Genomic DNA, 72,089 nt, shown 5'->3' with positions numbered 1-72,089 from the left:
AGCTCGATTTTGAAATAGAGATTGAATAACATTTTGAGCGGCATACTTTCGCTGTCAACGCAACAACTATGAGATGGCTGTATCTTCCATACTACATGTATTATAGGCAGTTCCCAAATAGAATGGTAAAGGTTTATACTCCCCCTCCACCAACAAACATCAATCCATGGCTTGATCGAAACAACGAGTGCCTCCAACAATCAACAGGTCCCAGGGGGAGTTTTGTTTGCAATTATTTTGGTTTACTTTGATCTTTTTGGATCATGGGACTAGGCATCCCGGTTACCGGCCCTTTCTCGTGAATGAGGAGCGGAGTCCACTCCTCTTGAGAATAACCCACCTAGCATGGAAGATATAGGCAGCCCTAGTTGAAACATGAGCTGCTCGAGCATACAAAACATAATTTTTATTTGAAGGTTTAGAGTTTGGCACATACAAATTTACTTGGAACGGCAGGTAAATACCGCATATAGGAAGATATGGTGGACTCATATGGAACAACTTTGGGGTTTAAGGAGTTTGGATGCACAAGCAGTATTCCCGCTTAGTACAGGTGAAGGCTAGCAAAAGACTGGGAAGCGACCAACTGAGAGAGCGACAACAGTCAACTACATGCGTGAACATGTGCCAAGTCAAGTCACTCAATTCATTTAAAGGAGGATACCGTCCCATCATACCACATCACAATCATTCTAATAGCATGTTGGCACGCAAGGTAAACCATTATAACTCATAGCTAATCAAGCATGGCATAAGCAACTATGATCTCTAATTGTCATTGCAAACATGTTTATTCATAATAAGCTGAATCAGGAACGATGAACTCATCATATTTACAAAAACAAAAGAGGTCGAGTTCATACCAGCTTTTCCCATCTCAGTCAATTCATCATATATCATCATTATTGCCTTTCACTTGCACAACCGAACGATGTGAATAATAATAAGAGTGCACGTGCATTGGACTAAGCTGGAATCTGCGAGCATTCAATAAACAGGAGAAGACAAAGCAATATGGGCTCTTGGTTAAATCAACAATAATGCATATGAGACCCATTTCAACAATTTAATCATGGTCTTCTCCTATCAACCCCAAAGTAAAGAAAGGAAATAAAACTAAAACTATTTACACGGGAAAGCTCCCAACAAGCAAAAGAAGAACATGAAATATTTTTGGGTTTTCTTTTTAATTATTACTACTACAGCAAGAAAGTAAACTAACTAGAAGCTACACTAATTTTTTTTGTTTTTCTTAAAGTTTAACAAACACACAAGAAGAAAGCAGGAAAAAGAAAATAAACTAGCATGGATATTACAGTGAAAGAGTATGAGCACCGACACCTAGCAATGAGTGTGTGTGAACATAAATGTAATGTCGGTGAGAAATACATACTCCCCCAAGCTTAGGCTTTTGGCCTAAGTTGGTCTATTGCCAGGGATAACCTGGCTGATATCCGTAGGTGTAGCTGGGGTCGTACTGTGATGCAGCGGTTACCGCCTCCTGAGCTGCAGCGTGGCGTCGAGCCGCCTCCGCTCTCCTCTCGTACTCGTCTGCCTCCTCTCTGGTAATAACATATCTTCCTTTTGTCTGAAAATCAAAGAAGGCAGGAGCAGGAAGAGTAATACGGACAACATGCCGTTTGTTAAAGATTAGTCGATACTGGAGAGGTGATTCAGTCCTCTCGATGAACTGGTGGTGGACCATAGAATTAAAATCTAAATAAGTAGGGGGCAACTCCATATCACCCTCTCGAATATCTATCTCAAGAAAATTAGCTAAGCGGGTTGCATAAATTCCTCCAAAGAAATCTCCGTTATATCTATTATGATGCAACCTACGAGCTACAATGGCTCCCATATGATAAGATTGGTCTCCCAACACAGCACTCCTGAGAATGCTGAGATTAGGGACACACATGTGACATGCTTCATCTTTAGCATTTATGCACCTACCGATGAAGAGAGCAAAATAATGTATAGCAGGAAAGTGAATGCTCCCTATAGTGGCTTGCGTTATATCTCTAGATTCCCCTATAGTTATACTAGCAAGAAAGTCTCTAAATTCAGATTTACGGGGATCAATAGTACTACCCCATTGTGGGAGTTTGCAAGCAGAAGTAAAATCCTCTAAGTCCATGGTATAAGATTTATCATAAAGATCAAACATGACAGAAGGGGAATTACACGAAGATGAAAACTCAAACCTCCTCACAAATGAGCTAGTGAGATCACGATACTGTGGGCATTTGTCTGCCTCAAAGTCCACCTGATCGGCGTTACGCAAATATGTGTTAAATTCTTCTTTGATTCCCGCACGATCCATAAAATTTTCCGAAGGCCACTCACAAGGCCGCACTAGAGCGTCTCTTGGTGGTTCCTCGTCAGCATCACGCATAGCAAGCCTGGGGCCTTGCTTCCTTGAAGAACCTCCTTGGAACGTCTTCCTAAGCATATTGTTTTCTCTGAAAAATTTCTGAATTTTTTAGTAACTTCAAACAAAAGTGAACCAACTTCAATAAATTGATAGCAACTACTCCTACAAGTGCCTAGAGCCTATATCAAGCATTAGAACTACTTGGAACCATATAAAATTGACATGCAAGCTCAAGAACATGGTTACCTATGCAGCACAAATTTGCAATGAATAAAGCACTAGAACAAAAACTAATTGGACCAGTGGAGGAGTCACATACCAAGGAACAATCTCCCAAAGCAGTTTTGTGAGAGGTGATTTGAGCAAGGAGATCAAAAATCAGAGCAACGGGGGCTGGAACTCATGCTTGAGTTGGTTTTTCGTGTTTGTGGGAGGAAGAAGAAGAGGAAGGGTGCAGGAATAAGTGGAGGAGGGCCACCGTGGGCCCATGAGGCAGGGGGCGCGCCCGGGGGGGTAGGGCGCGCCCTCCACCCTCGTGGCGAGGTGGCAGCTCCCCCCGTGGTAATTTTTGCACAGTAAATCCTCAAATATTCCCGAAAAAACATATTAAATTGGCATGGCATTCTGAGGACTTTTATTTTCGGGATATTTTTATATTGCACGGATAAATCAGGAAATAGACAGATAAATACTATTTTTACTTTATTTCAACTAAATAACAGAAAGTATAAAGAGGGTACAGAAGGTTGTGCCTTCCAGTTTCATCCGTTTCATGATCATCAAAAGGAATCCGCTAACAAGGTTGATCAGGTCTTGTTAACAAACTCATTCCGATTAACATGGAACCGGAGAAATTTCGAATGACACTATGTTACCTCAACGGGGATATGCACATCCCCTATAATAAGTATATCATATTTCTTCTTGACAGTAGGAAGAGGAAATTCAAAACCTCCAAAAATAATCGATGGAATTTTTCCAATAGAATTGATACTGTGAACTTGAGGTTGTTTCCTCGAAAAGTGTACCGTATGCTCATTACCATTAACATGAAAAGTGACATTGCCTTTGTTGCAATCAATAACAGCTCCTGCAGTATTCAGAAAGGGTCTTCCAAGAATAATAGACATACTATCGTCCTCGGGAATATCAAGAATAACAAAGTCTGTTAAAATAGTAATGTTTGCAACCACAACAGGCACATCCTCACAAATACCGACAGGTATAGCAGTTGATTTATCAGCCATTTGCAAAGATATTTCAGTAGGTGTCAACTTATTCAAATCAAGTCTACGGTATAAAGATAGAGGCATAACACTAACACCGGCTCCAAGATCACATAAAGCAGTTTTAACATAATTTCTTTTAATGGAGCATGGTATAGTAGGTACTCCTGGATCTCCAAGTTTCTTTGGTATTCCACCCTTAAAAGTATAATTAGCAAGTATGGTGGAAATTTCAGTTTCCGGTATCTTTCTCTTATTGGTAATGATATCCTTCATATACTTAGCATAAGGATTTGTTTTGAGCACATCAGTTAATCGCATACGCAAAAAGATAGGTCTAATCATTTCAGCAAAGCACTCAAAATCCTCGTCATCCTTTTTTTGGATGGTTTGGGAGGAAAAGGCATGGGTTTCTGAACCCATGGTTCTCTTTCTTTACCATGTTTCCTAGCACCAAAATCTCTCTTATCATAACGTTGATTCTTTGATTGTGGGTTATCAAGCTCAACAACAGGTTCAACTTCTACATCATTATCATTACTAGGTTGAGCGTCATCATCATTATTATTATTTTCTCTAGGTTCATGTTCATTACCCGATTGTGTTTCAGCATCAGAAATAGATATATCATTTGGATTCTCAGATGGTTCAGCAATAGGTTCGCTAGAAGTTTGCAAAGTCCTATCATTTTTATTTTTCTTCCTTTTAGAAGAACTAGGCACATCAGTATTATTTCTTTGAGAATCTTGTTCAATTCTCTTTGGGTGGCCTTCAGGATACAAAGGTTCCTGAGTCATTCTACCAGTTCTAGTAGCCACTCTAACAACATAATCATTTTTCTTACTAGTCATTTCATTGAGCAAATCATTTTGAGCTTTAAGTACTTGTTCTACTTGAGTGGTAACCACAGAAGCATGTTTGCTAATGAGTTTAAGTTCACATCTAACATTAGCCATATAATCACCCAAGTGTTTAATCATATAGGAGTTTTGTTTCAGTTGTCTAACAAAATAAGCATTGAAGTCTTCTTGCTTAAACATAAAGTTATCAAATTCATCCAAGCACTGACTAGCAATTTTAGTAAGAGGGACTTCAGCTCTATCATATCTATAGAGAGAATTTACCTTTACTACCTGTGTCGGGTTATCGGGATCAGGAGGTTCTTCAATAGGTAACGGATCAAGATCATATGTTTCCTCAACAGGCGGTAAATTAAGACCATGTATTTCTTCAATAGGAGGTAAATTCTTAACATCTTCAGCTTTAATACCTTTTTCTTTCATAGATTTCTTTGCCTCTTGCATATCTTCAGGACTGAGAAATAGAACACCTCTCTTCTTTGGAGTTGGTTTAGGAATAGGCTCAGGAATTGGAGCAGGAGCTGGCTCAGGAAGTGTCCAATTATTTTCATTTGTCAACATATTATTCAATAGAATTTCAGCTTCATCTGGTGTTCTTTCCCTGAAAAGGGAACCAGCACAACTATCCAGGTAATCTCTGGAAGCATCGGTTAGTCCATTATAAAAGATATCAAGTATTTCATTTTTCTTAAGAGGATGATCAGGCAAAGCATTAAGTAACTTGAGAAGCCTCCCCCAAGCTTGTGGGAGACTCTCTTCTTCAATTTGCACAAAGTTGTATATTTCCTTTAAAGTAGCTTGTTTCTTATGAGCAGGGAAATATTTAGCAGAGAAGTAATAAATCATATCCTGGGGACTGCGCACACAACCCGGATCTAGAGAATTAAACCATATCTTAGCATCACCCTTTAATGAGAACGGAAATATTTTAAGGATATAAAAGTAGCGAGATCTCTCATCATTAGTGAACAGGGTGGCTATATCATTTAATTTAGTAAGATGTGCCACAACAGTTTCAGATTCATAACCATGAAAAGGATCAGATTCAACCAAAGTAATTATATGAGGATCAACAGAGAATTCATAATCCTTATCGGGAACACAAATAGGTGAAGTAGAAAAAGCAGGGCCATGTTTCATTCTATCTCTAAGAGATTCTTTACTCCATTTAGCTAATAACCTCTTAAGTTCATATCTATCTCTGCAAGCTAGAATAGCTAAATAAGATTCTTTATCAAAAACATAACCCTCAGGAATAGCAGGCATATCTTCATCATCACTTTCATCAATATAATCAGTTTCAATAATTTCTTTCTCTCTAGCCCTAGCAATTTGTTCCTCAAGAAATTCACTAAGTGGCATAGTAGTATCAAGCGTAGAAGTAGTTTCATCATAAGTAGCATGCATAGAAGAAGTGGCATCATCAATAACATGCGACATATCAGAACGAATAGCAGAAGCAGGTTTAGGTGTCGCAAGCTTACTCATAACAGAAGGTGAATCAAGTGCAGAGCTAGATGGCAGTTCCTTACCTCCCCTCGTAGTTGAGGGATAAATTTTTGTCTTAGCGTCTCTCAAATTCTTCATAGTGTCCAGCAGATATAAATACCAAGTGACTCAAAGAATAGAGCTATGCTCCCCGGCAACGGCGCCAGAAAAAGGTCTTGATAACCCACAAGTATAGGGGATCGCAACAGCTTTCGAGGGTAGAGTATTCAACCCAAATTTATTGATTCGACACAAGGGGAGCCAAAGAATATTCTCAAGTATTAGCAACTGAGTTGTCAATTCAGCCACACCTGGATAACTTAATATCTGCAGCAAAGTATTTAGTAGCAAAGTAGTATGATAGTAGTGGTAACGGTAACAAAAGAGTAATGAAAGCAAAAGTAATATTTTTGGTATTTTGTAGTGATTGTAACAATAGCAACGGGAAAGTAAATAAGCGTAAACCAGTAGATGGAAAGCTCGTAGGCATCGGATCGGTGATGGATAATTATGCCGAATGTGGTTCATCATATAACAGTCATAACATAGGGTGACATAGAACTAGCTCCAATTCATCAATGTAATGTAGGCATGTATTCCGTAAATAGTCATACGTGCTTATGGAAAAGAACTTGCATCACATCTTTTGTCCTACCCTCCCGTGGCAGTGGGGTCCTAATGGAAACTAAGGGATATTAAGGCCTCCTTTTAATAGAGAACCGGAACAAAGCATTAGCACATAGTGAATACATGAACTCCTCAAACTATGGTCATCACCGAGAAGTATCCCGATTATTGTCACTTCGGGGTTGTCGGATCATAACACATAATAGGTGACTATAGACTTGCAAGATAGGATCAAGAACTCACATATATTCATGAAAACATAATAGGTTCAGATCTGAAATCATGGCACTCGGGCCCTAGTGACAAGCATTAAGCATAGCAAAGTCATAGCAACATCATCTCAGAACATAGTGGATACTAGGGATCAAACCCTAGCAAAACTAACTCGATTACATGATAAATCTCATCCAACCCATCACCGTCCAGCAAGCCTATGATGGAATTACTCACGCACGGCGGTGAGCATCATGAAATTGGTGATGGAGGATGGTTGATGATGACGACGGCGACGAATCCCCCTCTCCGGAGCCCCGAACAGACTCCAGATCAGCCCTCCCGAGAGGTTTTAGGGCTTGGCGGCGGCTTTGTATCATAAAACGCGATGAACTCTTCTCTCTTATTTTTTTCTCTCCGAAGACGAATATATAGAGTTGGAATTGGCGTCGGAGGGTCTCCAGGGGGCCCACGAGGTAGGGGGCGCGCCCAGGGGGGAGGGCGTGCCCCCCACCCTCGTGGACAGGGTGTGGGCCCCCTGGTCTTCATCTTTGGTGAGTATTTTTTATTATTTTTTCTAAGACGTTCCGTTGAGTTTCAGGTCTTTCCGAGAACTTTTGTTTTCTGCACATAAAACAACATCATGGCAATTCTGCTGAAAACAGCGTCAGTCCGGGTTAGTTCCATCCAAATCATACAAGTTAGAGTCCAAAACAAGGGCAAAAGTGTTTGGAAAAGTAGATACGACGGAGACGTATCAGTTTGCAAGATAATAAAGAACACGTAAATAAAAAGTAGGGGCTGTTTAAATAAAGAAGCAATAAAGTTAGTATAGCGAGTGTGGAAAAGTGGTGGTAGGAGTTGTGAAATTGTCCCTAAGCAATTGACTACTTTACTAGACCGATAGCAAGTTTTATGTGGGAGTGGCCACTGCTAGCATGTCATCCCTGACTTGGAATTCTATGCACTTATGATTGGAACTATTAGCAAGCATCCGCAACTACTAACGTTCATTAAGGTAAAACCCAACCATATCATTAAGATATATTGGTCCCCCTTCAATCCCGTATGCATCAATTTCTATGCTAGTTAGAAGCTTCTGTCACTCTTGCCCTCCAATACATAGTCCTATCAACATACAACTAACCCTATGATGTGATCCACGCGCGCGCTCATGTGATGGGCACCAAAGGACAGCAACATAACCACAAGCAAATTAAATCAATCATAGCAATTCATCAACCACCAATAGGACAACGAAAATCTACTCAGACATCATAGGATGGCAACACATCATTGGATAATAATATGAAGCATAAAGCACCATGTTCAAGTAGAGGGTACAACAGGTTGTGGGAGAGTGGACCGCTGTAGATAGAGGGGGGAAGGTGATGGAGATGTTGGTGAAGATGGCGGAGGTGTTGGTGTAGATCGCGGTGATGATGATGGCCCCCGGTGGTGTTCCGGCGCCACCGGAAGCAAGGGGGGGAGAGCCCCCCTTCTTCTTCTTCTTCTTCTTCCTTGACCTTCTCCCTAGATGGGAGAAGGGTTTCCCCTCTGGTCCTTGGCTCCCATGGCGTGGGAGGGGCGAGAGCCCCTCCGAGATTGGATCTGTCTCTTTGTCTCTCTCTGTTTCCGCGTTCTGGTATTCTGCGCAGGCACCGTTTCTTTTATACCCGGAGATCCGTAACTCCGATTGGATTGAAACCTTCGCCCAGATATTTTTCAAAAAAATAGCTTTCTTGCGGCCAAAGTAGAGTATCAACCGCCTTACGAGGGGCCCACGAGGGTCAGGGGCGCGCCCACTTAAAGTGGTGGCGTGGGCCACCCTCGTGGCCACCTCGGGCACCGTCTCGCGTTGATTCTTCTTCCAAAAAATCACAAATATTCCAAAATAATTCTCCGTCCGTTTTTATCCCGTTTGGACTCCGTTTGATATTAGGTTTCTGCGAAACATAAAACATGCAACAAACAGCAACTGGCATTGGGCACTGGATCAATATGTTAGTCCCAAAAAATAGTATAAAAAGTTGCCAAAAGTATATGAAAGTTGAATAATATTGGCATGGAACAATAAAAAATTATAGATACGATGGAGACGTATCACCACGCGCCAGCTGTAAAAAAATATCCTACCACCTAACGGTCATATCATTGAAGGGCATTTATGTCTTATCATGTCGGGTTGCTCCGTCCCTAGGCTATAAATAGCCGCCCCTACAACCACTAGCTGGTTGGCTGCTCCGAGAGAAACTGACACTTGTCAATTGAGAGCATCCCATCCTCCGAGGACTTTGAGCGAAAATCATCAAGTGAGGAAAATCCAAACCCAAACACCTACAAACCCAAAGTGATTGAGCATCACTGAAGAAATTGTTCCTGTGTGGATCGGACACTTGTTACCTTTGAAGACTGTGCATCTTCCAGACGGTTAGGCGGCATGGTCTAGAGCATCCAAGAGGAAATTGTGGATCGCCGAGTGACCGAGTTTGTGAAGGTTTGGAAGTCACCAGAAGACTTACCACGAGTGATTGGGCGAGGTCTCTGTGACCTTAGCTCAAGGAGAATACGGTGAGGACTGTGTCCAGGACTGTGTGTCCTCAGGTTTAAATACCTAGCCGCTCCATGATACATCCATTTTGCATCATGCTTTTATATCAATATTTATTGCATTATGGGCTGTTATTACACATTATATATCAATACTTATGGCTATTCTCTCTTATTTTACAAGGTTTACCATGAAGAGGGGGAATGCCGGCGGCTGGAATTCTGGCTGGAAAAGGAGCAAATATTGGAAACCTATTCTGCACAGCTCCAAAAGTCCTGAAATACCACGGAACTTATTTTGGAATTTATAAGAATTACTGAGCGAAAGAAACACCTGAGGGGCCCCACACCCTGGCCAGGAGGGTGGGGGCGCGCCCTCCCTTACTGGGCGCGCCCCCTGTCTCCTGGCCCCCCTGGTGGCCCTCCGGTGTCCATCTTCTGCTATATGAAGGCTTTTACCCTGGAAAAAATCATGGGCAAGCTTACGGGACGAAACTCCGCCGCCACGAGGCGGAACCTTGGCGGAACCAATCTAGAGCTCCGGCAGAGCTGTTCTGCCGGGGAAACTTCCCTCCGGGAGGGGGAAATCATCACCATCATCATCACCAATGATCCTCTCATCGGGAGGGGGTCAATCTCCATCAACATCTTCACCAGCACCATCTCCTCTCAAAACCCTAGTTCCTCTCTTGTATCCAATCTTGTATCAAAACCACAAATTGGTACCTGTGGGTTGCTAGTAGTGTTGATTACTCCTTGTAGTTGATGCTAGTTGGTTTATTTGGTGGAAGATCATATGTTCAGATCCTTAATGCATATTAATACTCCTCTAATCATGAACATGAATATGCTTTGTGAGTAGTTACGTTTGTTCCTGAGGACATGGGTGAAGTCTTGCTATTAGTAGTCATGTGAATTTGGTATTCGTTCGATATTTTGATGAGATGTATGTTGTCTCTCCTCTAGTGGTGTTATGTGAACGTCGACTACATGGCACTTCACCATTATTTGGGCCTAGAGGAAGGCATTGGGAAGTAATAAGTAGATGATGGGTTGCTAGAGTGACAGAAGCTTAAACCCTAGTTTATGCGTTGCTTCGTTAGGGGCTGATTTGGATCCATATGTTTAATGCTGTGGTTAGGTTTACCTTAATACTTCTTTTGTAGTTGCGGATGCTTGCAATAGGGGTTAATCATAAGTGGGATGCTTGTCCAAGAAAGGGCAGTACCCAAGCACTGGTCCACCCACATATCAAATTATCAAAGTACCGAACACAAAACATATGAGTGTGATGAAACTAGCTTGACGATAATTCCCATGTGTCCTCGGGAGCTCTTTTATCATTATAAGAAATTTTCTAGGCTTATCCTTTGCTACATAAAGGATTGGGACACCTTTCTGCACTTTATTTACTTTCATTGCTTGTTACTCATTACAATTTATCTTATCACAAAACTATCTATTACCTACAATTTCAGTGCTTGCAGAGAAAACCTTACTGAAAATCGCTTATCATTTCCTTCTGCTCCTCGTTGGGTTCGACACTCTTACTTATCGAAAGGACTACGATAGATCCCCTACACTTGTGGGTCATCAAGACTCTTTTCTGGCGCCATTGCCGGGGAGTGTAGCGCTTTTGGTGAGTGGAACTTGGTAAGGAAACATTTATATAGTGTGCTGAAATTTTCTGTTACTTCTCACTATGGAAACTAATCCTTTGAGGGGCTTGTTCGGGGTATCTTCACCCCGACCAGAAGAGCAAAGAGTTGCTCCTCAACCTACTGAACCTTTTGAAAATATTCACTTTGAGATTCCTTTGGGTATGATAGAGAAACTGCTAGCTAATCCATTTGCAGGAGATGGAACATTGCATCCCGATTTACACGTTATCTTTGTGGATGAAGTTTGTGGATTATTTAAGCTTGCAGGTATTCCCGATGATGTTGTCAAAAGGAAGGTCTTCCCTTTATCTTTGAAGGGAGATGCATTGACATGGTATAGGCTATGTGATGATACGAGATCTTGGAATTATAAACGATTGAAGTTGGAATTTCACCAGAAGTTCTATCCTATGCATCTTGTTCATCTTGATCGTAATTACATATATAATTTCTGGCCTCGCGAGGGAGAAAGCATCACTCAAGCTTGGGGGAGGATTAAATCAATGTGATATTCATGCCCCAATCATGAGCTCTCCAGAGAAATGGTTATTCAAAATTTTTATGCTCGGCTTTCTCTCGATAATCGCAACCTGCTCGATACTTCCTGTGCTGGTTCTTATATGCTGAAGACTATTGATTTCAAATGGGACTTATTGGAAAGAATTAAACGCAACTCTGAAGATTGGGGTTCCGACGATGGTAAGGAGTCAGAGCAGGAAGAGGAAAGATTATTGAAAACTCTGAAGAAGCACCATGCTGCTATTGGATATACTCTGGACGATCTTAAAGGCATTAGTCCCACTCTATGCCAACACAAGATTAAATTGGAGAAAGATGCCAAACCAGTTAGAGATCATCAACGACGATTAAATCCTAAGATGAAAGAAGTGGTAAGAAAGGAGATACTAAAGCTCCTTGAGGCAGGTATAATTTATCCCGTTGCTGATAGTGAATGGGTAAGCCCTGTCCATTGCGTTCCTAAGAAGGGAGGTATCACTGTTGTCCCTAATGATAAAGATGAATGGATTCCGCAAAGAATTATTACAGGTTATAGGATGGTAATTGATTTCCGTAAATTAAATAAAGCTACTAAGAAAGATCATTACCCTTTACCTTTTATTGATCAAATGCTAGAAAGACTATCCAAACATACACATTTCTGCTTTCTAGATGGTTATTCTGGTTTCTCTCAAATACCTGTGTCAGCGGAAGATCAATCCAAAACTACTTTTACTTGCCCTTTCGGTACCTTTGCTTATAGACGTGTGCCTTTTGGTTTATGTAATGCACCTGCTACCTTTCAAAGATGCATGATGGCTATATTCTCTGACTTTTGTGAAAAGATTTGTGAGGTATTCATGGATGATTTCTCCGTTTATGGATCCTCTTTTGATGATTGCTTGAGCAACCTTGATCGAGTTTTGCAGAGATGTGAAGACACTAGTCTCGTCTTGAATTGGGAAAAGTGCCACTTTATGGTTAATGAAGGCATTGTCTTGGGGCACAAGATCTCCGAGAGAGGTATTGAAGTCGATAAAGCTAAAGTTGCTGCTACTGAAAAGATGCCATGTCCCAAGGACATAAAAGGTATAAGAAGTTTCCTTGGTCATGCCGGTTTTTATAGGAGGTTCATTAATGACTTTTCTAAAATCTCTAGGCCTCTAACTAATTTATTGCAAAAAAATATTCCTTTTGTCTTTGATGATGATTGTGTAGAAGCATTTGAAATACTTAAGAAAGCTTTGATCACTGCACCTATTGTTCAGCCCCTGATTGGAATTTACCTTTTCAAATTATGTGTGATGCTAGTGATTATGCTGTAGGTGCTGTTCTAGGGCAAAGAGTTGATAAGAAATTGAATGTTATCCAGTATGCTAGTAAGACTCTTGATACTGCCGAGAGAAATTATGCTACTACTGAAAAAGAATTCTTAGCAGTCGTGTTTGCATGTGATAAGTTTAGACCTTATATAGTTGATTCCAAAGTTACTATTCACACTGATCATGCTGCTATTAAATATCTTATGGAGAAGAAAGATGCTAAGCCTAGACTCATTAGATGGGTTCTCTTGCTCCAAGAATTTGATTTGCATATTATTGATAGAAAGTGAGCTGAGAACCCCGTTGCAGACAACTTGTCTAGGCTAGAGAATGTTCTTGATGACCCACTACCTATTTATGATAGCTTTCCTGATGAACAATTAGCGGTCGTTAATGCTTCTCGTACTGCTCCTTGGTATGCTGATTATGCTAATTACATTGTTGCTAAATTTACACCACCTAGTTTCACATATCAGCAAAAGAAAAAGTTCTTTTATGATTTAAGACCTTACTTTTGGGATGACCCACACCTTTATAAAGAAGGAGTAGATGGTGTTATTAGACGTTGTGTACCTGAGCATGAACAGGAACAGATCCTACGCAAGTGCCACTCTAAATCATATGGAGGACACCACGCTGGAGATAGAACTGCACATAAGGTACTGCAATCTGGCTTTTATTGGCCTACTCTCTTCAAAGACGCTCGTAAGTTTGTCTTATCTTGTGATGAATGTCAAAGAATTGGTAATATCAGTAGACGTCAAGAAATGCCTATGAATTATTCTCTTGTTATTGAACCGTTTGATGTTTGGGGCTTTGATTATATGGGACCTTTTCCTGCCTCTAATGGTTACACACATATTTTAGTTGCTGTTGATTACGTTACTAAGTGGGTAGAAGCTATTCCAACTAGTAGTGCTGATCATAACACTTCTATTAAAATGCTTAAAGATGTTATTTTTCCGAGGTTTGGAGTCCCTAGATATCTTATGACTGATGGCGGTTCACATTTTATTCATGGTGCTTTTCGCAAAATGCTTGCTAAGTATGATGTTAATCATAGAATTGCATCCCCTTATCATCCTCAGTCTAGTGGTCAAGTAGAATTGAGCAATAGAGAGCTCAAATTAATTTTACAAAAGACTGTCAATAGATCTGGAAAGAATTGGTCCAAGAAACTTGATGATGTGTTATGGGCCTATAGAACTGCATAAAAAAATCCTATGGGTATGTCTCCATATAAGATGGTTTATGGAAAAGCTTGTCATTTACCTCTAGAACTTGAACATAAAGCATATTGGGCTATTAAAGAGCTCAATTATGACTTCAAACTTGCCGGTGAGAAGAGGCTGTTTGATATTAGCTCACTTGATGAATGGAGAACCCAAGCCTATGAGAATGCCAAGCTATTCAAAGAAAAAGTCAAACGCTGGCATGACAAAAGGATACAAAAGCGTGAGTTTAACGTAGGTGATTATGTGTTGCTATTCAACTCTCGTTTAAGATTTTTTGCAGGAAAACTTCTCTCTAAATGGGAAGGTCCTTATGTTATCGAGGAGGTCTATCGTTCTGGTGCCATAAAAATCAACAACTTTGAAGGCACAAGTCCGAGGGTGGTGAACGGTCAAAGAATTAAACATTATATTTCAGGTAATCCTATCAATGTTGAAACTAATATTATTGAAACCGTAACCCCGGAGGAATACATAAGGGACACTTTCCAGAATGTTGCAGACTCTGAAAAGGAATAGGTATGTGGTACGGTAAGTAAACTGACTCCAAAACAATTCTAATGGCAATTTTTATCAGTTTTGGAATATTTAAGAATTTTAGGAAGAAAGAAGTAGTCCGGGAAGGACACGAGGCCTCCAGGAGGTGGAGGGCGCGCCCACCCTTACTGGCCCCCCTGTCTTGTGGACACCTCGTGTGCCCCCCGGACTCCGTTTTCTTGCACGTTACGTATTTTGGTCGGTAAAAATTCATTATATAAACTCCCGAAGGTTTTGACCACCGTATCATGCAAATATCCTTTATTTTCGTTTCGAGCTGTTTCTGTTTTAGATCTAGAGCATCATGGCGTCTCCAAGCGCTCCCAAGGACAAGTTTTTCGAGAGGGTTATCAACCCCTATCTCGCGGAGGTGCTGCAACACCCTCAAACCATTGAGATGCGTGAGGGGGTGCTGCACATCCGCGATGTGGAGGGACCAAGGCGTACCAGAAGCGTGGAGACGAAGCTCGAAGCCATGGAGCAGCAAGTCTTCGATTGCCAAGGGATGGTGGAGCGTGGACTCAACGCCAACCAGATGATGATCACAGAGTTCACCAACAACCACAAGCTAGATGCCAAAGTCATTGGGGAGACCATCTTCAAGCTTCAAGAGAAAATCGAGCACCTCCAAGCCCAGATCTATGACCTGCAAAACCAGAACTGTGAGTATGAATATAGATTCAAGAGGATGAGTTGGCTGCAGATTTAAGGATCCCGGAGACTCGATCATCCTTCTATGATGGTGAGCCTATGCCTTGGAAGATGGACGACAAGCCTACATCATCAACAACCCCTACTTCACCACCTCCGAGGACATGATTACATGGGTATGGGCACTCCCCTTGGCAACTGCCAAGCTTGGGGGAGGTGCCCCGGTATCGTATCACCATCACACTCCTATCTTTACCGTTTTATTTAGTTCGATCCTTTTAGTAGTATCTTGATCTAGTAGATTGAAGTTTTGATATCAATTAGTTTTGAGTTTTGCTTTGTGATCTCTTTATGTAATCGAGTCCGTGAGTTATTTATAATAAAGATTAGTGTTGAGTCAAGGGCTTTGCTATCTTGCTATGATCTTGAGAAAGTAGAAAGAATAAAATAGTTCATATTGATCTTGTGGATAGTAATGACTTCACACATAGAAAGTATGAGGCATAAAAGTTGTTGAGAGTTGATAAACATAGTTTTGGTCATCGTTGCAATTAATAGGAAGTAATAAGGAAAGAGAGGTTTCACATACAAATATATTATCTTGGACATCTTTTATGGTTGTGAGCACTCATTAAATATGACATGCTAAAAGAGTTGACGTTGGACAAGGAAGACAATGTAATGGTTTATGCTTTCTCACATCTCAGTTAAATTATATTGTCATTGACCTTCTAAACATGTTGAGCTTGCCTTTCCCCCTCATGCTAGCCAAATTCCTAGCACCAAGTAGAGATACTACTTGTGCTTCCAAATATCCTTAAACCCAGTTTTTGCCATGAGAGTCCACCATACCTACCTATGGATTGAGTAAGATCCTTCAAGTAAGTTGTCATGTTGCAGGCAATAAAAATTGCTATCTAAATATGTATGACTTATTAGTGCAGAGAAAATAAGCTTTATACAATCTTGTTGTGGAAACAATAAAAGCGACGGACTGCATAATAAAGGTCCACATACAAGGGGCAATATAAAGTGACGTTCTTTTGCATTAAGATTTTGTGCATCCAACCCTAAACGCACATGACAACCTCTACTTCCCTCTGCGAAGGCCCTATCTCTTACTTTATGTTTTTACTTTATGCTTGAGTCAAGGTGATCTTCACCTTTCCCTTTTTCATTTTATCTTTTGGCAAGCTCCTCGTGTTTGAAAGATCATGATATATATATATCCAATTGGATGTAAGTTAGCATGGGTTATTATTGTTGACATCACCTAAAGGTGAATACGTTGGGAGGCAACACAATAAGCCCTTATCTTTCTCAGTGTCCGGCTGAAACTCCATAACCACAAGTATTGCGTGAGTGTTAGCAATCGTAGAACACTACATGATAGTTGAGTATGTGGACTTGCTGAAAAGCTCTATTCTTGACTCTTTCTGATGGTATGATAAATTGCAATTGCTTCAATGACTGAGATTATAGTTTGTTAGTTCCCAATGAAGTTTCTGAACCATACTTGACATTGTGAATGGATCGTTACTTGAACATAAGAAATTACATGATGAAATCTATTTATATTGCTGTTATAAGAATAATCATGATGCCCTCATGTCCGTATTTTATTTTTATCGACACCTCTATCTCTAAACATGTGGACATATTTTTCAATATCGGCTTCCGCTTGAGGACAAGCGAGGTCTAAGCTTCGGGGAGTTGATACGTCCATTTTGCATCATGCTTTTATATCAATATTTATTGTATTATGGGCTGTTATTACACATTATATATCAATACTTATGGCTATTCTCTCTTATTTTACAAGGTTTACCATGAAGAGGGGGAATGCCGACAACTAGAATTCTGGCTGGAAAAGGAGCAAATATTGGAAACCTATTCTGCATAGCTCCAAAAGTCCTGAAACTCCACATAACTTATTTTTCGAATTTAAAAGAATTACTGAGCGAAAGAAACACCTGAGGGGGCCCACACCCTGGCCAGGAGGGTGGGGGGCGCGCCCTCCCTTACTGGGCGCGCCCCCTGTCTCCTGGGCCCCCTGGTGGCCCTCCGGTGTCCATCTTCTGCTATATGAAGGCTTTTACCCTGGAAAAAATCATGGGCAAGCTTACGGGACGAAACTCCGCCGCCACGAGGTGGAACCTTGGCGGAACCAATCTAGAGATCCGGCAGAGCTGTTCTGCTGGGGAAACTCCCCTCCGGGAGGGGGAAATCATCACCATCGTCATCACCAACGATCCTCTCATCGGGAGGGGGTCAATCTCCATCAACATCTTCACCAGCACCATCTCCTCTCAAAACCCTAGTTCATCTCTTGTATCTAATCTTGTATCAAAACCACAAATTGGTACCTGTGGGTTGCTAGTAGTGTTGATTACTCCTTGTAGTTGATGCTAGTTGGTTTATTTGGTGGAAGATCATATGTTCAGATCCTTAATGCATATTAATAGTCCTCTGATCATGAACATGAATATGCTTTGTGAGTAGTTACGTTTGTTCCTGAGGACATGGGTGAAGTCTTGCTATTAGTAGTCATGTGAATTTGGTATTCGTTCGATATTTTGATGAGATGTATGTTGTCTCTCCTCTAGTGGTGTTATGTGAACGTCGACTACATGACACTTCACCATTATTTGGGCCTAGAGGAAGGCATTGGGAAGTAATAAGTAGATGATGGGTTGCTAGAGTGACAGAAGCTTAAACCCTAGTTTATGCGTTGCTTCGTTAGGGGCTGATTTGGATCCATATGTTTAATGTTGTGGTTAGGTTTACCTTAATACTTCTTTTGTAGTTGTGGATGCTTGCAATAGGGGTTAATCATAAGTGGGATGCTTGTCCAAGAAAGAGCAGTACCCAAGCACCGGTCCACCCACATATCAAATTATCAAAGTACCGAACGCGAATCATATGAGTGTGATGAAACTAGCTTGACGATAATTCCCATGTGTCCTCGGGAGCTCTTTTCTCATTATAAGAAATTGTGTAGGCTTATCCTTTGGTACATAAAGGATTGGGCCACCTTGCTGCACTTTATTTACTTTCATTGCTTGTTACTCGTTACAATTTATCTTGTCATAAAACTATCTATTACCTACAATTTCAGTGCTTGCAGAGAAAACCTTACTGAAAACGCTTATCATTTCCTTCTGCTCCTCGTTGGGTTCGACACTCTTACTTATCGGAAGGACTATGATAGATCCCCTATACTTGTGGGTCATCACTCCAACCAGACGTACAACTGTCACAACAGTTGGAACTGGTCTACCAAATCACTGTCTTCACCAAGCCTACTGGTTCTATTTCCTCAACCCTTCCATTTCCTCATTAACGTGTTGTGTACTTGTTCATATCTGTTTGAAGACTTTGACTGAAGACTTTCTCAATTTCCCCAGTTCAATTTCTTCAGTCTGTTTGTCTTCATCCTGCTTATCCTGTGTTTACGTTTCCTGTACTCTATGCTCGTTTTATTTCATCATGATGACTGTGTTATGTTCTGTTATGTTTGCATCGGAGTACTTATTCTGCTGCTAAGTAGTTCTTCACTTAGGAAATTCCTCACCCTAAAATTTCTCAGTGAAGAATTCTTAAAAATCGCCTATTCACCCCCCTCTAGTCGACTTAATGCACTTTCAATTGGTATCAGAGCAAGGTACTCCCTTGTTCTGTGTGATTTTGGTTTAACTGCCTGGAGTTTTAGTTATGTCGACTGCAGGTATGATCAAAGTCTCTGCTGGGTGTCCTACCTTCGATGGGACGGACTACCCCTACTGGAAGAATAAGATGCGTATGCATCTTGAGGCAATTGACAACGATCTCTGGTATGTTGTGGAAAATGGCGTTCCCACTGTCTCACCTTCCTTGAACGCTGCTGATGTGAAGAGATTCAAGCAACTCGATTCTCAAGCAAAGAACATCATATGTGGCCATCTGAGCAAAGGGCAGTATGGCAGAGTGAGTGCTTTGGAGACAGCTAAGCTCATCTGGGATAGGCTGTCCAAGGTCAATGAAGGAGTCTCAACACAACGTGACTCTCTAGTTGACGTTCTTCGCAATCTCTTTCAACCGCTTCAAAAGACTTGACAATGAAAATGTTCAGCAAACCTTCGATCGCCTCACTGACATCTCAAATGAGCTTCAAGCGCTTGGTGCCACTAACATCACCGACCATGAGGTGGTGAAGAAATTGCTGAGATCGCTTCACATGGATCTCTTTGGTCCTAATCACTATTCTGCATTCACCAATGAAGCATCTCTATATGGCTTTGTTATTGTTGATGATTACTCTCGTTACACATGGGTGCATATTGTCACTTACAAACGTGAAGTGCAGGAAGTCTTCAAACGTTTTTCCTCGAGGGCTTCAACCAACTTCGGTGTGAAGATCAAGCACATCAGAAGTGATAATGGAACTGAGTTCAAGAATACTGGTCTTGATGACTATCTTGATGAACTTGGTATTACTCATGAGTTATCTACTCCTTATACTCCTCAGCAGAATGGCGTCGTGGAGTGCAAGAACATGACTCTTGTTGAGATGGCTTGCACTATGCTTGATGAATACAAGACGCCTCGTCATTTCTGGATTGAGGCAATTGATACTGCGTGCCACATCATCAATAGGGTATATCTTCACAAATTCTTCAAGAAGACTGCATATGAACTCCTCACTGACAAGAAACCCAATGTGAGTTATTTCAAAGTCTTCGGTGCTAAATGTTGGATTAGAGATCCTCATCACAATTCTAAAATTGCACGAAGGCACATGAAGGTTTTATGCTTGGTTACGGAAAGGACTCGCACACCTACAGAGTCTTCAACACCGTTCACCACAAGGTTGTTGAAACTGTAGATGTGCGGTTCGATGAAACTAATGGCTCGCAAAGAGAGCACCTACCTCCTGTGCTAGATGAACAGTCACCTGAGGAAACCATCAAGTTCAAGGCTACTGAGGATGTCATTCCTACCAAAGAATCTGTTGAAGAAGTCATTCCAGAACATGAAGAACATCATGCTGGTGCACCTGAAGAAAATGACTCTGAAGAAAATGCTGATCCAATTCCTCGTCGCCAACCCGCACATCCTCGCGTCGCAAATGAAGTGCAGATTGAGAAAATCATCAGCGACATCAACGCACCAGGTCCTCTCACACGCTCAAAAGCTTCACATTTGTCTAACTTTTGTGGGCACTTTGCTTTTGTCTCTATCACAGAGCCCACTAAGGTAGATGAAGCATTTTTGGAGCCTGAGTGGATTCAAGCTATGCAAGAGGAACTACATCAGTTCGAGCTCAACAACGTCTGGGAACTTGTCAAGTGACCAGATCCTCGCAAGCACAATATCATTGGCACAAAGTGGATCTACCGCAACAAGCAAGATGAAAATGGCCTTGTGGTGAGGAATAAGGCACGACTTGTAGCTCAAGGCTACACACAGGTTGAAGGAATTGATTTCGATGAAACTTTTGCACCTGTTGCTAGACTTGAGGCTATTCACATATTGCTTGCTTATGCTAACCATCATGACATCATCTTATATCAACACTACAAAAAAAGACACATCCGTGACATTTTGGGCCGAACGAAATTTATTTTCTGTCATACATATGACACTTCTATGACGATAATTGTGACAAAACCCGGTATCATCATAGATGTGGTGGGCTCCTACTTCTATGTCAAAAAATCATGACAAAAAATGGGCTTTTCGTCCTGGGCGGGCCGGAGACGCAACTGCATGACATTCTTTGGGCCGTCCATGACAAAAAACCGTGGTAGAAGCGAGGGCGAGGAAAATTTCGGGGAGTTCCCGGTTACGGTGGGAGGTCGGGGGCCGAGCGATGCGCATTTCTCTCGTACACGTACGCGCGTGTGTGCGAGGTGTTGGCTCTAACAGAACCCGAGCGAGGCGTTGGGCTCTAACTGAATCCAAGCGATTGCACTGCAGGCTACGCGTTACTGAACCCGAGCGATCGATCGATGGCTGTTAACTGAACCCGATCGAGCGATTCCTTCGCTACTGCTGCTAATTGAAGCCGATCGATTGGATGAACAGTGAGCGTTGCGGGGCGGGGGGGGGGGGGGTTGGATGAACAGTGAGCGATGGCGTTGCCTCTGGATGAACAGGACCCCATGGTGTGGAGGGCTGGATGAACAGTAGACGGTGGAGGGGTGCCCGTGGAGGGGTGGTTGAACAGTAGCCGGTGGAGTAGCGCGCGGTGGAGGCTGGATGAACAGGAGCCCGTGGAGGCTGGAGGAGGTCGACGGTGGAGATGAACAGTGTCCCGTGGTCCCATTTTGCGGTACGCCACACCCCTCCCGATGAACAGGACCCCCGTTTCGACCGTAGCGCTCCAACACAAGTCTGTTTCGTCCGTTTTGCGGTACGCCACACCCCTCCCGATCAACAGGACCCCGTTTCGGCCGTAGGAGGTCCGTTTCCTCCGTTTTGCGGTACGCCACACCCCTCCCGATCAACAGGACCCCCGTTTCGACCGTAGGAGGTCCGTTTCCTCCGTTTTGCGGTACGCCAGACCCCTCCCGATGAACATGATCCCGTTTCGAACGTGGCCGGTGGAACACAAGGCCGTTTCCTCCATTTTGCGGTACGCCAGGCCTCGTTTCCATCGCCTATTCCGTCCAAGCCCTCCCGATGAACACGACCACGCATTCTGTGTCGACCCAGCCGGTTGGCTCCCACGCGTTCCGTTGCCTCCCGATGAACACGATGCATTCCGTTGCCTCCCCATGAACACGACGCATTCCGTTGGCTCCCCATGAACACGACGACGACGCTGTTTCTCCGTTCCGACCCAGCCATGTACACGAGCCCTGACCGTACGTATGCGCGAGTAGGCGTTCGAGACCCTTCCCGTATGTACGTACGTGGCCGTATTTTCTTTCTTGCACCCGGGCCGTTGTACGTACGTGTACATGCTACGTGCGCGCCTCTGCAACGACCAGTATGTACGTACACGTTCGCGACCAGAATGACAACGCTACGTACGCTTCGACCAGGTGGGTCCCGACTGTCAGGCACTTCCTTGCCTGCGAAGATGTAGCTGGTGGGTCCCAGCAGTCAGGGGGGCGAATCGTTTTTTTTTGCCCGGACGCACTTCCTTGCGTGCGAAGATGTAGCTGGTGGGTCCCAGCAGTCAAGGGGAAATGTTTTTCTTCATGAAATACGGTGGCCTGTCCGGTGGGTCCCCGCTGTCAGGTGGAGGAATAATTATTTTGCGCGTAATAAGGAGGCACTTCCTTGCTGTGGCCGTGGACCCAGCTGTCAGCCTCTCCACGTACATTCCATGTCCGATGGAAGCCGTTCCTTGACCACGTTGACCACGCCGCGCCGAGAGCACTAGGGCGGTGGACGATGCGAGGCCTAGGAAGGGGACGACGCGGAGCCGGGGAAGACGCGACAGTGGATGCCCACGCATAAAGGAGTACGAGGGTTCACTGGTTCGCTGCGGTGTGAGGCTGCCGTCGCCGCAGAATAACAGGGGGTGTGGGTGAGTAGAGGGATGGCCTGGCCAGTGGTGGGAGTAGTAGGGGGCGGTGAGGCCTCCGCCGCATCGCAGCCGGCCACGGGAGGCAGGAGCACGAGGCACGACTGGCGCTGGTTTGGGCGGCTGGAGCAAGAAGACCAGAGGTTGAAGAAGCACTACGGACGTTGGATGGACATCGTACGGTCACTGGAGCTAGAATTGTGCATATTGACTAAGTTGACAAAGCCCTCCGTCCCCGTCAACTTAGTAGGCCCACAAGTCAGCCTGCCACTATACTAGGTCCCAGCTAACAGGGGGAGTATTCATTTTTTTTTGTGCGTAATAAGGAGGCACTTCCTTGCGTGCGAAGATATAGCTGGTGGGTCTGAGCTGTCAGCGGCGGTAACATTTTTTTCACGAAATACAGAGGCCCTTTCAGTGGGTCCCTGATGTCAGGTGGAGGAATCATTATTTTGCGCGTAATAAGGAGGCATTTCCTTGCGTGCGGCCGTGGACCCAACTGTCGGCCTCTCCACGTACAGTCCACTTCAGATGCATGTCGGTCGTTGACCACGTTGACCAGGCCGCGCCGAGAGCACCAGGGCGGTGGACGACAGCGAGGTCTAGGAAGGGAACGACACGGAGGCAGGGAAGACTCGGCAGTTGTTTCCCACGTGGAGGGGAGTACGACTGTACGAGGGTTTACTGGTTCGTCTGCCGTCGCCGAAGAATAACAGCAGGTGTGGGTGAGTAGAGGGATGGCTAGGCCAGCGATGGGAGTACGGTGGGGCGGTGAGGCCTGCACGGCAGCACAGCCGGCCGCAGGGAGGAGGGAGCAGGCAGTCCCGCCGGCGCTTGTTTGAGCGGCTGGAGCAGGAAGAGCAGAGATTGAAGAAGCACGACGGCCGTTGGATGGACATCCAACAGTCACTGCTTGTGCGTCAACCTTTTTTTAGGAAAGTGTGACGCCCCCGATTTGACCGTACACTAATCATGCACGCAAATGTGTACGACCAAGATCAGGGACTCACGGGGAGATATCACAACACAACTCTAAAACATAAATAAGCCATACAAGCATCATAATACAAGCCAGGGGCCTCGAGGGCTCGAATACAAGTGCTCGATCATAGACGAGTCAGCGGAAGCAACAACATCTGAGTACAGACATAAGTTAAAGAAGTTTGCCTTAAGAAGGCTAGCACAAACTGGGATACAGATCGAACGAGGCGCAGGCCTCCTGCCTGGGATCCTCCTAACTACTCCTGGTCGTCGTCAGCGGCCTGCACGTAGTAGTAGGCACCTCCAGTGTCGTAGGTGTCGTCGTCGACGGTGGCGTCTGGCTCCTGGACTCCAGCATCTGGTTGCGACAACCAGATAGAAAGGAAAGGGGGAAAAGAGGGAGAAAGGCAACCGTGAGTACTCATCCAAAGTACTCGCAAGCAAGGAGCTACACTACATATGCATGGGTATATGTGTAAAGGGGCATATCAGTGGACTGAACTGCAGAATGCCAGAATAAAAGGGGGATAGCTAGTCCTGTCGAAGACTACGCTTTTGGCCATCTCCATCTTGCAGCATGTAGAAGAGAGTAGATTGAATTCCTCCAAGTAGCATCGCATAGCATAATCCTACCCGCGATCCCCTCCTCGTCGCCCTGTTAGAGAGCGATCACCGGGTTGTATCTAGCACTTGGAAGGGGTGTATTTTATTCAGTATCCAGTTCTAGTTGTCATAAGGTCAAGGTACAACTCCGGGTCGTCCTTTTACCGAGGGACACGGGTATTCGAATAGATAAACTTCCCTGCAGGGGTGCACCACATAACCCAACACGCTCGATCCCATTTGGCCGGACACACTTTCCTGGGTCATGCCCGGCCTCGTAAGATCAACGCGTCGCAGCCCCACCTAAGCACAACAGAGCGGTCAGCACGCCGGTCTAACCCTATGCGCGCAGGGGTCTGGGCCATCGCCCTATGCACACCTGCACGTTGCGAACGCGGCCGCGAGCAGACCTAGCAACCCACACGATCACGGCGGTTACGTCAAAGTGGTCCAACACGGCGCGCGCCACTCAGTCGCTGACGTCAAGAAGGCTTCGGCTGATACCACGACGCCGGGATACCCATAACTACTCCCGCGTAGATGGCTAGTGCGTATAGACCAAATGGCCAGACTCAGATCAAATACCAAGATCTCGTTAAGCGTGTTAAGTATCCGCAAACGCCGACCAGGGCCAGGCCCACCTCTCACCTAGGCGGTCTCAACCTGCCCTGTCGCTCCGCCACAAAGATCCACTTGCGGGTACTCCTACGAGCTGACCCGACTTTAGTCATCACATGTGTCATGTATATAGTATATAAGTATATACCCGTGATCACCGCCCAGGTGATCACGGCCCGGTAGTATAGCACAGCAGACGGACAAGAATGTAGGGCCACTGATGGAAAACTAGCATCCTATACTAAGCATGTAGGATTGCAGGTAAAGGTAACAACAGTAGTAGCAAGGATAGGCTATGCATCAGGATAGGATATCGGAAAGCAGTAACATGCTACACTACTCTAATGCAAGCAGTATAGAGAAGAATAGGCGATATCTGGTGATCAAGGGGGGGCTTGCCTGGTTGCTCAGACAAGAAGGAGGGGTCGTCTTTGATGTAGTCGAACACACGAACATCGACAGGGGTCTTGGAGTCTACCGGAAAGAAGTAACAGAGGGGGAACACAATAAATAACAGAGCAATCAAATGTAACACAAAGCAAGACGCGGCGATACGTTGTGCTAGAGGTGACCTAACGTAGTGGTAGGTGATACCGGCGAAGGGGGGAAACATCCGGGAAAGTATCCCCGGTGTTTCGCGTTTTCGGACAGATGATCCGGAGGTGAAATGTTGTAGGTTCACTATGCTAGGGACGTGTGGTGGACGAACGGACTGCGTATTCGGATTCGTCTCGTCGTTCTGAGCAACTTTCATGTTGAAAATATTTAAATCCGAGTTACGGATTAAAAGATATGATTTTCTAAAGATTTTATTAATTTCTAGAATTTAATTATTTATTTAATTTAATTCGAAATCTGGATTTATGACATCAGCATGATGTCATGCTGACATCAGCAGTCAGCAGGGGTTGACTAAGTCAAACTGACATGTGGGTCCAGTGGGACCCACCTGTCACTCTCTGTTAGGTTAATTAGGGTTTAATTAAACTAATTCTGTTTAATTAAATTAATTATCTAATTAGATTAGTTTAAATAAGATTAATTAACTTAATTAATTTAGTTAACTAATTAATCAATTAATTTTATTTTATTTTATTTATTTATTAATTTTTATTAATTAATTTATTATTATCATTATTATTATTATTAATTTATTATTATTTTATTTTATTTTATATTTTTTTTGTTCTCAGGGGCGTGGGCCCCGTCTGTCATAGGTAAGGGGGGCCATTGGGGCCACTGGTCAGCGACCCAGCGGGTGGCCCCGGGGCGGTGCCACGTAGGCGGGTGCCGGAGAGAGCTCCTACGAGCCTCTCCCGTGGCGGCACTTCGCCGGAGACGGCCAGAAACGTGGCACAGGGGGTCTCCGGGCCTGCGGTTTGGACCTACAGGTGCGGTCCGGCATCGCGCACGCGACGGTAACAACGGCCGGCGCCGGGGACGGCCGGGGCATCGCCGACTTTGTGCGAGGTGGATGGCCAGTGCGGGCGAGGCCGAAGCCAGTGATGCGGGACGCGGGAGGGGGCGGCGCCAGGGGCGCGGGCTTTGCGGGTTTGCGGGCGCCGGAAGCACGAGCTGGCGCGGAGCTGCAGCGCGGGGTGGGGAGCAGCGCAGTACGGCGTGCACGCAGCGGCGGCCGGAGACAGAGAACCAGGGGAGAGAGGGAGGGAGGCTGGAGCTCACGGCGGGGCCGTAGGGTCTTAGGCAGCGGGGCGCGGGGAGGAGGTCGGGGAAGCGGCCGACGAGGTCGGAGACGCGAGGCGGAAGGCGATCCGAGCGGTGACGATGGCCGGCGACGGCGGGGCCTTCGGGCGGGCGACGTGCGAGGAAGAAGAAGGGGTGAGGAGGAGGTCCGGTGACGGGGCGGGGCGGCATCGGGGACGGGCGCCGACGTCGGGGCGCGAGGCGCAGTCGTCGGGGGCGCGAGGCCTGGTCGTCGGGGTGGATCCCCGATCCAGATCGAGGGGGAGTGGCGGAGTGAGGGGGGATCGTGGGGTAGCGGTTTAGGGTTTCGGGAGGGGGGATATAGGCCAGGGAAGGTGCAGGGTGGGCCGGCTGGGCCGGCCTGGTCGGCTGAGCCGACTGGGCCAAGAGGCCCAGTGGGGGAGGGGGCCTTTTGTTTTTTTTCCTTTTGATTGTCTTCTGTTTTTGTTTTCTGTTTTTTTTGTTTGTGTTTTCTTTTATTTATTTTCCTTTACTGTTTTATTTTATTTCTTTAATAGTTATAGTTTTATAATAAGTTAAAGCCCACACCTAAATCGGAGTTGTAAAAAGTTTTTAGTGACTAAATAAACTAGTTTATTATTTGTTTATATTTAATAACACTTATATAATTGTTTTTGCTACCGTTTTATTCATCTCATAGTATTTAAACATTTTATAAAGGTGTGGTTTCTCCACCATAATTATCTGTGCAATACTTGGTTCACTCCGAATATTTTTGTTTCAATGTTTGAAAACTTTTGTTGTTTGCCATATTTCGAATTGATTTTTGAATCGGTTTTGAACTAACGAAGGATTAGAAACAGTAACGGAGGTGACGTGGCCTCATTAGCAGAGTTTTACTGTAGCTTGATTATTCGGGCATCACAGAAAGCCTCAAATCTGTGGAAAACAGCATACAACCCATCTGCCATTATTTCTAATAATTTACAACCCATTTGCTAATTCTTAAGGTTTTTTTGGAGCCCATATTCTTTTTGTTAGCATTACAGCCCACATTGTGGCCACGGTTAAAAAATTATACAAAATTTTGCGTATTTCGGTGCGGTCCGAGCTGTTTTTAATCCAGAAATTTCGACTCACATTCAAACTGATTTTAAAAATAAATGTATATCAATATAAAATCCAACAAATTCTCCACGCATAAAAATTAATGTAATTTAAAATCTCGAAATGAAAAAAAGATATTTGAAACTAATTGCCGGTTTGATGTGTTTTAAAAATGTAAAGCCCATTTCTCATTACTGATGGGCCATTTTCTCGGCCAGCCGAATGAAAGCTCTCCTCGTCTTGAAAGATTTGGAGCCCAACAGGCCTGACAAAGCGACTTACTTGGCAAATCACAAGAAAACTGGGCTGTGGCCGTGGACCCAGCTGTCAGCCTCTCCACGTACAGTACTCTTCCGATGGAAGTCGTTCCTTGACCACGTTGACCACGCCGCGCGGAGAGCACCACGGTGGTGGATGATGGCGAGGCCTAGGAAGGGGACGACGCGGAGCCGGGGAAGACGCGGCAGTGGAAGCCCGCGCGGAGAGGAGTACGAGGGTTCACTGGTTCACAGTGTTGCTGGTTCGGCTGTGGTGTGAGGCTGCCGTCGCCGCAGGGCTTGGCCAGCGGTGGGAATAGTAGGGGGCGGTGAGGCCTCCGCGGCAGCACAGCCGGCCACGGGAGGCAGGAGCATGCGGCACGACCGGCGCTGCTTTGGGCGGCTGGAGCAAAAAGACCAGAGGTTGAAGAAGCACCACAGCCGTTGGATGGACATCGTACGGTCACTGGAGCTAGAATCGTTCATATTGACTAAGTTGACAAAGCCCTTCGTCCCCGTCAACTTAGTAGGCCCACAAGTTAGCCTCCCACCAAGGTGGGTCCCAGCTAGCCGGGGGAGTATTCATTTTTTTGTGCGTAATAAGGAGGAACTTCCGGTGGGCCCGAGCTGACAGCGGGGGGAACATTTTTTCGCGAAATATGGTGGCCTGTCTGGTGGGTCCCAACAGTCAGGGGGAAACATTTTTTTTGCAAAATACTGGTGCCCCGTCCGGTGGGTCCCCGGTGTCAGGTGGAGGAATAATTATTTTCCGCGTAATAAGGAGGCACTTCCTTGCGGTTGACGTGGACCCAGCTGTCAGCCTCTCCACGTACAGTACTCTTCCGAAGGAATTCGGTCGTTGACCACATTGACCATGCCGCGCCGAGAGCACCACGGCGGTGGACGACGACGAGGCCTAGGAAGGGGACGACGCGGAGCCGGGTTCGACGCGGCAGTGGATGCCCACGCGTAGAGGAGTATGAGGGTTCACTCGTTCGGCGCGGTGTGAGGCTGCCGTCGCCGCAGAATAACAGGGGGTGTGGGTGAGTGGTGGGATGGCCTGGCCAGTGGCGGGAGTAGTAGGGGGCGGTGAGGTCTCCGCGGCATCACAGCCGGCCACGGGAGGCAGGAGCAGGCGGCATGATCGGCGCTGCTTTGGGCGGCTGGAGCAAGAAGACCAGAGGTTGAAGAAGCACGATGGCCGTTGGATGGACATCGTACGGTCACTGCAGCTAGAATCGTTCATATTGACTAAGTTGACAAAGCCCTCCGTCCCCGTCAACTTAGTGGGCCCACAAGTCAGCCTCCCACCAAGGTGGGTCCCAGCTAGCAGGGGGAGTATTCATTTTTTCTGCTTAATAAGGAGGCACTTCCGGTGGGTCCGAGCTGACAGCGGGGACAACGTTTTTTTCGCGAAATACGGTGGCCCGTCAGGTGGGTCCCAGCAGTCAGGGGGCAAGCGCTTTTTTCGCAAAATACGGTGGCCCGTCCAGTGGGTCCCTGCTGTCAGTTGGAGGAATCATTATTTTCCGCGTAATAAGGAGGCACTTACTTGCTGCGGCCGTGGACCCAGTTGTCAGACTCTCCACGTACAGTATACTTCCGATGGAAGTCGTTCCTTGACCACGTTGACCACGCCGCGTTCCGTTGCATGCATGCGTCCATGGGCGTGGTGCATCCCCACTGTCAGCCTCTCACGTACATTCATCTTCCGATGACTCTCGGTTGTTGACCATGTTGACCACACCATGCCGAGCGCATCCAGACTGGAACGACCCGAAGATGGGGAAGACGGGGCAGTGGAGTCGCAGATGGAGAGGAGTGGGAAACTTCACTGGTTCAGGTGCGCGGCAGCACAGCCGCGGTGCCGCCCACGGGAGACAGGAGCAAGAACAAAGGTTGAAGAAGGAGCATGGCTGTTGGATTAACATCCAACGGTCCAGCTGCTAGAATCATTTGTTGATTAAGTTGACAAAGCCGTGCGTACACGTACGCTTAGTAGGCCCACAAGTCAGCCACCAAATCTGACGGGTCCCGGCTGTCAACGGGATGAATAATTTTTTCCGCAAAACAAGGAGGCACTTCCTTCCGTGCGAAGATACAGTCGGTGGTTCCCAGCTGTCTGGTGGAGGAAACATTTTTTTTCAGCTTAATAAGGAGGAACTTTCTGCGTGCGACCATGGACCTCGTGGGTCCCAGCCGTCAGGCTCTCCACGTATAGTCCTCTTCCGATGACTCTCGTTTGTTGACCACGCCGCACCGAGCACAGCGAGGCGGTGGATGACGGCGAGGCCCCGGACGGGAACGACTCAGAGATGGGAAGACGCGGCAGTGGAGTCGCAGATTGAGAGGAGGAGAAGGATTATAACTGGTTCTGTTGCGGCGTGGGGCTGTAGTCTGTGGAGAATAACAGGAGGTGTCGAGGGGTCGAGGGATAGCCTGGCCGGCGGTGGGGTAGCGCTTTGCAGCGATGCGTGCTAAGCAGAGCCGCTAGCCGCCGGAGGCCGGACCAGGCGGTCCCGGCGACGCTGGAGGAAGAAGACGAGAGATTGAAGGTGCATGCCGGCCGTTGGATATAAATCCAATGGCTGTGGATGACACAATCATTTGTTGACCAAGTTGACAATGCCCTGCGTAGGCTTCGACCTATTGGCCCACATGTCAGCCTGCAAAAATGTGGCATATATTTAACCCATGTTTTCTAGAATCTACAGTCCATTTGCTGGGCTGGGTGAACAAATAATTTCGTGTCAATCAGGCCCATTTATATTTTCTAAGAAATCCCAGCCCATTTGCACTTCCTTGAAATACACGTATTAGGTGGGCTCGTTATATATATAATGTTATGTTAGAAGGAGCAATTAATATCAAAGAATAAACAAGAGAGGCACATTATATATATAATTAACAAATTGGCAAGTTATTTCTCAAAATAAAAATGAGCGCATTATTATTAAATTGGTCCTTAAAATCTTCGCAAGCTTTTGTACGCAATCACCAGGATTTTCCTTGCCTGTGAGTTAAAAACAACCAGGATTTTCCTTGCCAACTTCCGTTAAACATTTACTTTTATAAGTTAATAACACGTGGGATGTTTTATAATGTATATATAAGTCTCTATAAAATATACGATAATAGTAATAATATAAATATATATATAATGTGGTTAGAAGGGAAAACATAAATTGGACACAGCATTATTATTCTTACATATAGATAAATAGCACAGAGACCTGCGTTTTATACCCCACAGTAGGCATACTAACAAGTTCACATACAAATACAACATCAAAGGTAAACATTCGTATCAAACTCAGGTTCACAGGACACGTTCATATTCATAGCCAACATTCACTATCAACAACTCAAAAGATTCATATATACACAAGCTCAGCATATCTATGCATCCAAATGATTGATAGATCACACGACAATATTCATACATAATTCACAAAAAGATTCAGATATACACATGTTCAGTATGTTTTTGCATCCAAATGATTGAGATCACAGCCAATATGATCCATGGACGAACTTTAATTACCTAGGGTACATACTGGTAAATGGTGTTCAATCGGAGGTACTTCTTGCTAAAATTAGTTCTTGTACGAGTAAACTTTCGAGTACATAAGAGGCAGCACAAACAATCTGAACTTTGCTTGTAGGTTTATCCTCAAATAGTGGCCTCGTGCCGAGGGAGGTTTGAGCAACTTGGCCACTACTTTCATCCAACTAGTTTACTGGCTCATCTTGGTCCTGTATCTCGCCAAAATTCTACATTGCAGACGAGAAAGGAGGCGCTTGAGAAAATGAACCACCCAAATTTTTTGTGCAGTTCAACTGAAATGGAGCATCCTTGGTGTGCAGACTGATTAAGTGCCAGATGAGTATACGCATCAACCAACTTGTCTGGAATCTTTAGACTCCATGCCATATAGTTCGCTACCATATGTGCCGATAACCAAAAGGCACAAGTTGGGACCAAAGACTGGACTGCGTTTTTCTGGGCTATGCACCAAGCAATATTTTTGGCGTTCACTCTCCTAATACTTGGAGTTTGACAATTGGTTGACGCCGGTTGATACTCGAATGAATATAGGCACTTCTTCTTGTCAACATCGATGCTTGTCTGAGTGAACTTTGGAGTACATAGCAGCAGCATAAGTACCTGTCCATCTGATCATTTTGTGCAGTTCTACTGAAATCACCCGATGTAATGATTTGCCTGCGAGTTCAGGCTCCAAATTACTCCTCTATGAAATCGGCAAACAGTAGCACAATACCAAATTACCAACACATATGACATGCACAATAATCAGGATAAAGACCAGTACCAACCTGTGTGAGGTAGCATATCAATTACTATTTCCTTTGACTGGAAGCCGAGATAAGCCAAGCGACTGACAGCAAAGGAAGAAAGCAAGCCGAGATTAGCGACTGACAGGAAAGGACGGAAGCTATCGAGGCAATGAAGCACCCAAAGTTTTTGTGCAGTTCCACCAAAATCGAGCATCCCTGTTGGCACATATATTGAGAGAGTGAGATTACTGTAATAGTGGGACTAGTTGGTGAAACATACACTAACAAATAGAAGCACCCTCATTATCTTAATGGGTAAAGTTAGCAACATAGTAGTCTTGCTTAAAGAGAGGTATTAGTTTATTTAATCAGTGCCAATTAGCTCAACACTCAAAGCATTACCATTTATCATAGGTTGCAAAACTTTAACGTGCAAAGATAAAGGAGTTTCTCATGACAGTAGCATGATACAAATAGAGATGACAGCAGACTAATATGGATGAAGGCCTTAGGCCCATACCAACCTGAGAAAAAAGCTTATTCATGTAGTCCCATAAGAGACGATAAAGCACTCACTGGAATCACACAATAGTATATATTTTTGTGCACTTGAAATGTATGGTTGAAATCACTCTTGTTTACCAGTGCTGAGATTATATCGAAAGATTATCAAGAACTTCCAGCAGAGTTAAAGCACTGGCTGCGATACAGTTCATTATATTGTCTTGTGTAGTTCCACTAAAATGCATGATTGGCACAACATGATCCCTGTTTGCACAAGTAGGAACAAGGTGAAACCTTCATTAGCTTAGTGAGAAAGGATAGGAAGACATTAGCATATTACTCAAATAGTAGCATCAAATTCATGATGGACAATACGCAAAACATTGCCTCATTGAACCAATGGCAATAAATTGACATGCAAAACAATAGCACTATTATGTCATGACACTAATACTATTCCCTCCCTGCTCCACCACATGATTCACCTCCATAGACAAACATACACATGTACATGATTCAGCATAGGGTCCTACTAAAGATTTGTTTAACTCCAACAGGAAAATTAGGCAGTAATAAATTAGTGGTACTTAAGTACTCCTAATTAATTAAGTGAGACAGCAGAAGTGGAAGGGCTCCCTGGAGGATCGTCTCACATGTAAGGTAGTCGTTGCCGGAGCCCTTGAATGGCCTCGACTAAGGCCTCTGGCTTCAGCAAGATCGCCTTGGCACTGTTTATTCTTCTTCTTCTTCCTCTTCATGCTCTGTTTCTCTTTCTCCTCACCAGTTGGTGAAACCAAGTACATGATTGGCCTTCTAATTCAGAATTGGTTTTTTCAGTGAGGGAGTACAAGTGTACTAGTAAAAAATAGCATTATTTTCTCATGGCAGTCGGAAGATAGAGATGAACACATGCATTAAATATCATTCTTACCTAAAGGAAGGTTATGGCGCCAATATGGATGATGAGGATTGGAACACAGATCTCCCTTTGTGCAGTTCCACCGAAATGAACCAACTGTTCCATTCTGACATTCCAGTTAAACAACACAAAAGTCACTTCTTTTAAGAAGAGTTTTGTGCAGTGCACCAAAAGGTCACAACAGCAACCAGGTGAATTGGATATCCCTGTTTGCACAAAAAGGTACAGAGGAAACAATCAGAGTGTCAAACAATTACAGGCAAAAACATTTGGCTAAACTTGTCATGCCTTATAACAATGGCATGGCTTCATTTTTACCAGGGACATTAGATTAAGAACAGCTAAATATTTGGTATAAGGGCATGGGACAGTGGGTGCACCAGCAGTCCAGCACCATGTACGTAAAGAGGGGCATAAAGTGGTGATTCATAGTTTGTTGCCCCGAGAAACAAACATCCAAGAAACATATCTGGGTTGGTCCCATTTTTGTTCACTCTAGCCACCTACTCCTATGTGTGGATAGCAAATCTAGTCCTGGTCATACCACTGTGTACATCGTTACCCCTATATTTCCCTTTTCGACCAAGAGACCGGTTGGATGACCAGTCTGTACTACTTTCACCCCTTTCCTTCCTGTTTGTACCAAGTCCGATGTACATACTAAATTCCCCCACCCCCACTTTATTTCTTGTTTGAACCAAGTACTCCCTCCGTCCGGAATTACTTGTCATCAAAATGGATGAGAACTAAAATACATCTAGATACATCCATTTCAATGACAAGTATTTTCGGACGGAGGGAGTACAAGATTCGACTCCATGAAGTAGCTTTACCTCTAACAATAGAAGAAAAAAAGGTGACGTTGGACCATCCGATCGAGAGGGGCTGAGAGGTAGAAAATGATGCACATGCAGCAACGTAGCGAGCTGGGGAAGTAGAGCTAAGGCGGTTTCGAATGAAGATATACCTGAAGGTCGTCGGGATGTGGATAGGTGGGCGGCGGGAGGCCAGATCCGCCCACAGGCAACGACGAAGGGATCGGAGGACCTCCCGCGCCGGCGCTCGGCCAGAGATAACGGTGCGGCCGGCAGTGGGTCTCCTCCCTCACTATCGACGACGGCCTAAACACTGCCCCTCCTCCCCTTCACCGGCGGAGGGGGATACGTCCGGATCTGTAACCAGCGGTGAGGCTAGAAAGCCAGTGTTTTTTGAAGGGAGAAAGACAGTGTTACTACCCCTATTTTGTTTAGATCTGGAGAGGATGAGAGTGTGTGAATAGAGCAACCCTAGCAAGCAAGCGCGGACGCTTCGGCCTATATATACGTAGTGGGGTAGTTTTCCTTTTTCACTCCATCAAAACAATCGTTTAAAATTGTGTGCTACTACATGCCAGGTCGCGGTTTTTTTAGTTGTTGATTGTTTTTTGAGATAGCTACCCGCTTGTTCCAAGTGGTGTTACAGTGTGCCAGGTCGCACTTTGTATCATTCAAGTCTGGTACTACAAGTCCCTCCATTAAATGAACAACCACCCCCTCGTAAAAATTGTGAACAAGCCCACGGCTAAAATTAGCGGAAACGTGGGTTGCCCCAACATGCATTATTATTTATATTTTCTACTCCCTCCATTCCTAAATATAAGTCTTTTTTATTAGCCACACCTAAGACAAGAATTTTTTATTAGCAGTGAACCCCACATGTCATAGACACAAAAATTGTGGCAAGATTCCCTTAGGCAAGCCAAAGTGTGTCTAACAATTTGAGCAACTCAGGTTAGGCAAGTGTGGCAAGTGTGGGAAAAATAATGTGGCAACATAAGACAAACATAGTCACAATCCAAACAGCCCTGTAATTTTTTGTGACATGCATGAAAATTTGGTTAGTTAAATTTATAGTCAACATTTGGCAAGGTGCATCAAATCAACACATGCAAGTATCAAAAGGAAAGTCACGGCATGCATGCATGCGTTGTACTCCCTCCGTTTCCAAATATAAGTCTTTTTAGAGATTGCAACAAGTGACTACATACGAAGCAGAATATGTCTACATACGAAGTAGTCCATTTGAAATGTGTAAAAAGACTTATATCGAGTGCAGTGCTTTGATGTGTCGCGTCAACTCGTACAAGACCAAGAAATTTGATTACTACAACGCCCTCTCCCTCGTGGACTGAGCTCCGGTGCCTTAAGTGCACCTGCCTTTGGCTGCATGACAGGAGGGCCAACCACCTGTTGGGCCCACCTGTCATAGACGCAAAGGCAGGAGTAGTAAGTAGAAGCTTTCGCTACACGCTATCCCTCCCGCACGAGGTGGACGGACATGCAGCAGTGGATTCGATACTGTAGAAGTAGGAGTAACATCATTGTTCATCTTCTCGAAGAGGCGAAGAGCCAAGCGCAACCCGAACGTGGCAGTTGCGAACGCTCGCGTGGTGCGGTGCCTTGGAGCACGCATATACTAGCCAGGCTCTTGCATGAGACAAAATTGCTATTGTTTAACAATTAAACTCCATCATCCATTGGTTGATACTCATTCTGCATAGGTCCACGCGCTTAGGCTGGTCATAGTGGGGAGTAACTTAGACTAGTAACATATGCATGTTACTAATCTATGTTACTACCTTTATAGTGGGGAGTAACATATGTGTGGTATCATGCAATGCATCATTTATTAAGATGTAGACTCATTTTTCCTTGAGATGCGTTATGTTATTGTAACATATTATGTTACTCCAAACACCTCTCTCCTCATTAAATACATGCCACATAAGCAAACTTGTCTTGAGATGTGTTATGTTACTTGCTAAGTTACTCCCACATGACTAGCCTTAGCACCGTTTCCTCCTGGGGTCACCAATGTTTATTTGCTAATTAATAGCATTGCTTGCAATGAACTAGCCATTGCAAGTCATTAAAAGCATGCACACCTCTCATCTCTTATTGGTTGATATGTCAAGAAACAATGTAGAAGTTAATGCACCGCACCTAAGTGTTTTGGGACTATTTGGTTTTCGTAAGATGACTTACACACCTAGACGGAGGGAGTAGTATAGCCCTATAAACCGGAAAGGAGTATTTGCCTTTCTAGAGATTTCAACAAGTGACTAGACTACACCGAGTGCAGTACTCCCTCCCTTCCGGTTTATAGGGCTCAAATCTCAAATCTCATGAACCAAGGCATTTTGCGATTGGATGAATGTATCTCGTACTTTACAAAACTACCCTAATTAAACTCATGCATTAATTACGTAGTTCTCTCGTTTTCCTCTCTGCCTTGGTCGCGGTGCACAATATTGAGCACTTGTATATGACTAGCCACTCTATCTACATGCGGGACATTTCAAAGCATCCGGGCCCGCGTGCCATCCACCAAATCACAGCGAGGTGCTACAGTCGAGACTCACCTGTCACTCCGGTGTGGCCGTCATGACTCGTCATATCACAAAACCCACACCTTTACCAGCAGTGGTAAGGTGGCCTCCAAGTTGGACTGGACGAAACAACCATCATTTCACTGGAACGCTCGTTCAAGCCCTTTCTTCCCTTTCTTGAAGAAAACCTCACTCCAGGCTACTCACTTCTGCCATTTTTCTTCTGTACCGACGCAGGAAAGGTGGGCGAATCAGTTATGTTGCTATATTTTCATTCCAAGAATCTTCTTTTTGCGAAGCACCGACCGATTCTCACATCCTATTCTTTTCCCGTTTTCATTGCAATTGTGGTTTCCTTTCGATTGCTTTTTGTTTGTCAGTTCATTGATGGATCCTGGAGCACTAGGCAAAGATTTGCCGGCAGACAACCCACTGGAGACAGCGATCTCCAGGAAGCGAGCACCGACCATCGAGTTGACCATGTTGGCGGGCCAACCCATGGAGATGAAGAACTCCAAGAAACAAGCACTAGCCAAAGAGTTGACGACGTTGGCGGACGAACTCCTCAAAGAAAGTTGGAAGAACAGCAAGGGCCCCACCGTGCCTACCCCAGGAACTCTGATGGCCACCTATGCGAGGCTCACGGCCAAGTTTGAGGAGATAGTCGCCGTTGAGAAGCAGTATTCCCCTGGCAAGGTGATGGCCCCCATCGAGGACGAGGAGATGGCCCCCGGAGGGATGAGATCCCCTGGTGAGCTGCACAAGGTAAAAAAAATGGCTTATTACCATAGTTGTGGTTTTTGATTATTTGCAATGTGCTTGCTAATATGTTAGGGTTGTGCAGGTGCCGGTGGACGTCCTTGATGATTCCGGTGTCGCGGCCCGTCCTGTTGGCATCGCCCCGGAGATCGATTCCGATGCCGCTGTCCATCCTGTGGACATCGCCCCAGAGATCGATTCCGATGTCGCGGTCAGTCCTGTGGACATCGCCCCAGAAATCGATTCCCATGCCGCTGTCCGTGCTATGGTCATTGCCCGAGAGATGGATGACAAGAAATAGTTGGTCGCGCTAATCCTTCAGGGTAGTTTGCATTGCCCTGTGTTTAATTACTAGAACGATGCGTTTTATCAAACCATCTTAGGGCTAGTGCACTATCTTGTGTGGGCGGTACTTGCTACTTTTGTTTGATAGTGAATCATGCGAACCCTCTCCGAGTTATGGAAACAGATGTATCCTCACCAGCTTTTGATGTAATATATGGCATGCTTAGATGTAAGTTTGAACTGTTTATCATATCAGTAGGGCTTGTTTGATGATTCTTGGTGTTAGTAGGCTAGCTACTGTGCGAGCTATAGTACTTGCAAAACACTCACCGAAGAGAAACGTTGGGGCTGATGAGCTCGTGGTACGCTTATACTTATCCCTCGTCGATTGACCAATAGCCCTAGCTCCTAAAATTGTAGGCTTAGCGATCGATCAGACAATAGTCGACACAGATACATTCAGGCCTCATTTGGTTCATAGGGTAGGAAAATCGTAGCAAAAGTACAGAGAACGTGCAACACAAAATCATAGCAGTGCAGAGACGTACTCCCTCCGTTCCAAAATAGATGACCTAGGCGGGCTAGTTTGGCCTAGTGGGTTTCAGTGATATGACGTGGTACAGTGCCGTCCAGTCTTCGCGTGTGGTAGCAGTATTGTGGGTACATTAAGTTTTCTTGAAGAAGCGGATTCAACGAAGTCATGATGGTTCCTTCGTCCGAACAACTTACAGTGGGAAAGGTTGGGCCTGCGATACGACCGGGGTAGACCAGGATAATTTTGTGCATGGCAGGTGGACCAGGATGGTCGACGTCCCACATGTCGGCGAATGAAAGTATTCTTTCCGATATAGAGGATGAGCAACGAGTATTCATTGTTTATTTTTGATGAAAGCTATTGTCTCCACTGTTACGACGGAGGAGTGTGAAACACGGCAGCCCAGTGAACTTGGCATGTGCACCACTCCCTCCTTCCTCATGTAATGCCTAGGTTACAACTTTTTCTCACTTTCTCTCTATCTATTTCCTCTCAAATGTTTTTACCTTTCCTTTTTTAGACACAATTGTTTTTATGCCTTTTTTTAGAATTATTTTTTATACCTAGGAGCACGTGTAGAGATGGGCTCTTGTAGAGCCCACTCCTTGACTTTGTCAATGCCTCTCTCTTCTCCACATAAGGAGTACTACTTGCTATGCATGCATGCGGCGGGCAGCTGGCGTCTTGAGGGGCCAGGGCGGTGAGAGCGGGCTCCGGAAGCGGTCCGGACTCCAGCATGGCCCACCTCACATTATCACCATATATTTCTTGGAGTCCGTGCGCGGCGGGCGGGTGATCTCTTCTCCCTCCCCCGTTTCTCTCTTCTTAGCCGACGCCCGCCGAGTGATTAGATTTTGGCTATCGACGGTTTATTCAATTACGGTCCCACATGTCAGTGAAATTGCAAGACAACGCGTGTCCCCTCTGGTGAGCGGCGTGCGAGCCGGACTGTCGGGGGTGCGACGCGTACGAGTCGTAAGTGTGCCGCCTTTTCCTTTAGAACTTGTGAAGCGTAACATTTTTGCGTGATCGGTCGATAGAAATCCAGAACAAAATGATGAGGGCGGTGCTTTCCCGCTCGTTAGGCGGGCTAGTTCGAGTGATATGACGTGCTACAGTGCCGTCCACTTGCTCCATTTTTATGTAAGCAAGAGTTTGCACTCTTACGCGGGAGGAGTGCGAAACACCGCGGATCTGATTTTGATCGAGGGATAACTGTTCCCTGCCACATAATGGAGGACTGTTACCGATTATAGCATGATAGTTAGGGCATCTCCAGCGCTCGCCCACAAATTTACACCGGCATTTGTCCAAGGACACTGATGGATGCCATCCGATGCTGCCCGCATACCTTTCGACAACTATATGAACTAACCGGACGAAATTCGTGCAAACAAAGCAAATTTCAAATTAACCGGATGAAATTCATTACATTTCAAAAACTTTTCCTACAAACTAGACGAAATTCATTACATATTTTGCACAAACCGTACTAGAACCTACTGTAAACCTAATCTAAACGATCGCCGGTGCACGACCACCATGTCCGGCCATGAACCCGAGAAAGCCGGCCATTGCCTTTGCCTCCTCCTCATCTGCCTCGATAACCTCCTCCTCTGGAGCACAAGATTCTGAAGATTTCCGCCTCCACGTCGCCGTCAAGCGGCTAATCGGCCGCCGATGTTTACCCCAGCAAGCTTGCCATCGACTGAGTGGAGTAGCGGTGGCCTTCCTGGGACCAGAGCGGCGGCGACCTACCGTGTACTACTCTTCCTCGCTGCTGGCTGCGCTCGCGCACACGCGCCGACTTCGTGGTCGTGGCGGCGGAGGGCGGCCGGGGGGGGGGGGGGGGGGTGCCGGCGATCTCCTTCGTTTGCTCCTGCGACAGTACATCGAAGAGAGCTTTGGAGCGCGCCCGGAGCGGAGCCGCCGATGTCCCTCGTCTGCTCCTGTGACAGTACGTCCAAGAGAGCTTCGGAGCGGCCATGGTTGGAGTGGTGCCGACAGAAGGAAGGGACCGGAGGAGAATAAGTGTGGGTGTTTGGCTATGGCTGGGAGCTGGGGCTCAAGTTAATATAGAGGGTGAATGGCAATGAGCCACGCAACCAAACACACCCCGCATGTTCATACCATTTGTGCCTTTCTGCTTCACTTACTGCGCTACATTACTCAGGTTCGTACGTCCACTCTTGGGTACATGTCCGTCTCGTAGTTCCATTCCCACATGTTCTTCATATAGATGGAACGATCCTTGCATAACACGTGCACCTTGATGCTCGATGTCTCGCGTGTTGGCAAAAGGATGAACAAAGCTCACGTAAAAAAAATAGAGTGGAAGAACATAGATTCCCGACGACCGAGAAGGATCAAGGAACCTCGTGGTGGAGCGTCTGCACTCATAATATTTAATATTATTCAGCGATATAAAATCAACCAATCATCTCCACAGTGGACTGGAAGAGTACGAAGCACCACAGCCCAGTGTAGTTACATCATACTAGTACATGGCTAACCCACGCTATCACCATATTTCTTGGCTTCCGTGCGACACCTATCTCTAGTAATCCAGCAGCCTGTACAGCTTCTCCCTCCTCGTCTCTATCAAAGTGCGGCGGGCTGGCGTTTTTGCCGTCTATAGAGGTCGGTTAACTCATCACATGTTAGTGACATGCCAAGAGCATTCTAAAAAATTCCTTTCACGTTCCGTTTTCAAAAAGAAAAAAAATCCTTTCACGTACGAATTTGACTGTAAGCTTTGAGCAACTTGCATGTCCTATACTGCTCCTGTTTGATACTCTAACTTAGCTAGAGGTTAGACTAACTCATGACTAACCCTGAACTAACTGTAGCCAAAGAGGTGTTTGGTTAGATTGACAATAAATGCACTTGATGGAGAGAGAAAAGTGATTTTTCAGTGGTCCCAATGAGAACTATCTCCAGTTAGCACCTCTTGGGTGGGATAGTTTTTTTTGGTGGGTTCGGTGCAACTTGCTCCAATTTAAACCCTCATGCTTGGATACTTTAGGGCTATTTGAGCCCCAACTAGCTCAAACTAACTCTAACCCATGGATCCAAACAGGGCCTATGGCCAGTCTCGACGCGGAGCAGTCGCGTGCACCGGGAAGCGGCGCTCTCTCGGCCGTCGCGCCACTTCAAAGCCGGCGCCAGTGAGAGGTCGCCTCCGCTCTGGCCGGGCATTAGTGCGGCACTGACGCTCCAGGGCGATGCTGACCGTTTCACGCGGGAAGCGCGCGCTGGCAAGGGAGTATAGGTTTTGAACCGTTTCAGGTGTAGTACTGGTAGTTTGCAAAACTACTCAATTATTGCACTCAGTTTCCTAAGAAATTATGGTAAAAAACGTTACTCCACAGCCCGCTTCCCTTCTCCTTCCTCTTCCACCGCCCGCGCACGTCCGCGGGAAGCGACCGGTCAACCCTTATATAGGAGTGCTAGCACAAAAAGATGCATGCATGACCACTAAAATTTCCATATTAAAGCGCTGCTCCGGCGGGAGTATGGCGTATGTTGTTACCTTCGGCCGGGCTATGGCTACCGGGCGACGGCGACCAGAGAAGAGGCGGCGGGAGGGGAATGAATGCAACTACTGTTTGGGTTCGCCTTCCGGCTTAAATAAATGCGCAGCATCACGTGTACCCGCGGGTGCACAAATTGTAACATACGTGTCTGCTTAAGTGGGCGTCACGTAACTGGTGTGTGTGTGAGAGATTCTGAGAGACAGAGTGCGTGTGTGCGACTCTACTCTTCGGACATGTACTCAACCTTTTGCATCGGGATATAAGTATAATGGTATTTACTTCAGCTAGTGATTTACGTGGCCATGTTAACGTGGCTGTGTCAAAAAAATGTCACTTCCTGCTCGTGATTTGCGTTATATAATTACAAGCAAGATTCTCGTGCATTGCATGGAACATCAATATGCATTTTTTTACAAAACACCTGTTGTGATTGACCCATGCAGGAGTAATCCCATGTGTAAAAACTAATGATATCTCGAGAATTTTATCGGAAAACTGGTATCTCGAGAATGTCATCAAAAAAATGAAAGATGAGAGATAAGGCGAGGAGGAGTGGAGCGTGGTGGTGACTGGTGGTCGGAATGGGCGGAGGCATGGGGATGGACGGCGCCGGCAGGCGGCAGCGGCCACCATGCATGCTAGATTGTTCCAGAGACTTATTCCTTTTTTAATTGCTGAGCAATGAGGTTGTGGGAGATAATGATGTGGAGAGAGGTGCGGGTATCTTTTGTAAAATTATGGTAGTTTGCTTTCTATCCGTCAGATATAGATCATACGGTCTGTATTACAAGATGGCAGGCACACCATCATCGCCAACTTGTTTTTTTATAAGGGTACAGATGATAAGTTTGCTGACTACTAAAGTAAAGTGGAATTTGTCCATGTTATGCAAGTAAATAAAGGTGATTGTTTATCATACGGGTAAGGTTGGATGAAGGGTGGTAGGAACAAATGCTCCGCCTAGAGCATGTCTGTGTGAGATGGAGTCTTAGTGTGTGTGTGTGTGAGAGAGAGAGATGTAGTCTTAGTTTGTGTGTGTGTGTGTGAGAGAGAGAGAGATGGATTCTTAGTGTGTGTGGGGGGGGTGGGTGTGCGTGCGTGTGTGAGAGAGAGAGAGAGAGAGATGGAGTCTTAGTGTGTGTGTGGGTGTGTGTGTGTGCATGCGTGCGTGTGTGTGTGTGTCGCGGGGTCCTCTGTGGCGGATGTAATTTAAGTGTGCATGGCTTCATCATAGAGAGGTGATGTGTATGGCAGAGGCCACCAACGATGGGGTGCGAGAGAGAAAATGCCCGTAGAGAGGGAAGAGAAGGTGTGTGCGCGTGAGAGGAGTTGACATCGAGAGAACGTGTTTGTTCGAGAGACACCGAGGAAGACTACTATATATCGATGGTGCATGTAGGCAGGAATTAAACAAAGGGATGGTCTTATTGGTTTTGGGGATATAGGGGAAGAGTGATAGGCGGCGGGGGGGGGGGGGGGGTAGCTAGAAGGAGATTGTTAAGTGTGAGTGTGTGTTTTACCCATCCAGGCGGAAGTTATGTGCACAAAAGAGGAGAACGATTCGATGTGGCGTTAGGATTGAGGGTAATTAACTACGTATGGAGACATAGAGACCTTGAACGTGCATGTGTGAGAGGTATACATGTATACGTGGGATGTGTGTGTGTGCGCGCGCGCATGATCGAGATAAAAGAAAGAAGACATAAGTCATAAGATCAACGACATGGGAGAGACGGATCGGTATGACAATGTGCATGCATGTGAGAATGCAGGGAAGAAGGCCCGACAATTGAGCATGTGTTTTTGTCTTTAAGAGATAGTGGCGTGGGCTGGAGCATGCATCTATGGCGAGCAGAGGGAGTGAGGCACAACGATTGTGCAAAAGAGATCAACCTATAAATGCATATGTATGGAGAGACATATATAGTGTGGGTGATAGGAAGCAAGAATCCGTGCGAGAAAGAAATGTTGACGGAGAAACTACAGATAGATACAGAGATGGAGATGCTATCTAGAGGGACATCCGCTAGTTTGGGTGTTGGAGATGACCGCCGGGTGGTTCAGAGGGTGAAGTTATATATGTGCGTGAGAGGGCACTTGACTGCATGTAGAGAGAAACATATGTAGTGTGCGTGATAGGAATCAAGAGTGAGGGCGAGAAAGAAGGTTGATGGAGAAACAGATAAATAGAAAGATAAAGATGCTAGCTAGTGTGCGTTAGAGATAGGAGTCGAGTGGATCAGAAGGCTGAGTTATGTGTGTGGGTGTGAGAGAGATAGAGAGAGGGTGCATGTGAGTCACATACAAACAGATATCAGAGAGAAATGAGATCCCGAGAGACGGAGTTTTGTGTCTGCGAGAGAGAAAGATATTTCACAACGAGAGTGATAGCTAGAGAGACATATGAGGGAACGCAAGATATCTCTAGGGAGAGAGAGTGTGTGTGAGCGACATACAAGAGAACAATGGAGAAATATGAGACCCTGGGAGACAGAGTTTGTGTTTGTGTGTGAGAAAGAGATATTTAAGAGGAAGAGTCGTAGGTTCTCATATGTAAGGAGCAAAAGACATCTCTGTATGAGGGGTGTGCGAGTGGCACACATGGGAATAGTAGAGAGAAATGAGACCCCGGGAGACAAAGTTTTGTGTTTGCGTGAGAGAAGAGATTCCACATGGAGAATCATAGTTAGAGACACATAGCAGGGAGCGAGATATACTTAGAGAGAGATAGAGTGATGAAGGTCGAGGGAGAGAGTACCGTCAGTGTGTTACGGAGATAAAAGATCATTGTCGACATACAGGTAGCAAGAGAGATACCTGAGAGACGATGAACGCGTATAGGTCCAGAGAGATAGTACTATATAAGCATGAGTGATAGCTATATGAGACGAATATCTGGATTAAAGGGGATTCAAATATTTAAACTGGAGATCACGACATCGATAATATCATAACGCAAATTGGTGTATCAAACATGCATATTCATTTGAATTTGGGCACACGTGTAATGTTATATAGTTTGTCAATATTGGTGATCCATAGATTCTTTAATTACAAACAATGCATGGTTTATATGCAATTAATGTCTAAACGGGATTACAAACAATGCATGGTTTATATGCAATTAAAAACCCCCGCATGAAACACACATTAATTGGAGACAGTTAGCGAGGAATGCATACATTGGATATCAACATAAAGTGGTTCCAAATATTTGAAAATCCAAATTGATGGATACAACCTTATGAATCTGAGATCATGCCATTTGTAAACCATATTTATGTATAAATGGTGTTGTGCTTTTGAAAGTATATATAAAAAAGTGATGTATATAGAATGTAATTCCAATTGAAAATGGATCCCGCCCGAAAAAATAGAATACAAACGTGATTCGAATTGAGTTGGCACGGTAAACGTGCACTCTGCAAAATTTGAAGGAAGCGAGGAAAGTCGCAGTAACCGCCCGAAACCAAAATCTGTGAGATGGAAATTACTACTGCCTATCCCTGCCACGCAAAGCCTATCTGCTGGATTTCTATAGGTTTCAATAGGTGTAGGTTTGTAATTTCACCCAAATGTGACGTAACCGCCTCTCACCCGGATTCATACACCGTGGGCGCCAAAACACAGTGTGTCCTCGGCCGAAATCGACTCCCTCCCCGATTCATATTCATACACGATGGGCGCCAAAAACAAACTCTCGTCGGCAAATATTCGGTGTATGCGAGATTACCGTCCTATCCCCAACCGACTAATATTGCTGTGATGTAGTACAAATTTGAAACGGGGGCTAAGTTTGTAAATTTCCTCGCATTTTAGACAAGCGCGCCCTGAATACATGGTTCCCCCCTTCCTCTCTACCTCTCTTTTCCCCATTCGTACTCCGTGGGCGCCAAAACACCCTCTCCACCCCACCCTCCTCCGTCCGCCACCCCATCCACCGCCGTCCTCCTCCACCATGCCAGAGCTGATACCCCGACGCCGCCGTCCATTACAAGAGATTGACCTCTCTCATCCACGGCTTTGGACCGGGATCCTTGCATCCCGTCCTCTCGCTTCATCCCCGCTGTCGTGCACCTTGCCGGCGCCGCTCCTACGACCGTCTCGTCCACCGCGCCCCACCGCCATCGTCTACCCTCCTAGATCTGCTTCCACGCCGCCGACAGCCATCGCTACCGTAGCACCGTCAAATTCTCAGCAGATGCGTACACGGCGCCGCACCAGAGGCGGTACTCTTTCGTATCTGCTCAACTTATTTATCGCAGCAAGAAAATAGATCGCCACTTCTTTACTCTGATTTCTTGTCTTGGTTGGGAAGTTGCCTTTGTCCGGTTTGCACCTTCGGATCCGCCATGGCACGATCAACACTATACTCCCAATGCTTATGGTTTTCCCCTTTTATATTCCACACTAGTTAAATCACAGTAGACTAAATTTCAAAATTGGGTCAGTCTATTTTTCAGAGCTCGCCGGAGTTCGCCGATGCGAACGAAGGGGCTCGGGTGGTTGTGGGGCCTCGCCGAACGAAGAAAACTCGACGCGGGTGGGGGTTGAGGCGGGGGTGGGGGGTGGGGGTGGCGGAGGAACACAGGCGGCGGGGGCCGGTGGTCCGGCCGGCAGCCCGTGCGGTGTTCTGTATTGGAAGAATCAGAGACGAGGAAGAAGATGGGTTAGGAGACGTAGGATCTTCATCCAACCGCCTAAAATGGTCGAGAGACAGCTGGGAGTTGCATTCTTAATGCGCTCTGGTTCATCATGTGTGGGCACTGCGCAACCAACATTTTATTATCCAAAATCTGCTTGCTCTTCTTTACCATGTTCCTCTTCCGTTCTTCTTTAATATGTACTCTCTCCGTTCCTAAATACAAGTCTTTGTATAGATCCCACCATGGACTACATATGGAGCAAAATGAGTGAATCTACACTCTAAAATGTATCTGGATACATCTGTATGTGATCCATAGTGGAAATCTCTACCAAGACTTGTATTTTGGAACGGAGGGAGTATGATAGTAGTACAGTATGTTCCTTGTACTGAAGATGAGCAGGGACATTTGCAGTGTAGAGGTCTATACGGTCGGTTGTGATGGACCCTTTGAGCCTCTTTGATTCGTAGGATCTTGTAAACATAGGAATAGGATTTGTAGTCACCTGCCCACTTGAATCCTATAAGAATAGCAAGGAAATGCGGGGAGCTGTGTCGCCTTTGAGAGTAACACTGATATTAACAGTACCGCACCTTCACTTGAAGAGAGCTGGTATCCGAAGCCTTTCTAGCCATACCAGCAATACTAGCACATATATTCCAGCAAGTTCCACTTTGCTGATTTTACTCTGATGCTTACGGTTTTCCCCGTTATATCTACACTATGATCTGTGTAGCTGCTTTGTGTCGCACTAGCAGTAGTCCACTCTTGATGCTAAAAACTGCAATGAATTACAAAATTGGCACCAAGGCATTGAGTGCCATTCTGGATGCAATGAAACTCATACGCTCCCCACATGTTGATTCTTGTTCAGAATATGATCCTAATGACTCTTGTTCAAAATTGCCACATATAGAGAGACAACATGGAATTGCATTTCTTTGGGCGCTGTGATTCATCATGAGTGGGCAACCAACATTGTATGCGATGAAGCGGAACCTCAAGAATATGCTTCCTCTTCTGTTCTTTAACATGTTCCTCTTTGTTTATTCTGTATTTAGTACGTACAGTATGTTCCTTGTCAGGAAGGGGCGCAGGGACATCTGCAGTCAACAGCTGATAGAGCTGGCCTGTACGTGATCGATAGGCTTTCAATTACTAGCGGCAATACAACACCGTATTTTCAAGCCAGTTCCACTTTCCCGATTTATATATCGTGGTTATGGTGTACCCCTGTTATGTACACTATGATCTGCCTAGTTGCTGTGTGCTCTTGTTATCATGGTTTGGCAATAAACTCTCTATACAGTATATTATGAACCTATCATCTGCCAGCTATCCTTACTTCTGGAGCCTATTTTTTGTGTACTTGTGCCAGATTATATAAATGCATGCACCATATTACAGCACACATGAGCTCTCTCATCAGAATCCAATGATAGCACACAAGTGTTTACAGGGGCGCCCCTATATTAGAATATCATCTGCATTACAAAGATAATCTCACAACTATTTATGTTTTCATGGTTCTCAGATATTATACGCAATTACAGTGAATATCAGAATCCACGCATCAGAAGAATATTGTGGAACACTGCAATGACTTACAAAATTGGCACCAAGGCATTGAGTGCCATTCTGGAAGCAATGAAACTCATACGCTCCCCACATGTTGATTCTTGTTCAGAATATCATCCTAATGACTATTCTAACCTCGAGGAGTCAAAGGCAGATGGCCTGTCCTGTTCACCCATCAAGGTGCATGTTCTAATTTGGCAAGGTTTTATTGATTGCGCGTATCTTGCATATGTTGTCTTGCATTTATTCTACTTTTTTGCACCGCCATCTGCTTAGTTTACTCATCATATAACTCGAGATGCCATGCCCATCCATTATCAATGCATGTTCCATCTGTCATCATACCATGTTTTTCCACGCAAATGCTACTCTTGTGCATCAGACATCAAAAAGGAAGAGGGTGATTGCCGAACCTGAAGGAGCACCAGCAAAGTCCTTGAAAAACGTGGTGGTGCCGGAGAAATAAGACAGCGCCCCACTTATATTGGCTGTACAACCAGTGACACAAAACGTAGGACCGACTCCAGCAGACTGTACCCATACTTCACTGGCCACACCACTAGCCCCACCACACAGGACCTGCACTCCAGCAAAAGGTATACCGATTTCATTTGCCATAGCACCAGCTGTACCACAGAAAAATCCCACTCCAGCAAAAAGTACAACAAGTCCACCGGCCGAAGACCTATCCCAACTGCAGAGACGGCCAATCCTGCAGATTGGAACCCCATTCCATTTATTCCCAGTTTAAAAGACAATGCTTTCAATGTTGTTAGGGACTACGTGCATATATTCCCATCATGGGAAGATTATAGTGAAGACAAACACCATTTTCACATCTTCCTGTCCAACTTACGTGTAAGTGCTATTATTCATGGTTATTATTTTCCTGTTTTCTGCTGATCGAACACATCAATGATTTACATTGAATTGTTGTAACTAGGCGAGGGTCAATCTGGATAGTCATGACGAGCAAAGCTTGCTTGTGCTTTTCAAGGAAGCATTGCAGCAATATCGGTGTTACCTGAGGAAATCACACTTTGATGGCAAGTCTATAAACGAATTTCCAGTGAAGTCTCATGTGCTAAATTTAGAAGACATTGAATGGAAAAACCTTGTTATGCACTGGTCTCGTTCCCAGGATGAGGTACTGTCTATGAAATCACATGACAATTTGAACTTCTACTTTTCCGCATGTGCCTTACGGATCTTTTTTGCAGGAAATCTGCTCGAAGAAGAATTCCGGTTTGAAAAGATTGACAGGATATCGCAAATATGCTGCCCGCTGCTTTGCTCTTGTTAGTACCTGTTGTCCTGTATCACTGTACTTGCATACATACCTGGTTCATTATGTGACAGCAGTATGCATGATAGCTTGCTTATCAATTGTTCGCTCCAAATTATCTGATCTGTATGAATGGTTACATTAGTGTAGAATATATCCAATGCCAATGAAATTTTTTAGCTCTGCATTGTTCTTGTAAGTACATGCTATCCTTTATCAGTGTACTTATATTGACAGGTAATTGTTCATGTACCATCACTCTGTAGCTTATTTTCCTTTGCCCTCCATTTTCTACACATCAGATCTATATTTACTCTTACCATAAGGTTGGTACTGAAGAAGTTTAGCTGTGCATTGCTCTTGGCTGTGCCTTTTGCCTGTATCGCTGCACATACATTTATAGCTACTTGGTTATGTTGCATCACTCTTCATCTTATCTTAAATATTCTCCATTTTTTCGTATATTATCACATCTATATTTACTCTTAACAAAATGTAGAATAAAGGCAATGCTTATGAAGAATATTCTGTGGTAAACTTCTTGAATTGCTCCCCCCCATCAGCATGGACAAGGGCTTTATAGAGCTTGTCTTCACCAGTAATGTAAGTTTGTCCTTCTCAAGCCTTCAAACTTTGTTGTGTATATTTGGTTAGGCATGACTGCAACAACTGTTTATTTTTGGTGTTTGCATCAAATTGCATGTTTAAAGTTTATTATGTAGTTCATAAACAAAAGTTTGTCCTTCTCAATTTAAGTTTTCAGTTGTACAACCAAGTTCCTTCTTCATACCATGTAAATTAAACTATACAGAGTAAGTGATCTTCTTTTGCACTGCATGTATGCTTCTGTTCTTCATGCGTAATCCAGTGGTGTGGTGAACCTACCCACTACAGCACAATGTCATATTCTGCAATGTCTTAACTATGAACAATGTCATATCATTCTACTATTATTTAAACCGTCTCTTTATTTGCCAATCTGAAATGGGATAAATTGACAGCACACTAACCATTGATACTTATGAGTTCTTGATCTGTAATCAGTGGTGTCGTGAAGCTGACAACTCCTTCACAATGTCATTTCCTGCCATGTCTTGACCTGAACAATACCATATTGTGTTAATGCAATTTTAAACTGTGTCACTTTATTCGTCAGTAAGAAATGTGATGAATTGTCAGCACTGATACTTTTATGTGCAAAACCTGTCATCTGTCTGCTTGTTTATCTTTCAGAGTGAGGAAGATATAAGTGTTGAACAAGCGCAGTCTCATCATCTTGCTCAGGTGCTTGTGTTGCAGCTCGCCAGCAGGGCTAACCTTTCTTGAACTCTATTGAAGTGCTATCGGTTTTGTATATTATTTTGTCGGTGTGTTTATTTGCACTGGTGGCGATCTTTGATGCCCAGTGTATGTAATCTGTTGTCTGCTTGTGCTTTATTACCATAGTGGCAAACTTTGATGCCCAGTGGATGTAATATGCCGTAATTTCTTTATTGTATAGTCTAGGTTTTTTCTTATTCACGATGCTGCAGTTATTTTACTGTATATATATCCTGTCTTCGCAGTAAACCGGCCAAACCGTAAAATTACGGTACATAATCGGGCCGTCATGCAATCACGATGTATGATCTGCATCATGGGCCCCGTCAAACTGGCCCACTAGTAGATTCGGGCCTTTAATAGGCCGAGTAACACCCGACCCTCTTTTCGCAAGAAAACTCAATGGGCTTTTAGGAGGCTGAGAAGTAGGTTGGGCCTGAAACATGCCGAACAGCTCACGGGCCGGCATCAGCCCGAAATGGACCTCGGCCCATGATTGTGCGAATCAAATCACGGGCTTTTAACAGGCCAAAATTGTCTCGGTCCTTGTTTGGCCCAATCAGATATCGGCTGCGAGCAGGCCGGATGCAAACCAGGCCATAGTTAGGCCCAACTATATGACGGGCTTTTAACAGGCCGAAATTAATATAGGGCCGAAATGTTAAACGGGCCCTTAACAGGCCGAAACTAATATCAGGCCGAATTACTAAATGGGCCTTTAGCAAGTGGACCCAAAAGCATAGCGTCCAGTTAACGGGCCCAATCTGATATGGGCCATAATTAAGGCCGAAGCCTCTTAAAGGGCCGGACCTGATCTGGGCCGTGATTTGGCCCAAAACATGGGAGGCATTTAACGGGCCGGATCTCATATGCGCCATTATTAGGCCCGGAACATGGCACGCCATTAATGGACCGGATCAAATATGGGCCGGCATTTGGCCCAAAACATGGCAGCCAGTTAATGGCCGACCTACTAGGGTCCTCAAAATCTTGTGGGCTTACAGCTGGGCCGGCCCATTTGTGTCGGCAAAATCTCGTGGGCCTTTAGCTGGGCCGGCCCATTATGTTCTGCGGCCTTTACCTGGGCCGGCCCATTATGGCACACAAAAATCTTGTGGGCCTTTGCCTGGGCCGGCCCATTATGGCCCGCGAAATCTTGTGGGCCTTTAGCTGGGCCAGCCCATTATGGTCCACAAAATCTCGTGGGCCTTTAGCTGGGCCGGCCCATTATGGTCCGCAAAATCTCGTGAACCTTTAGTTGGGCCGGTCCATTTAAACTTGATGGGCCGTGCCATGTGTCGACGTATCATAGGCGCCTTCTGTCCAATGAGTGGATGACATCTGTCCCAACGATGAGCCGACACGTGTTTCCTCCAGCCAATGATGATTTTACACGTGGAAAATCCCAATTGGTCGCGGATGTTAACGGGTTATCGGATCCAAAACCCGACCCGATAGCTTAACGGCGTTCCGTTACGGTGGATGCCACGTGTCGGTCACCCTTGACGAAAGCACTTCTGTGACGCGCAATTTATCGTCATGGAAGTGGACACTTCCGTGATGATAATTTTGGTAATGTCATGGAACACTTCTACGACAGCACATGTATGACTATCTTGATTCTGTCGTAAATTTTTCATGGATGTACATGCATGACAAAAAATGCGACCTACTGTGACAAACACGTATCATCACGGAAGTGTATTTTTTTATAGTGCAAATGGATGTGAAAAGTGCATACCTCAATGGTAAGCTTGAGGAAGAAGTATATGTTGCTCAACCCCCAGGTTTTGAAGATCCAAAGCATCCTGGCCAAGTCTACAGACTCAATAAGGCCCTCTATGGCCTCAAGCAGGCCCCTCGGGCGTGGTATGATACTTTGAAGGAATTCCTTATAAAGAAAGGCTTCAAACCCGGTTCACTTGACCCAACTCTTTTCACTAAAACCTATGATGGTGAATTATTTGTGTGCCAAATATATGTTGATGATATCATCTTTGGCTGTACTGACCAACGTTACAGTGATAAATTTGCCTATGTGATGAGTGAAGAATATCAAATGTCTATGATGGGAGAATTGAAATTCTTCTTAGGTCTTCAAATTTGTCAACAGCGCAGTGGCATATTCATATCTCAGCAGAAATACGTCAGAGATGTACTGAGGAAATTCGGCATGCAAGATTGCAAAGGCGTCAAAAGCCCTATGCCCACAAATGGCCATCTTTGCACTGATGAAAATGGTATTGACTTCGATCAAAAGGTATACCGCTCCATGATTGGTTCTTTATTATATCTATGTGCATCTAGGCCAGATATTATGCTTAGTGTTTGCATGTGTGCGCGCTTTCAAGCTACACCGAAGGAATCACACCATAAGGCTGTGAAGCATATTCTTCGATATCTAGCTCACACTCCAACACTTGGATTATGGTATCCCAAGGGCTTGGCTTTTGACCTCATTGGATATTCAGACTCTGACTATGCTGGTGATCGTGTGGACCGCAAGTCAACATCAGGCACATGCCATTTCCTCGGACGATCTTTGGTCTGTTGGTCCTGAAAGAAACAGAACTGCGTATCACTGTCTACTGCTGAAGCTGAGTACATTGCTGCTGGTTCGTGTTGTGCTCAATTACTATGGATGAAGCAAACCCTCAAGGACTACGGCATCAACATGAAGAATGTGCCACTCTACTGCGACAATGATAGTGCCATCAAGATTGCTCATAACCCAGTTCAGCACTCGAAGACAAAGCACATTCAGATTGGTCATCATTTTCTTCATGATCATGTTTTGAAGGGCGACATCTCTATTGAACACGTGAAGACCGAAGAACAGCTAGCCGATATCTTCACGAAGCCCTTGGATGAGAAGAGATTTAGCAAGTTGCGGTGTGAGCTAAATATCTTAGAATCTTTGAATGTCCTTTGAAAAGGACACACATCCTAACACTTATGCAACATTGATGACTTAGATGTGCAACACACGAAGTAACGTTTTTCTTCAATCAATGAAGACTAACCATCTAAGTGTGAAGAAATTAACGACGAATTTGATTCTCAGAGCCCTACAACAATTGTACGCGATGTCTGGAATCAGCATTCTTATACGATGGGTTATGCCACCAACAAAAGTTGAAAATCTTCAATTTGAGTTTTTCTTCAGTTTTGAAATTCCTCAGTTGTTCAATTTCTTCAACTTTGCAATGTCTTCACTGTTTCCGTCATTTTTCTTCATTGGCTATATATATATATATATATGTGAGTTTATGTCCTCTACAACATTCACTCTTCAAGTTGCCTTTTTTCTGCTAAATGAATGTGATCGAACCCTTCCCCCTCTATGCTAAACTCAACCCAATCTATTCACAAATTCTTCATGTGCGTTCTATTTGAATCCCGTTCAAAATCTTCACTGTGTCCTTGCCAGCTGAAGAAATTGCGAACGAAACATTAAAATTTTCATATCCGAATTTTCGGCTGTTGCCGCTTAAACCGTCCACATTCCATGATATGACTATCTTATTCACCCATGATCTAACACGATCTCCACCTCTCCGTACGGGTGACACATGTCACAAGGATGAGAAGGGTTAGGGGCACGTTTGTCCAGTTTCCTCGGGCGAGCTGTTTTTCACCTCGGCTATAAATACCCCTCACCCTCCTCAGTCTGTTTTTACTCCGCTCGACCTCACTCCCTCGCTCGAGCTCTCAAAACCAAGTGCCGCCACTACTTCCATCATCGTTGGTGAGGAAGAGCTTCGCCGCCTCGACCTCGTCGCCATCGCACTCGCGCCGGCCACAGATTTCTTCTCCCCGCCGCCGCCGTAGCTGTCTTCCTCTGCCAAGTTAGGGCGTGGAAGATCTGAACCGACGAGCTTCAAATCTACTATTCACTATTCGTCGTGTTCTTCGTCAAGGGTAATTAAAAGTCATTTTTACTGCCCTTGTTAATTTCCTTGATTTCTACAAATCTTCAAAAGGTGTTTATTCTTCAATCTTCACTTTCTAAACACCTCACACAAACTTCAGTTCTTGACCTGTTTCCCTAAGCAACATTTTTCTTCAAGATTCCTCAATTGTGTGGATTTTTGATCTATACAACTCTGGAACCTAAGTCAAAGAACGCTTAGTGAAATTCCTCAAGACACATCTGGTCAAATTCCTCAAACTTGTTCTTTTTGCAAAAACTTGTGAGAACGCATATGACCTCTCCAAATTCTTCGCACCTATACTCTGTTCACAGGTACACATGTCCGCTGCTGAATCAGTAGGTTCTCATCAACTTAACTCATTTGAGCGTTCCTCGAAGAAAAGTTGCATACCTCTTCAGAGAATTCAATCGTTCATAATCCTCAACTGAAGAAAATGGCTGACGGCAAGAAACCTCAGAAGGGAGGGAAAGAAATTGGAAGTCAACAATGCTTTTGAGAGACCTGAAGACATCTATGCAGGGTACTGCACTCCTCCTCATGAAACTAAGAATGAGCGCAAAGTGCGCATTCATAGGATAGATAGGAGATGGGCCAGAGAATGGAGGGAGTACAGATTTGTAACTCCCAAGTACATGAAGAAATTCGCAATACACCCTCCAAGCCCAAGACCTCCATTGGCACCTGGCCAAGAAGCTGATCCCGCTAGCATCAGGCGTGGTGAGGAATTTCCCGTTGAATGGGCCAAGCGTCAAAGCAAAACTGGCTAAAGTGGCAAAAGAGGCAGTGAAGAAATTTAATGAAGACTCTGCTGCTGCCACTGCTGAGGCCTCAGCTAGCAAGCCTAAGAAGGCCATGCCCAAGAAGCCTGCACTCAAGCCAAGTGCTTCTGCTTCAATGCCCTCACGGCCAAGCACCTCAGCAATGCCCTCACGACCCGGTTCTGCAAAACCCTCACAACAAATCCCTCATGCTACTCCAGCTCCTTCAAAGTCCTCACCTCCTCCGGCAAAGTCCTCAGCACCTATGCATCTTGCCTCGTGCCAAAGGACCACATGCAAATCTATTGCCTCAGGAGCTAATGCAAGTTCTTCAGCACCTCTGTGTAACATCCCAAAATTCTAAATTTTGGAATGTTATAATAAACAGATAGATTGGATTGATTGACTGAAAGTGAGTGGAATTCGAAATCTTTTGAAAGTTAAATGAGAGGGAATAAAAGGACTTTACCAAACTTTCATTTTGCTTTTATGATCTCCATGAATTCAAATTCTTTTCATCACAAAACCCTCGAGAGAAGATGACATGACTTCTTCCATTTATTTAAATGACAAGGGGTGTTGAAAAATATTTGAATTTCATTTGAAAATATTTTCCAATTCTGAAACTTTATGCAACTCAATGATTTTCACGAGAGAAGATAAAATGACTTCTTCAAAACATATGAAATAGGAGTTGGGAGTTTCAAAGGATTAAATTCAAAGTCCCATTGAAATTATTTTTCCAATATTGGACTTATTTGAGTTTTATTCAAATTATTTTTCTCCAAAATAAAAATATACAGAAAATAGAGTAACATGATTCCCTACATCAGAAAATTGGAGAGAAATAAATTTGAAATCATTTTGGTATTTTAAAAATGATTTTTATTGGATTTTATTAAGGCAGTAGCACTTTTTGCTTTATTTAAATTTGTGAGGATTTTATTTGACTTTACAAAAATGTTCATCTTGTAGAAAATCGGCTTCTGAAAATTTTGATATATAATATGCCTATATAAAATTTTAATTTATTTTCTTTATCCGGTTTTCCTTCTGTTTCAATTAAAAAAAAATGTACATGCGGCCCATAGTTATTTACCGCCCACACGCGTAGCATAGTGGCAGCGGGCGCCTCATTTGTTTTCCCTCTCCTAAATGGGCCAGGCCCAGCCATCCTTTTTATTTTTTTACTTAGGCCAATTTTTGTAAAAAAAAAACTGAAGTGTAGGCGTGCCCGCGCAGCCGGCCCGTGGTGCTTTTAGCCCAAGCGTTCCCCGTTTATTTTATTTGTTCGTCTACGTTTAGTCCCCCATTGCCGAGCCTTTAACCCCTAAACCTCTTTTCCACCTATAAATATAGACCCATAGAGCCTCCAAAAATTATCCATTGCGGGTTAAATCAATATTTTGGTTTGACTAGCTAAAAATATATTTCTCTTCTCCGGCGGGACTTTTGGAAGTTGTCTCTACACTCCGAAGTCGTCTTTTCTATACCTTATAAAGGTATATTTATTCGTTCTCTGTATTTATACGTTAGATCTAGAATTCTTTTATCCGTAGCTATTTTTTCTTCTTCTGTAAAACAGCTTGACCCTGATTTTTCAAATAGCCATAACTTTTACTCGTTCATCCAAATTAGATGAAACCAGCGTCTATAGTTTCGTCTTGTTTTCACCTATCCAGTGAACCTGTCACATCAATTTTTTTTTAATTTTCAAATTTCGAAATTTGTTTCATAGTCAAATTTCCTTTGATCATATCTTTTTATCCGTACCTCCGTTTTCGATGAAACCAACGCCCACTTCTTCGTTATGATCCCCTCTATCCAGTAAAACAACTCAAACATGTTTTTGAAATTTTAAAATTTGAATTAGATCAGATTTGAATTCAAACTTCTTTTGTTCATAACTTAAGTTCCGTAACTCCGTTTGAGTTGATTATTTTTGCAAAGCGAAGCTCTTGACCTAAACTTTCTGATAAGGCCAAATTCACATAATTTTTGGTACTGTTAGAAATTGTTTTATGTTGCAAGAGTTATTTGCTTGGTTTTGAAGTTTTCCGAATTGTTTTCCTCGTTCTTTCTGATCTTTTGAGTGATTGCTTAAGTGTGGTTACTATTGTTTGCTTACGATAGATTGAAACGGAGTGTGACGAGTAGAACTATCAAGAGTTTTGAGTGCGGATCATCTTCATCAACATTGCAGGCAAGTAACACTTTGATCATATCCCTTTCATACCCAGTTTTATGCATTAGATTCAACCCTCAAACATTGCATGGTTAGGACCTAATTAAATTGTGGGTATTGGGAAGTAGTTGAGGTAGTACCTATTACCTGTTTGATTATCAAACCCTTGGGAGTTACTTCTACGTTGCTATTATATTGCCATGCTATGCTCGTAGACGTGGATTGGGTTTGAGTGAAATTCATGACAGATGTGAGATTGTTAATAATGGTTTACCTAAGGTGGCAATTAAAACTCACATCTGGGTGGATTGAGGCACCTGGAGAACCCAGTGTTGTCTGTATGTATAAGGTCCGCCACCCAGGCTCAAAGGGATCATAAGATTATTCATGCTAGAAACTTCCGTGTGCAGCCACAAGCTATTATGGGCTCTAGCATAGTGGAGTAAGTTGTGGGAAACCTTTCCATGATGGGCTAGCAGATGTAGGGGATTGTAGGTGTACCGGCCTATCTATCGGTTAAGGGGACCTCTTCGGAAAGACTGTGTCTCGGTCATCCGTTTCTCAAACGTCATGTAGTGCGAGAAATCAAACGGAGGCGATCGAGTCTTGTGGGGAAAAGTGCACAAACCTCTGCAGAGTGTACAAACTAATCATGATTAGCCGTGTCCCCGGTTATGGACATCTTGAGTATCTAGTTCTTGGATTATCCCGTTGATCTCATCACCATGTTACTTTAATTAAATTTGTTGGGTTAATGATGATACTTAATTGGGATTGAGTTGGAGGTACCTTCTCAATGTTTCACAACCACCATGATAGTTAAATAAAATTTATTCCTTTGCAGTAGGGAAAAATTGGCTTTTCGCAAAAACATTATAACCATAGAGGTTTTCCACCAGCCATATATGCATGTAGTGATAGCCTTTGTTCATCATTTCTCTATGGTGTGAATTTGCCAGTACATTCAATGTACTGACCCGTTTTCGGGCTGCAACGTTTCATGTTGCAGGATATCTTATGACGAGTAAGTGATACGTTAGGGTTACGATTTCTACACCCAACTTTGCCGTTGGTGTTGATGGGAATCCACAACCTTGTTACTTCCGCTATTTTGGATTGAGGTAATAGTATTTACGTTACTTTATACATGTGATTTACCTCTGTTATAAATCCTCGAGTACTGTGTGTGTCAGCATACCGATCCAGGGATGACACTTAAGCACAGAGACTTGATCCATTCGGGTCGGGTCGCTACAAGATGGTATCAGAGCACATGTTGACTGTAGGACGTGACCCTAGAAACTGGCAAGCCCATAGGAAGGATTTTCTCTAAAACTTTTCTTTTCAAAAGAATCTTGTACCTCTCTTCTCTTTTGAGTTAATTCAAATATTCCCTTTAGTGAGACTATACCCCTTTTCCCTTTGGACCACTCGAAGATTCGACTGATGATACCACTTCAAGAAGTACAAGATATCGGACAACTAAGACCATTCGGAATGAAGATGATTTTACCGTGCATTATGATAATGGGAACTACAACGGTTGAAGATTCCGAAGACTGGGAGAATTTGAAGGCTCTGAAGAATTGCCAGATGTGTATGACCTAGGAAGGTTACCCTTATGGAACTTGGCAGACTATGGAAGCCGTCAATGCCCGAGATCAAGGTATATCGGAGAAAGACCGGAACATGGAGCATTAGAACTCAAAGTTTTTGTTAAGAAAACCCAAAGTCAGGAGATATCAATTATGGAATGAAAGCTCATGGCAGTAACATGGGCATAAACACGGCTATCGATGATGTTATCGTCCGCTTATGCTATTGTCACCGTGCCGAGTTAAGCATGCATATGCATGGAAGGATTGGATGGTAGAAGGCTGATGGAGCGCCTATCAGCAAGATGAAGTTTTAACTTTAGACCGGTGTATCACCAGGATCTGGAGTATTACATCAAGAAGTTAAGATGGACCTGCAGGAAATAGTATTTGACAAAGAAGTGTTTCGTGAAGAACTCAGAACCCAGAAACTGAAAGTAGCCAAGCAGGGAAAGCAAAACCTCGAGATAACGGAGACTCGTCAGGAACTGAAGGACAGTAGGATCAGGGTTCATGTCAAGGATGTTGAGACCCAGAAGTTGGAGCGCAACTCCAGAAATATTAAAGGACGTCATGAGAGACTTCGCGTCAACAGAGATGATTTGGCAAAAGAACTTGAGAAGGACAAGCATGATCGGAAGAAGCCATTGGAGGCATGAACAAGACTTGAAGAGTTTGGCGACGTTGAAGATTTTTGACCTCTAGAAGACCCAACTCCTGTTATACCTACGTTAGATGCGACGTTTGTGAGCTGTCATTTGTTTGTTGTTTTTCCGACAGCCACAATAAAATCTGTCTTTTGAAAACTATTGTTTGCATTGTGTGTATCCCTCTCGACCTCTCTTATCTCACCCCAAACCCATGGACCCAATAGAGGATGAATGGAGATGAGCTTGTATTTTCTGGACCGATGAGTCAATTGGAGACGGACCAATGGATTCAGAACATGGAGGATCACATGAAGAATAACCCTATGGTCGGAAAGGATATGACCTGGCATGCTCTTCAATGTTTTGAAAGAGGTGCTGCTACTTGGTGGAGAATGTACCAAACCATCAATGGATGGCAAGAAGTAACCACTTGGAAAGAATTTAAGTGGACTCTACAAAGATCTCATCTTGTGACCCAGAAATTGAAGCTTTATGGAAAGGATATGAAGAAACCTTGTGCATACAAGCCTTGTGGAGAAATAGGACACAACCATAAGGAACACAAGGATGAATGCCCTAATTGTGAAGGAAGACACCCAGCTGAAGAATGCCCAACTAGGCAGATCACTTGTTTCTTGTGTGAAGGGACTACCCACTACCCTGCTCAGTGTCACATCTACCCCATGGTACAAAGGACCATCCAGCAGAAGAAAGAAGCAATGAAAAGAGCCCTCATGGAAATTTTAGAGGAATTTGTGATGAAGGAAGAGGTGGAGGACACACCCAAAGAAGAACCAATTAAACCCTGCACCAAGTCATGCTATTCATGTGGAGAAGAAGGACACATCTCCCAAAATTGTCTGAATGGGGATTTAGTGGAATTCCCGACAGAGGAAGTAGAGTATGACCCACAGGAAATAGAAGCCCTGATTGGAACGGAAAAGTCCAGGAAGAGAAGTAGATTGGATCCCAGGAACAACCCAATTTCTACAAAGAGAGACCTGAGTCATATCACATGTTTCAGGTGCAAAAATTCAGGACACTACCAAAATGATTGCCCAAAAGGAAAGACGAGGACCCCAGGAGGCTATATAATCACAAGGAAACCCCGAGATATGTCAGAAGTAATATGTTTCCGTTGTGATGAAGCAGGGCACGTTGCCAGAGAATGCCCCAAGGAGACGGAGACTTGTGACAAATAGTTGATTGCAACGAGAAATATAGAAGTAGTAGTGTGGACATTTCTTTTACTAGTGAGGTGTCGGATTGATGCAATGAATGGAATGCAGGAGATTGTAATAATTTGAGAATCAATAAAGTTAGCATCATTGGTATTGATTTGGATTTTATGAGTTGTTTTGACCATTTTCGAGGATATGAGAAATATGGTCTATGGAAGATTGTGCATCTTAAAGGTGGTAGTACCATGTGAGGAAACTTGACCCTTGGAAAAGGTAATGATATTCCACGAAGTGGATTTCGAACAAAATAAGTATGAGTTTTATCTCGATATGTTGGATACCCCAAGAATATGAGGGTATGGAGTATTATTGAATGTAAAGTAGGTAGTCTATGAAATTGGAGATGGAGCATGTCTACGTGTGTTCCCTCTGCGAGGAGTTAAACTATTTGGAGTTAAGGGAAAGTTAGCCCCGAGATTTGTAGGACCATACCGAGTTTTGGAGCGTATGGGAAAAGTGGCCAACAAGCTGGAGTCACCCGAAGGACTGTCAAGAATTCATGATGTGTTTCATGTTTCCCAGTTGAAGAAGTGCCATGCAGAGATGGCCAATAAGGACGCTTGACCCTGGAAAAGATAATGATGTTCCACGAAGTGGAGTATGGACTTCATAAGTATAAGTTTTTTTTTTCGGTATGTGGGATATCCCACAAGGATGAAGAGATAAATTACTATTGAATATAAAGGAGGTATGATGTTGGAAATATGGATCAATGGAAATTCCATGATGAGTCTGAGTAATCATGTCCCAGTTTGGTGCCAATAGAAGGAAGGAAGACAATACAATTGGATGGATTTTAAGTATGCTAGGAAGTTGGATGTTGGATTAAGGATCAGTTTCCCCAATGATGAGTTCAAGGTTTACCAGTGATGAGATGGGCCATAACCCACAGGCCCCAGGACCTGCCAAGAAACGAGCACATTCTTGCTGAAGGAAAAACCCTGGAAGAAGTTACGATTTTATCGACAAACGATCTTATAGGAGTTACGCAAAACCTGAGGGTTGGGAAGGAACGATAGATGTTTGTTTGGCTTGTAGAATCCATGGATTTATCTGAACTTGGTTCGTCGACAAGAGAAATTCTGCAATGCTTGTGAGGATGACCGAGTGTTAGAATGCGAGATTCGCTAAACCATGTACAAGGTAATGATTTGGGTGCGGGATGGATTGATCACCATACCGACTTACTCTTATTGTTCGCCTTGCTATACGGGATGGTAAATCTGAGTGACTTGCCTATAGTAGAGTGACGACGATTTAAACCTTGTTTAAACCTTAGAATGGTGTAAGTATTTTTTCCCCTTGTACAAAGCAGCTCTTGCCAATCGTAGGTTATACGGTGAGGATCAACCAGACCCATTTCCTGCAGGAGAAACCATAAATTGTTGACCACCAGGAGATGTCGATAGTTGTTTAGTTTTGGCGCCAGACCCGTCAGCTACGAAGACCGAGTCATGGAAGAACCTTACCAAGATGAAAGGACAAAAGAATTGAGGAAAAGGTTATGCCACCACCGGAAGAGCCTAGAGAAGGAATTATACTGAAGATCTAAGAAGACCGACACTGTCAAGAATAATGGATGGAGTATATGAGTTTGGATGGAACCGTAACCATGCTTCTAAGGGTGGTAGCACCCCAGACCCCCTGTGATGATCAATGGATTTTGAGAAGACCCCAAACCCTAACCTATTTCTTTCTAGCCTCTCCGAATCTCGAGGACGAGATTCATTTTAAGGGTGGTTGGTTTGTAACATCCCAAAATTCTAAATTTTGGAATGTTATAATAAACAGATAGATTGGATTGATTGTTTGATTGATTGACTGAAAGTGAGTGGAATTCGAAATCTTTTGAAAGTTAAATGAGAGGGAATAAAAGGACTTTCCCAAACTTTCATTTTGCTTTTATGATCTCCATGAATTCAAATTCTTTTCATCACAAAACCCTCGAGAGAAGATGACATGACTTCTTCCATTTATTTAAATGACAAGGGGTGTTGAAAAATATTTGAATTTCATTTGAAAATATTTTCCAATTCTGAAACTTTATGCAACTCAATGATTTTCACGAGAGAAGATAAAATGACTTCTTCAAAACATATGAAATAGGAGTTGGGAGTTTCAAAGGATTAAATTCAAAGTCCCATTGAAATTATTTTTCCAATATTGGACTTATTTGAGTTTTATTCAAATTATTTTTCTCCAAAATAAAAATATACAAAAAATAGGGTAACATGATTACCTACATCAGAAAATTGGAGAGAAATAAATTTGAAATCATTTTGGTATTTTAAAATGATTTTTATTGTATTTTATTAAGGCAGTAGCACTTTTTGCTTTATTTAAGTTTGTGAGGATTTTATTTGACTTTACAAAAATGTTCATGTTGTAGAAAAGCTTTTTCTGAAAATTTTGATATATAATATGCCTATATAAAATTTTAATTTATTTTCTTTATCCGGTTTTCCTTCTGTTTCAATTTGAAAAAAAACTGTACATGTGGCCCATAGTTATTTACCGCCCACACGCGTAGCATAGTGGCAGCGGGCGCCTCATTTGTTTTTCCCTCTCCTAAATGGGCCAGGCCCAGCCATCCTTTTTATTTTTTTACTTAGGCCGATTTTTGTTAAAAAAAAACTGCAGTGTACGCGTGCGCGCGCAGCCGGCCCGTGGTGCTTTTAGGCCATGCGTTCCTCGTTTATTTTATTTGTTCGTCTACGTTTAGTCCCCCATTGCCTAGCCTTTACCCCCTAAACCTCTTTTCCACCTATAAATATAGACGCATAGAGCCTCCAAAAATTATCCATTACGGGTTAAATCAATATTTTGGTTTGACTAGCTAAAAATATATTTCTCCTCTCCGGCGGGACTTTTGGAAGTTGTCTCCACACTCCGAAGTCGTCTTTTCTATACCTTATAAAGGTATATTTATTCGTTCTCTGTATTTATACGTTAGATCTAGAATTCTTTTATCCGTAGCTATTTTTTCTTCTTCTGTAAAACAGCTTGGCCCTGATTTTTCAAATAGCCATAACTTTTACTCGTTCATCCAAATTAGATGAAACCAGCGTCTATAGTTTCGTCTTGTTTTCACCTATCCAGTGAACCTGTCACATCAATTTTTTTTTAATTTTCAAATTTCGAAATTTGTTTCATAGTCAAATTTCCTTTGATCATATCTTTTTATCCGTACCTCCGTTTTCGATGAAACCAACGCCCACTTCTTCGTTATGATCCCCTCTATCCAGTAAAACAACTCAAACATGTTTTTGAAATTTTAAAATTTGAATTAGATCAGATTTGAATTCAAACTTCTTTTGTTCATAACTTAAGTTCCGTAACTCCGTTTGAGTTGATTATTTTTGCAAAGCGAAGCTCTTGACCTAAACTTTCTGATAAGGCCAAATTCACATAATTTTTGGTACTGTTAGAAATTGTTTTATGTTGCAAGAGTTATTTGCTTGGTTTTGAAGTTTTCCGAATTGTTTTCCTCGTTCTTTCTGATCTTTTGAGTGATTGCTTAAGTGTGGTTACTATTGTTTGCTTACGATAGATTGAAACGGAGTGTGACGAGTAGAACTATCAAGAGTTTTGAGTGCGGATCATCTTCATCAACATTGCAGGCAAGTAACACTTTGATCATATCCCTTTCATACCCAGTTTTATGCATTAGATTCAACCCTCAAACATTGCATGGTTAGGACCTAATTAAATTGTGGGTATTGGGAAGTAGTTGAGGTAGTACCTATTACCTGTTTGATTATCAAACCCTGGGGAGTTACTTCTACGTTGCTATTATATTGCCATGCTATGCTCGTAGACGTGGATTGGGTTTGAGTGAAATTCATGACAGATGTGAGATTGTTAATAATGGTTTACCTAAGGTGGCAATTAAAACTCACATCTGGGTGGATTGAGGCACCTGGAGAACCCAGTGTTGTCTGTATGTATAAGGTCCGCCACCCAGGCTCAAAGGGATCATAAGATTATTCATGCTAGAAACTTCCGTGTGCAGCCACAAGCTATTATGGGCTCTAGCATAGTGGAGTAAGTTGTGGGAAACCTTTCCATGATGGGCTAGCAGATGTAGGGGATTGTAGGTGTACCGGCCTATCTATCGGTTAAGGGGACCTCTTCGGAAAGACTGTGTCTCGGTCATCCGTTTCTCAAACGTCATGTAGTGCGAGAAATCAAACGGAGGCGATCGAGTCTTGTGGGGAAAAGTGCACAAACCTCTGCAGAGTGTACAAACTAATCATGATTAGCCGTGTCCCCGGTTATGGACATCTTGAGTATCTAGTTCTTGGATTATCCCGTTGATCTCATCACCATGTTACTTTAATTAAATTTGTTGGGTTAATGATGATACTTAATTGGGATTGAGTTGGAGGTACCTTCTCAATGTTTCACAACCACCATGATAGTTAAATAAAATTTATTCCTTTGCAGTAGGGAAAAATTGGCTTTTCGCAAAAACATTATAACCATAGAGGTTTTCCACCAGCCATATATGCATGTAGTGATAGCCTTTGTTCATCATTTCTCTATGGTGTGAATTTGCCAGTACATTCAATGTACTGACCCGTTTTCGGGCTGCAACGTTTCATGTTGCAGGATATCTTATGACGAGTAAGTGATACGTTAGGGTTACGATTTCTACACCCAACTTTGCCGTTGGTGTTGATGGGAATCCACAACCTTGTTACTTCCGCTATTTTGGATTGAGGTAATAGTATTTACGTTACTTTATACATGTGATTTACCTCTGTTATAAATCCTCGAGTACTGTGTGTGTCAGCATACCGATCCAGGGATGACACTTAAGCACAGAGACTTGATCCATTCGGGTCGGGTCGCTACAAGATGGTATCAGAGCACATGTTGACTGTAGGACGTGACCCTAGAAACTGGCAAGCCCATAGGAAGGATTTTCTCTAAAACTTTTCTTTTCAAAAGAATCTTGTACCTCTCTTCTCTTTTGAGTTAATTCAAATATTCCCTTTAGTGAGACTATACCCCTTTTCCCTTTGGACCACTCGAAGATTCGACTGATGATACCACTTCAAGAAGTACAAGATATCGGACAACTAAGACCATTCGGAATGAAGATGATTTTACCGTGCATTATGATAATGGGAACTACAACGGTTGAAGATTCCGAAGACTGGGAGAATTTGAAGGCTCTGAAGAATTGCCAGATGTGTATGACCTAGGAAGGTTACCCTTATGGAACTTGGCAGACTATGGAAGCCGTCAATGCCCGAGATCAAGGTATATCGGAGAAAGACCGGAACATGGAGCATTAGAACTCAAAGTTTTTGTTAAGAAAACCCAAAGTCAGGAGATATCAATTATGGAATGAAAGCTCATGGCAGTAACATGGGCATAAACACGGCTATCGATGATGTTATCGTCCGCTTATGCTATTGTCACCGTGCCGAGTTAAGCATGCATATGCATGGAAGGATTGGATGGTAGAAGGCTGATGGAGCGCCTATCAGCAAGATGAAGTTTTAACTTTAGACCGGTGTATCACCAGGATCTGGAGTATTACATCAAGAAGTTAAGATGGACCTGCAGGAAATAGTATTTGACAAAGAAGTGTTTCGTGAAGAACTCAGAACCCAGAAACTGAAAGTAGCCAAGCAGGGAAAGCAAAACCTCGAGATAACGGAGACTCGTCAGGAACTGAAGGACAGTAGGATCAGGGTTCATGTCAAGGATGTTGAGACCCAGAAGTTGGAGCGCAACTCCAGAAATATTAAAGGACGTCATGAGAGACTTCGCGTCAACAGAGATGATTTGGCAAAAGAACTTGAGAAGGACAAGCATGATCGGAAGAAGCCATTGGAGGCATGAACAAGACTTGAAGAGTTTGGCGACGTTGAAGATTTTTGACCTCTAGAAGACCCAACTCCTGTTATACCTACGTTAGATGCGACGTTTGTGAGCTGTCATTTGTTTGTTGTTTTTCCGACAGCCACAATAAAATCTGTCTTTTGAAAACTATTGTTTGCATTGTGTGTATCCCTCTCGACCTCTCTTATCTCACCCCAAACCCATGGACCCAATAGAGGATGAATGGAGATGAGCTTGTATTTTCTGGACCGATGAGTCAATTGGAGACGGACCAATGGATTCAGAACATGGAGGATCACATGAAGAATAACCCTATGGTCGGAAAGGATATGACCTGGCATGCTCTTCAATGTTTTGAAAGAGGTGCTGCTACTTGGTGGAGAATGTACCAAACCATCAATGGATGGCAAGAAGTAACCACTTGGAAAGAATTTAAGTGGACTCTACAAAGATCTCATCTTGTGACCCAGAAATTGAAGCTTTATGGAAAGGATATGAAGAAACCTTGTGCATACAAGCCTTGTGGAGAAATAGGACACAACCATAAGGAACACAAGGATGAATGCCCTAATTGTGAAGGAAGACACCCAGCTGAAGAATGCCCAACTAGGCAGATCACTTGTTTCTTGTGTGAAGGGACTACCCACTACCCTGCTCAGTGTCACATCTACCCCATGGTACAAAGGACCATCCAGCAGAAGAAAGAAGCAATGAAAAGAGCCCTCATGGAAATTTTAGAGGAATTTGTGATGAAGGAAGAGGTGGAGGACACACCCAAAGAAGAACCAATTAAACCCTGCACCAAGTCATGCTATTCATGTGGAGAAGAAGGACACATCTCCCAAAATTGTCTGAATGGGGATTTAGTGGAATTCCCGACAGAGGAAGTAGAGTATGACCCACAGGAAATAGAAGCCCTGATTGGAACGGAAAAGTCCAGGAAGAGAAGTAGATTGGATCCCAGGAACAACCCAATTTCTACAAAGAGAGACCTGAGTCATATCACATGTTTCAGGTGCAAAAATTCAGGACACTACCAAAATGATTGCCCAAAAGGAAAGACGAGGACCCCAGGAGGCTATATAATCACAAGGAAACCCCGAGATATGTCAGAAGTAATATGTTTCCGTTGTGATGAAGCAGGGCACGTTGCCAGAGAATGCCCCAAGGAGACGGAGACTTGTGACAAATAGTTGATTGCAACGAGAAATATAGAAGTAGTAGTGTGGACATTTCTTTTACTAGTGAGGTGTCGGATTGATGCAATGAATGGAATGCAGGAGATTGTAATAATTTGAGAATCAATAAAGTTAGCATCATTGGTATTGATTTGGATTTTATGAGTTGTTTTGACCATTTTCGAGGATATGAGAAATATGGTCTATGGAAGATTGTGCATCTTAAAGGTGGTAGTACCATGTGAGGAAACTTGACCCTTGGAAAAGGTAATGATATTCCACGAAGTGGATTTCGAACAAAATAAGTATGAGTTTTATCTCGATATGTTGGATACCCCAAGAATATGAGGGTATGGAGTATTATTGAATGTAAAGTAGGTAGTCTATGAAATTGGAGATGGAGCATGTCTACGTGTGTTCCCTCTGCGAGGAGTTAAACTATTTGGAGTTAAGGGAAAGTTAGCCCCGAGATTTGTAGGACCATACCAAGTTTTGGAGCGTATGGGAAAAGTGGCCAACAAGCTGGAGTCACCCGAAGGACTGTCAAGAATTCATGATGTGTTTCATGTTTCCCAGTTGAAGAAGTGCCATGCAGAGATGGCCAATAAGGACGCTTGACCCTGGAAAAGATAATGATGTTCCACGAAGTGGAGTATGGACTTCATAAGTATAAGTTTTTTTTTTCGGTATGTGGGATATCCCACAAGGATGAAGAGATAAATTACTATTGAATATAAAGGAGGTATGATGTTGGAAATATGGATCAATGGAAATTCCATGATGAGTCTGAGTAATCATGTCCCAGTTTGGTGCCAATAGAAGGAAGGAAGACAATACAATTGGATGGATTTTAAGTATGCTAGGAAGTTGGATGTTGGATTAAGGATCAGTTTCCCCAATGATGAGTTCAAGGTTTACCAGTGATGAGATGGGCCATAACCCACAGGCCCCAGGACCTGCCAAGAAACGAGCACATTCTTGCTGAAGGAAAAACCCTGGAAGAAGTTACGATTTTATCGACAAACGATCTTATAGGAGTTACGCAAAACCTGAGGGTTGGGAAGGAACGATAGGTGTTTGTTTGGCTTGTAGAATCCATGGATTTATCTGAACTTGGTTCGTCGACAAGAGAAATTCTGCAATGCTTGTGAGGATGACCGAGTGTTAGAATGCGAGATTCGCTAAACCATGTACAAGGTAATGATTTGGGTGCGGGATGGATTGATCACCATACCGACTTACTCTTATTGTTCGCCTTGCTATACGGGATGGTAAATCTGAGTGACTTGCCTATAGTAGAGTGACGACGATTTAAACCTTGTTTAAACCTTAGAATGGTGTAAGTATTTTTTCCCCTTGTACAAAGCAGCTCTTGCCAATCGTAGGTTATACGGTGAGGATCAACCAGACCCATTTCCTGCAGGAGAAACCATAAATTGTTGACCACCAGGAGATGTCGATAGTTGTTTAGTTTTGGCGCCAGACCCGTCAGCTACGAAGACCGAGTCATGGAAGAACCTTACCAAGATGAAAGGACAAAAGAATTGAGGAAAAGGTTATGCCACCACCGGAAGAGCCTAGAGAAGGAATTATACTGAAGATCTAAGAAGACCGACACTGTCAAGAATAATGGATGGAGTATATGAGTTTGGATGGAACCGTAACCATGCTTCTAAGGGTGGTAGCACCCCAGACCCCCTGTGATGATCAATGGATTTTGAGAAGACCCCAAACCCTAACCTATTTCTTTCTAGCCTCTCCGAATCTCGAGGACGAGATTCATTTTAAGGGTGGTTGGTTTGTAACATCCCAAAATTCTAAATTTTGGAATGTTATAATAAACAGATAGATTGGATTGATTGTTTGATTGATTGACTGAAAGTGAGTGGAATTCGAAATCTTTTGAAAGTTAAATGAGAGGGAATAAAAGGACTTTCCCAAACTTTCATTTTGCTTTTATGATCTCCATGAATTCAAATTCTTTTCATCACAAAACCCTCGAGAGAAGATGACATGACTTCTTCCATTTATTTAAATGACAAGGGGTGTTGAAAAATATTTGAATTTCATTTGAAAATATTTTCCAATTCTGAAACTTTATGCAACTCAATGATTTTCACGAGAGAAGATAAAATGACTTCTTCAAAACATATGAAATAGGAGTTGGGAGTTTCAAAGGATTAAATTCAAAGTCCCATTGAAATTATTTTTCCAATATTGGACTTATTTGAGTTTTATTCAAATTATTTTTCTCCAAAATAAAAATATACAAAAAATAGGGTAACATGATTACCTACATCAGAAAATTGGAGAGAAATAAATTTGAAATCATTTTGGTATTTTAAAATGATTTTTATTGTATTTTATTAAGGCAGTAGCACTTTTTGCTTTATTTAAGTTTGTGAGGATTTTATTTGACTTTACAAAAATGTTCATGTTGTAGAAAAGCTTTTTCTGAAAATTTTGATATATAATATGCCTATACAAAATTTTAATTTATTTTCTTTATCCGGTTTTCCTTCTGTTTCAATTTGAAAAAAAACTGTACATGTGGCCCATAGTTATTTACCGCCCACACGCGTAGCATAGTGGCAGCGGGCGCCTCATTTGTTTTTCCCTCTCCTAAATGGGCCAGGCCCAGCCATCCTTTTTATTTTTTTACTTAGGACGATTTTTGTTAAAAAAAACTGCAGTGTACGCGTGCGCGCGCAGCCGGCCGGTGGTGCTTTTAGGCCATGCGTTCCTCGTTTATTTTATTTGTTCGTCTACGTTTAGTCCCCCATTGCCTAGCCTTTACCCCCTAAACCTCTTTTCCACCTATAAATATAGACGCATAGAGCCTCCAAAAATTATCTATTACGGGTTAAATCAATATTTTGGTTTGACTAGCTAAAAATATATTTCTCCTCTCCGGCGGGACTTTTGGAAGTTGTCTCCACACTCCGAAGTCGTCTTTTCTATACCTTATAAAGGTATATTTATTCGTTCTCTGTATTTATACGTTAGATCTAGAATTCTTTTATCCGTAGCTATTTTTTTTTCTTCTGTAAAACAACTTGGCCCTGATTTTTCAAATAGCCATAACTTTTACTCGTTCATCCAAATTAGATGAAACCAGCGTCTATAGTTTCGTCTTGTTTTCACCTATCCAGTGAACCTGTCACATCAATTTTTTTTTAATTTTCAAATTTCGAAATTTGTTTCATAGTCAAATTTCCTTTGATCATATCTTTTTATCCGTACCTCCGTTTTCGATGAAACCAACGCCCACTTCTTCGTTATGATCCCCTCTATCCAGTAAAACAACTCAAACGTGTTTTTGAAATTTTAAAATTTGAATTAGATCAGATTTGAATTCAAACTTCTTTTGTTCATAACTTAAGTTCCGTAACTCCGTTTGAGTTGATTATTTTTGCAAAGCGAAGCTCTTGACCTAAACTTTCTAATAAGGCCAAATTCACATAATTTTTGGTATTGTTAGAAATTGTTTATGTTGCAAGAGTTATTTTCTTGGTTTTGAAGTTTTCCGAATTGTTTTCCTCGTTTCTTTCTGATCTTTTGAGTGATTGCTTAAGTGTGGTTAGTATTGTTTGCTTACGATAGATTGAAACGGAGTGTGGCGAGTAGAACTATCAAGAGTTTTGAGTGCGGATCATCTTCATCAACATTGCA

The sequence above is a fragment of the Aegilops tauschii genome, chromosome 1 (assembly GCF_002575655.3).
Source record: "Aegilops tauschii subsp. strangulata cultivar AL8/78 chromosome 1, Aet v6.0, whole genome shotgun sequence".
Lineage (NCBI taxonomy): Eukaryota > Viridiplantae > Streptophyta > Magnoliopsida > Poales > Poaceae > Aegilops > Aegilops tauschii.
This window is presented reverse-complemented; position numbering follows the sequence as displayed.